The 71,684-nt window shown below is 48.7% G+C and overlaps 1 protein-coding gene across 2 annotated transcripts; it reads right to left on the reverse strand.

Moving 5' to 3' along the window:
* Positions 1 to 8,412: 8,412 nt before the first annotated feature.
* PES1 (pescadillo ribosomal biogenesis factor 1) lies at positions 8,413 to 29,767 on the reverse strand. Of its 2 annotated transcripts, none has more exons than XM_034791182.1 (15): positions 29,617 to 29,767; positions 28,783 to 28,862; positions 23,642 to 23,795; positions 22,694 to 22,803; positions 19,069 to 19,240; positions 18,533 to 18,622; positions 15,184 to 15,300; positions 14,829 to 14,906; positions 14,253 to 14,342; positions 13,938 to 14,068; positions 13,299 to 13,424; positions 12,779 to 12,963; positions 12,423 to 12,544; positions 10,395 to 10,562; positions 8,413 to 9,316 (listed from the first exon to the last, which is right to left on the reverse strand). In XM_034791182.1, the coding sequence occupies exons 1-15, from the start codon at positions 29,638 to 29,640 to the stop codon at positions 9,233 to 9,235; spliced, it is 1,731 nt and encodes a 576-aa protein (XP_034647073.1). In that variant the 5' UTR covers positions 29,641 to 29,767; the 3' UTR covers positions 8,413 to 9,232. The 2 variants fall into 2 exon arrangements, with proteins under 2 accessions (XP_034647073.1, XP_034647072.1); XM_034791181.1 differs by having other exon boundaries at positions 12,423 to 12,547.
* Positions 29,768 to 71,684: the final 41,917 nt, after the last annotated feature.

The raw sequence follows: 71,684 nt of genomic DNA on the forward strand, positions 1-71,684 counted from the left end.
CACAACCATGCATTTACCGTCACAATTCGATGGTCCCTACCTGGGCCTCTTCCTTCAACAGAGAGTATGGACAAGAATACGACTTGTGCCTCAAATTCCTTTATCCTTCTTCACAGAGCCATGTAGTCTGCAGTGACCTGCTCAAGGTCATTCTTGGCAGTATCATTGGTGCCCAATGGAGAAGTAGGAAGGGGTAGGGGTCCGAGGGCTTGATCAGTCTCGGCAGACACTCCATCACATCCTGAATTCTAGCTCCAGGTAAGCAGCACACTGCTCAAGTTTCCTGGTTTGGACGACAAATGGAGGACTCTGTCCCCCTTAGGAGGGAGTCCCCGATCACCACGATCCGTCTCCTCCTCTTGGGAGTGGTGGTTGTGGAACCCCCATCTCTAGGACAATGCATCCCATGCCAATGGGGTCTCCTTCTGATCCCTTCCCTCAGATGACTCTTCCAAACCATTCTCCACCGTAGTACCTGTGCAGAGAGAGCCTGAAAATGGTTTCTTACCTCTATCTGCATTGGGGGTACATGGGTTCTCCCCTTTCTTCTTCTGGAGGTCACATGCTGCCAGTTTTCTTCCCCGTTCTGCACTGCCCTCTCTGATTCTTCAACATGCTGTGCCTGCAGTACCAAATGCTGACTTTTATCCAGAAACTCTTCATTTTCTCTGATGCAACACAGGTTTGATACTTGGGTCTCTAATCCTTTAACCTTCTCTTCCAATACAGAGACCTGCACTTTGTACAGATGAAGTCACTTCTATCCTCTGGGAGAAAGACAAACATGGCACATCCTGTGCAGGTTGCAACAGCTGATCGCTCACTATCCATATTGTCTTCCTTCTAAGAGCCTCTTTAGATGTATTTACTGCTTACAGAAGCCTGAAACCCTGGACTTCAGAAAAGCAGACTTTGACTCCCTCAGGGAACAGATGGGCAGGATCCCCTGGGAGAATAACATGAAGGGCAAAGGGGTCCAGGAGAGCTGGCTGTATTTTAAAGAATCCTTATTGAGGTTGCAGGAACAAACCATCCCGATGTGTAGAAAGAATAGTAAATATGGCAGGCGACCAGCTTGGCTAAACAGTGAAATCCTTGCTGATCTTAAACGCAAAAAAGAAGCTTACAAGAAGTGGAAGATTGGACAAATGACCAGGGAGGAGTATAAAAATATTGCTCAGGCGTGCAGGAGTGAAATCAGGAAGGCCAAATCACACTTGGAGTTGCAGTTAGCAAGAAATGTTAAGAGTAACAAGAAGGGTTTCTTCAGGTATGTTAGCAAGAAGAAGAAAATCAAGGAAAGTGCGGGTCCCTTACTGAATAAGGGAGGCAACCTAGTGACCGAGGATGTGGAAAAAGCTAATGTACTCAATGATTTTTTTGCCTCTGTCTTCACGCACAAGGTCATCTCCCAGATTGCTGCACTGGGCAGTACAGCATGGGGAGAAGGTGACCAACCCTCTGTGGAGAAAGAAGTGGTTCGGGACTATTTAGAAAAACTGGACGTGCACAAGTCCACGGGGCCGGATGCGCTGCATCCGAGGGTGCTAAAGGAGTTGGCGGGTGAGATTGCAGAGCCATTAGCCATTATTTTTGAAAACTCATGGCGATCGGGGGAGGTCCCAGATGACTGGAAAAAGGCTAATGTAGTGCCCATCTTTAAAAAAGGGAAGAAGGAGGATCCGGGGAACTACAGGCCAGTCAGCCTCACCTCAGTCCCTGGAAAAATCATGGAGCAGGTCCTCAAGGAATCAATTATGAAACATTTAGAGGAGAGGAAAGTGATCAGGAACAGTCAGCATGGATTCACGAAGGGGAAGTCGTGCCTGACTAACCTAATTGCCTTCTATGATGAGATAACTGGCTCTGTGGATGAGGGGAAAGCAGTGGATGTGTTATTCCTTGACTTTAGCAAAGCTTTTGATACGGTCTCCCACAGTATTCTTGCCGCCAAGTTAAAGAAGTATGGGCTGGATGAATGGACTGTAAGGTGGATAGAAAGGTGGCTAGATCGTCGGGCTCAACGGGTAGTGATCAATGGCTCCATGTCTAGTTGGCAGCCGGTTTCAAGCGGAGTGCCCCAAGGGTCGGTCCTGGGGCCGGTTTTGTTTAATATCTTTATTAATGATCTGGAGGATGGTGTGGACTGCACTCTCAGCAAGTTTGCAGATGACACTAAACTAGGAGGCGTGGTAGATACACTAGAGGGTAGGGATCGGATACAGAGGGACCTAGACAAATTAGAGGATTGGGCCGAAAAAAACCTGATGAGGTTCAACAAGGACAAGTGCAGAGTCCTGCACTTAGGACGGAAGAATCCCATGCACTGCTTCAGACTAGGGACCAAATGGCTAGGTAGCAGTTCTGCAGAAAAGGACCTAGGGGTCACAGTGGACGAGAAGCTGGATATGAGTCAACAGTGTGCTCTTGTTACCAAGAAGGCTAACGGCATTTTGGGCTGTATAAGTAGGGGCATTGCCAGCAGATCGAGGAACGTGATCGTTCCCCTTTATTCGACATTGGTGAGGCCTCATCTGGAATACTGTGTCCAGTTTTGGGCCCCACACTACAAGAAGGATGTGGAAAAATTGGAAAGAGTCCTGCGGAGGGCAACAAAAATGATTAGGGGTCTGGAGCACATGACTTATGAGGAGAGGCTGAGGGAACTGGGATTGTTTAGTCTCCAGAAGAGAAGAATGAGGGGGGATTTGATAGCAGCCTTCAACTACCTGAAGGGGGGTTCCAAAGAGGATGGAGCTCGGCTGTTCTCAGTGGTGGCAGACGACAGAACAAGGAGCAATGGTCTCAAGTTGCAGTGGGGGAGGTCCAGGTTGGATATCAGGAAAAACTATTTCACTAGGAGGGTGGTGAAACACTGGAATGCGTTACCTAGGGAGGTGGTGGAGTCTCCTTCCTTGGAGGTTTTTAAGGCCCGGCTTGACAAAGCCCTGGCTGGGATGATTTAGCTGGGAATTGGTCCTGCTTTGAGCAGGGGGTTGGACTAGATGACCTCTTGAGGTCCCTTCCAACTCTAATATTCTATGATTCTATGAAAGGCAGCAAAAAGGAATTGCAGTACTAAGCCTGGGATATGGACAGGAGATGGAGCCGAGCTGTGACCGATTCAAACAGTTCTGGATTCAGCCCTGGGAGTTTCCATGTGGTTGTGCAGTTTAATCTGAATGAAAGCGAATCAGCCCTGCTGGATGGAGGAGGTTCCCCACCCCCAGTGCAAATAACAGCCAGACAACGGGCATGCTCTGAAGTGTCCCTTACTGACAGGCTCCCCTCTAGAGTGCTGTGCCCACGGTACAAATCATCAGATCCCTTAGTCTGTAGGAAGAAATGGGGTCAGATCCCCTGAGAGTACATTCAGATATACTTAGCAAGGGGGCTCTTTGGGGAGGAGGGCGGGGCTGGCTGGCCAGGCTCAGGGGCCATCTGAGCTTCCATCACACCTTGCCCCTGGAGCATGAGGAATATTTAAGTGTGGATGCAGAGTCTGATACTTCTGGAATTTACATGCTGAATGGACAGAACAAAAGGGGGGAGGGATAGCTCAGTGGTTTGAGCAGTGGCCTGCTAAACCCAGAGTTGTGAGTTCAATCCTTGAGGGGGCCACTTAGGGATCTGGGGCAAAATCAGTGTTTAGTCCTGCTAGTGAAGGCAGGGGCCTGGACTTTTCAAGATCCCTTCCAGTTCTAGGAGATAGGATATCTCCAAAAAAAATGATCCAGTGACAAACTGCCCAGGCTGCCTCAGGGGATAGGTCTGCATGCAATGCTCTGGCACCTGTTATTTATTACGCACTTGTTTCCCAGCCTATACTGGGTGCATCTTGTCTATTTAGATTATACGCTTTCCAGGCCATAGGTCTTTGTAGATTATCTAGCAAAGCAAGGCTCTGATCTACACTAAGGTGCTTTAAGACACAAACAATAAATAATCATTGAGGGCCCAGCTCAGGATAATGCTGCTTGGTGTTTTAAACAAGAAGCTGTTTCTGGGTTACACAAGCTCAGCAAAGTGTCTGACAAAGCCAGTGCACATTCAAGGGACAGCCATTCCCTGTGCCCTTCAACGCACAAAAACTAGGCCTGGACTAAGGCTATTGGATTTTTCTGGTTTGATCAGGTGTGACACACACAGAGTAACAGCCGTTCAGTCCGCCCCCCTCCTGGCTAGGCTATGGAGGGGGAACAACTCTGGCAAAGGGAGTGACGCATTTCAGTTACCCTGGGATGCAGCAGTGTCACCTTTAACTGAGCTAGCTCCATCCCTGCACACACATCCTGCCTAGGGCTGCCAGTTCAATCCTGGAGGGCTGGCAACCCTGTGACACTGCTTAGTGATGTGTGCAAACCTGCAGCAGCCCAAATCTGCCTACAAGCCAGCAATGCTGGGGGCGGGGCCTGCAGGCTTCTCAGAGGTACTTCTCATTTTAAAAGTCACCCGAGCACTCCCTTTGTATTTACTGCTAACCTCAGTAGACGCTTGACCCAGAAACCCATTTCATTACTGAATGCCCCCCCACCCCCCGGTTTTGTTATTGTAGGGTTGTTCGTGAGGGCTGGGCTAGACACAGTGGTTTGCTATTGGAGGCCTACTTGTGACCCCTAGCTTTAGGGCACTTGTTTGGGTTTCATAGGGCAGCCCACCAGCCACAGGATACCCCTACTCTGGCTTGTTATTGTGGGGGGACTTGTGAGTGCTGAGCTGGAAACATGGGTTTGTTATTGTAGGGTTGCTTGGGGCAGCTGCTCTACAATTGAAATCATCATTGGAAAACAAAGGCCTGTAGGGAAAGTTACTGCTTCTCCTTAGCCTACTGGCAAGGATCCCCACAGGATGGGGTGGGGCCTGCTTTCAGGGGGCTGGCCCTACATGAGGTTACATCGGGCCTGAGGTACAATTACACCCCCAGAGCGCTGCCAGCCCTTCTGCTTCAAACCACAGGGGAGCTGCTCTCTCCCTCAGCCAGAGCCCCCAGCCTGCCCCGTGGCCCCAGCACTGTAACCCTCTTCCCCTCACCCCTGCCTGGGGGCACGGAGAGGAGACCGATGTCACCCCCTCCCAGCCAGGCCTCGCGCCTGAACCAAGCCTGGAGACCTCACCCGCAGGAGCCGTGCTGAGGAGACAGTCCTGCTGCGTGGCTGGGGTCACCACTAGGGGGCTCTCCACCCAGGCCTGGCCCTGCCCTGAGTGCTCCCTGTCAACCCGGTACCAGGGCCCAGACCAGGCCCCTCCACCCGACAGCATCAATCCAGGCAGAGCCTCTCCAGAACGGGCTTCCCAGAGCTCAGCACCTGCAGCGTCGCTGCCACCCTCACAGAGAACAGCGAGCACCCCACGCCTGATGCCTGTCCTCCAGCTCAAAATGGTCCTCCATGCTTTCCAAACAGTCCCCTGACTTTCCTCCCGCTGCTCCTCCCTGATGCCCTCAGCTCTCTAACCCCCGGCCTCCTCCTCTACGTCCCTTCATGCAGAATAAGCCACGCAGTGCGAGAGCCTTTGCCACCACCATTCCTGCCATCTACAGCAGCCTCCCTCTATCTCTCTGCATCATCCTCTCCCACATCTCATCAGTCACACCCACTAGAGCTAGTCAGAAAAGGGAGGAAAACACATTTTTAAGAAATGTACAAATTAATTCACCTATTTTTCTTCAGCAGGGTTCAAAATGGGTCAATTTTTTAAAAGTGTTTTGCTAATTTTTTAGTTTGGGGAAAAATTATATTAAAAAAATTAACAAAAAATAGGGAAAAGGGGGGAGGGAGAAAAGAAGGAAAACCAAGAAATAAAAAACTCAACCACCAACAAATTTAGATAAAGTAAAAAACAGACAATTTTCTGAAGAAGAAAAAAAAAGGTTTATTTAAAAAACAAGGCTGTTTTTCTATGAAAAAAATCACTTCATTCAAAAAATTTCCTTTAGTTGTAGACAGTATCAACCAGTCATTGCCTTCTTACATCGCTCATTGTGTTACACTGCTGCAGTTTAATGATGGAAGGTTTTGGGGGACATGGTTTGTATGACAGACATTGCTCAGAATACAATGGTGGTGGTTTGAGCAGACTGGTGTGAGGATACTGAGATGTGCTGAAGCAGGCTGGGGCATGGGTCTTTTCAATTGAAACTACAATCCCAATTACAGGAGTTTGGTGGCTCTGTGTAGCTTGTACAAAATACACTCAAGTTGGTGTGGTCTGCTCAAGCCAGGCCCCAGGCTGGCACAACAAGGCGGCTACCAAGCAGCAGAGAGTGGTCTGGAAAGCATTACTATCTCTCTGTTGATATACTGCCCTTACTTTAAGCAGACAGAAGAAAAAACTAGGAGCCTACCTTCACCCATATTGCTGTCCAGGCTGTTTGGATCCCGGCTTTTGGTTCAACACTTTATAAAAACAGGGGCCATCTGCAAAATATAGTTTTAACACCCCCACCCCCGCAACTGCCACATGACAGGCACTAAAGTTTATGAGCAGGACCTAGCTCAGGTTGGAAGTAGAGTCCAATCTTGCATGCTCCAGCTAGCCACACCCTTATCATTCCCTTATCATCTACAAGTTTAAATTTAGAGGGCTGGGCCCTTGCCTAGAGGTTGAAACTAATCAATATTCTTAACTGTGCAAAATAATTTCCAGTAGTGGGAAGTTCACAGTTCAGAGGGTGGAGTACAGCGATGCAGAGCTTTTTACCCATTCAGACCCTGTGCAGGCTGGTGCACATCAGACATCATCCATTGCCGCCTGGCAGGCATTTGGTTGGGTTGCCTGCCTCTCACTGCATGGTGCCACATGACAAAGAAAAGGGGCTCAGACCAGCAGCTGCCTTGTATACCAGGCCCCTATTGATCTCAATGGCAATTACTCAGAGCAGGAGCAGGGCTAGATCCAAAGCTAGTAGATCAGGACTCTGTAGCCTGTATCCAAAGTGGTACAAGTATTGGGATGAAGTCTCCACAGCAGCCCTCTCTTGGTTCTGGGTCAATCCGCCACTGCGTCCACAGGACTCTCCAACTCCCATATTTATAACCTTTTCCCTTGGCTCATCTCACAGAGCGTGAACATGTGGAACCTGCAAGACTGCCTACACTTAACGGAAAGAGCATGTCCAGTAACTCCAACACCCCTTGGTCAGATCTCTCTGGCTCCTTTTAGCTAAGCTGCCCCACTCTCCGGCTGGCTGCAGCTAGAGAGGCAGTGTAGCCCAGTAGATTGAACACTGGAATAAGACTCAGGAAACCTGGGTTCTATGCCCAACACTACCCCTGGCAAGCTGACCTCGCCTCCCTGTGCCTCAGCTTCTCCAGCTGTAAAAAGGGGATGCTATAGACCTCTTTGAAAGTGCTGGAGAGCTGATAAGAGCTAGGGATTATAAAACCAGTGACTCCTCACCACTGCTTCTCTCCCTTTCTTTGCACCTAAAAGCTCAAATACTGCACTATAAACATGTGGATCACCCCCCTCCCCCCCCAAATAAAAACCCTGCAAAAGGCATGTTACGATTAACTTAGTTATCTCAGTTCCATTTGCCACGTCAATGAGCCGTCGGTGTTGCAACTAACGGGCAGAAGTATAGCAAAAGAGCAGGGTGGGGCCCTGAGAGTGGACTAACACACTGGGACTATGGAGAAGGATGGCCCACTGCAGGTCTAGGACTGAAACCCTGAATCAAGGCCCTGCTTTGGTAGGCTGCCTGTGGGATCTTGGGCCAGTCATTTGGTATCTCTGGGCTAGAGCCACACAGGAACCTAGGCCATGGGCCAGCTCTGACTTTTTTGCCACCCCAAGCAAAAATAAATAAATAAATAAAACAAACCTCAGGGTGCAGAGCAGCTGGACCCGGAGGCAAAGCAAAAAACAAAAAAACAAACAAACAAAAAAAAATAGGGCAGCTGTGCCACCCTAGGATTGGCGGGAATGCCGCCCCTTAGAATCTGCCGCCCCAAGCATGAGCTTGCTTGGCTGGTGCCTGGAGCTGGCCCTGCCTAGGCCTGGCCAACCCTTAAAACTTATGGACCCAGCTACGTTGCCCAGGGCTGCGAAACACCCAGCGCAGACACAGCTAGGGTGATGGAAGAATTCTTCCACCAACCTCGATACAGCCTCTCAGAGAGATGGAATAAGTACAGCCACAGACTGCCCCCTGGCCTCGATGTCGGAAGCGTCTATGCTAGAGGGCTACAGCTGCAGTGCCGCGGCTGTGCTGCCGCAGCCACTGTCACATAGACAAGACCTAATGATTGCTTTAGGTGCCTCAGGCCAACATTTAGGTACCTCTGAGATCCCCAACCCTGCTGCTCAGATGCCATCTAATCCTGTTGGCACCGCAGTGTCTGAAAACAGGCACCTGAAACACTGCTCCAGCCCTGCCAGCACCAAGCAGGAGGGGACAGACCATGCAGGAGGCCAGCTGTGAAAGTTGACTTTACTAAAATACAGTAAAAATCACAGTCATTTACAGGCCCCAGCTCCTGTGCGGAGGGGAGCTCAGGGGGAGGGGGGAGGGCCAGCTTTTCCCAGGAGACCCCACAACCTGCCTGCACTGGCTGCAAGGGACGGTGCGGATCCCCAGCCTGCAAAGCAAGCAGCAAAGGGACCTTCCCTCTCAGAGCAGCACCTGCCGCAAGCTCCAAGGTGCCCAGCCTGCTGGAGGAGCCCCAGCTCAGGGCCTGGGCCAGCTCACCCTGGGTCCCGTTTTTACCTGTACCCAGAGCCCCAAGATGTTCGCCTGCACCAGGCACAGTCTCCCCTCCCCTGACCTAGGGAGAGCTGCTGACACTTAACAGGCCATTCGGCTTCTCTGGGGACCTTTGGCTGCATCCATGATCTGCTGCAGCCACGAGGATTCTTCCCTTTCCTCATCTGCCTACCCGGAGGCTCTGCCAGGAGAGACCAGGTGGGGGATATCCACTGCCCCCTCCCACCCATGACCTGTTGGCATTGGAGCGGGTGAAGCAGACAAAGAACGATCCCGCAGCCTCGCCTTGGATGGGGTCCTGGAGGATGGGGGAAGAGGCTGGTTTTGTTTTTAAATAGAGGGAATAAGTGGTAATGGGGGTGTCCCCAGAGCATTGACAGAGCTGAAGGTCACAGCCGGCCAGATGATGGTGGCTTCTGTTCAGTTTGGCCTGTCCTGGAGAAGGCCTGAGGTACAGCCTAGAAAGCAGGTCTCCCGGGCCAAGGGGCAGCTCCAATCCTGGAGGGAGGGCAGAGCCCGACAGCCCCGTCACTCCCGTCGCACCTTCTTGGTTTTCTTCTCGGATTTTGTGGCAGCATCATGAGCTTTCCTCTTCTCGGCGAGTCTGGTCGCCTGCGGAGGGAGAAGCCGCCCAGATTAACCCCTGTACACGGTTGACAGTTCTTCCCCCTGCCTGTTACAGTCATGCTAGAGCCAGACTCTAACCCCCTCCAACACTGGTGGTGATCATACCCCGATCTCAGCCTCCGGGCCAGACCCACCCACTCCTAGCTCTGGGCCTGCTGCTGGATCAGGCCAGTTAGTTAAGTCACTCACTAGTGCTAGCTTCGTCTCTCCCCCCAGTCTACCCCCCGGGGGGGGGGGGGGGTGGTGGGGGGGGGGGGGAAATGCGGACTCATGGTATACATCACTGCTATGGACACAGGCCCCCTGGGACACCCCAGGACCACGTCAGGGACCTAACCTCGCTGACTCCCAGGCCAGAGCTCTGCACCAGGCTTAGACTTCCACCCACCCCGGCAGGCAGCGAAAACTGTGGGGCGTTGGAGGGAGGAGGAGAGACTCAGATGCTCTGGGGGGTGGAGAGGGCAGAAGTGCCTCCAGTAGCAAAAGGCTCAGTCTTGCTCCCATTTATTCAATGTCAGCAAGCCCCAGGTGAAAGCCCCAAGGGCCAAGAGGTGAGGTACGGGGTGGGTGTACATTACAGACCAAGTGGGCCAGGGGAGGTGTTGTAGAAAAAGCCCCCCTCCCCAAGACGTTTACACCACATTTTCATCACTGCTGAACCCAGGCCCAAGTCTCTGAATGCACAATCCTCCCTCAGCGGCTTCTCCTGTTCTGTATACACCATAGAGAGGCAGCATTGCCTATTAGACTGAGAATAGGGCTGGAAGTCAGCAACGCTGTTCAAATCACCGTGGAGGCGCCAACCCTCCCTGGGACACTGAGCAAGTCACTGGCTCTGTGCCTCAGTTTTCCCATTTGTTAAGCAGCACTCCCCACTCCCCCAGTGCTGTGTCATCTCCATCCAATTAGAACTCGCTGCAGCCTGGCTCGGTTAGGGTAACCCACCTCTCTTCACCAGTGTGCACTTTGTGGTGGGAGCAGGCTGAGTGTTAAGGCCTATAGTCCTGCTCTAGTGACCGGGGGGTTCATCCCCACGCTGGGGAGGGAGTTCCAGCCACAATACCTCTCGGACTTTGCGCTTCTTCCCAAACATGATTTTCTGGTAGAGGTACTTCTCCCTCTTCTTCATCATCATGATGGCGAGACGCTTCTCCTCGCTCTGCTCCTCCTGGGCTGCTCGCTGCTTGTCCTCCAGCCGCACCGTGCCCACCGACACCTTCGCTGGCAGTTTCTGGGGAGGGCACAAGAGAGCCAGTTACCTCAGAAGCCCCTGCTGCACCCACTGCAAGGGACTCCACCCCCAACCCTGCAGACAGCGCTGCCCATTCCCCAGCAGGGTGGCCCTATCCTGAGGGGACCCCACTGCCGAGCCTGGAGCAGCTGGGGTAGCGTGAGCTAGAACTGCATGCAGGTAAGGCGGAGTGCTGAGCTAGCACCCCACTAACGAGGTGCCATTAACGTAATGTGCTGTTACAGACTAGGGACCGAATGGCTAGGTAGCAGTTCTGCAGAAAAGGACCTAGGGGTTACAGTGGATGAGAAGCTGGATATGAGTCAACAGTGTGCTCTTGTTGCCAAGAAGGCTAACGGCATTTTGGGCTGTATACGTAGGGGCATTGCCAGCAGATCGAGGGACGTGATCATTCCCCTCTATTCGACATTGGTGAGGCCTCATCTGGAGTACTGTGTCCAGTTTTGGGCCCCACACTACAAGAAGGATGTGGAAAAATTGAAAAGAGTCCAGTGGAGGGCAACAAAACTGATTAGGGGGCTGCAGCACATGACTTATGAGGAGAGGCTGAGGGAACTGGGATTGTTTAGTCTGCAAAAGAGAAGAATGAGGGGGGATTTGATAGCTGCTTTCAACTACCTGAAAGGGGATTCCAAAGAGAATGGATCTAGACTATTCTCAGTGGTACCAGATGACAGAACAAGGAGTAATGGTCTCAAGTTGCAGTTGGGGAGGTTTAGGTTGGATATTAGGAAAAACTTTTTCACTAGGACGGTGGTGAAGCACTGGAATGGGTTACCTAGGGAGGTGGTGGAATCTCCTTCCTTAGAGGTTTTTAAGGCCCAGCTTGACAAAGCCCTGGCTGAGATGATTTAGTTGGGGTTGGTCCTGCTTTGAGCATGGGGTTGGACTAGATACCTCCTGAGGTCCCTTCCAACCCTGATATTCTAGGATTCTATGAATGGCAGAGAATGCACCAAGGTCCCTCCTGGATGTGCTCAGAGCTACCCCCCACAGGAATTAAGGCAAAGACCATCATGGGAAAGAGGGCATGTGCCCAGCACCACCAGCAGCAGGAACTTTAGCTGTGCTCCCTCAGCACTGCACTAACAGGTTTTTGCAATTCGTTTCCTTACTTTTTCTAAAAAAAGTAGAGAAGAAAGCATGGCACTGTCTGGCTTGGGGGAACTTTCAAGGTTCCTCAGACAATGTACACACGTCCCTAGAACACATTTGTCCAAAAACACGAGGGATTGAACCAGGGACCTCCAGAGTCAAAAGCATGAGCAGCTACTGCTTGAGCCAATGTTCCCTAGCTGGGGCTGTGCAGACTCCTGTCCTCTGTGGACTGGCACAGAGGGGGACCTGTCCCCTCCAACCTCCCATGAGTACACACAGCGTCTTGACTACGCACTTGCGCGTGTAGCAATGGTTTTTGCTGTGCATAATCACTATGCAGATTTCAGTGGGGCTAGAGAAGAGTGGTCTGGATTTAAGGACAGGTGCCCTGGATAAAGACTGGCCAGACCAGGCCCAGACCCCAGCCCGTTCTGCAGGAGCCCCATCAAAGATTAAGGAGTGAATTTATTTAACAAAAACAAAAAAAATCAACCTCAAGCTCCAAGTCCTTTGCCCAGCCCCTGCTCTCTCAGAAAGGGACATCACCTGCAGAGATTGAGTCAAAGGGGAGTGTTCTGCACAGCTGAGCAGGGGGCTCAGAACGGAAACCATATGGCAACCTGCCTCCAGCAGGTGCTACCCAGTGGAGGCTGAGACGGGAGGCATGGAGTGTGACCAGAGCTGCACCACAATGGGGATGTCCCCTTCAGGGCACGCTGGCTCCATAGCTATGCACGGTACCTTTCCCTGGGATCGCTGCTCTTCCAGCTTCTTCAGTTTCCCTTCATCTTCCTTTTCAGAGTGCTCTTCTCCTTCTGAGCCTTCATCATCTTCATCACTGTCATCCTCCTCTCCACTCTCTTCTGCTAGAGAAGGCAAGAGAGCAGAGGTACCATTCAGGATTCTGACCCTAAACAGAGCAGGATGGGCTGGCAGACAGCCCAGGTGCAAGTTTCCCAGGTCTGTGCTCCTAAAGGACCAGTTGGTAAACTGGGACGGGGAGGCAAAAGGAGGGAGGGACCGACACCCGGGGGGAGGTGAAGGATGCCCAAGGTGGGAAAACTGGCCGGATCCTAGGGACTTGGCCTCCCCATTACCTGGGTTCTCGCCCCTCTGCAGGGCCAGCAGCTTCAGCTTCTCAGGCGGGATGTAGTCCCCATCCTTCTCCGAAACGAAGGGCGAGAGGTGCGGGGGCAGCAGCACGCCAGGGAAATAATCAGCCACTGGGAGGCACATCTTGGCATTGACTGAGTCGAACACCCACTGCGGCTGGAGGTAATACCTAGGAGGGTGGGGAGAGGGCTGGAGTCAGCGAGAGGAGTGGAGGAGAGGGAAGAGCCAAGAGGAGGTGGATGTGAGTGGGTGACACCCCCCCAGCAGGGTCCCTAGAACATGGAGCAAGCCACTTGCACACCAGAAGGGGACTGGGGCAGACACCTCACAGGGGCCTGGTTCAAAGTGCACTGAAGTCAGCAGATAGACGCCCAGGGGTGGCAGGACAGAAACACTGAGCACAAAGAGCTGGGCTGGATGGCTCCAGAGCAGGACAGTCAGTTGGTCTCTCCTGCCACTTGTGCAGAGGATCAGATCTCACCCAGGCAAAGGCGCAGAGCTCACCTGCCTATCACCTGTTTCTCCAGGCTGGACCGGTCGACAATCTGGTGGGTGATGGTTGGGTCCCTCACATCGTAGGTGGCACCGATGCACACCGACTTATCCCAAGAGACATTGCCTCCAAAACACCTGCCCAATGAGAAACACCCGTGAATCAGGCTGGGCAGGGAAGGCCCAGCATGAGCTGAGGAGCAGGGAACAGCGTCCCATGCGGGACACAGAGGGGCCTCACCGTTTGCAGTGGAAACTTGCAGGGACACGGTGAGGCTAAGACTGGATAAGCCTGGATTGCCAAGAGGAGCAGAAATGCAGATCCCCGCCCTCAGCCTTGTCAAGGGGCCCACAGCACCTTCTCACAGCCACAGCCGGGCTTCAAGGCTGCTCCAGGGACCCCGTTCACCCCAGCCTTGCTGGGTAGCTTTCACGGGCAGGGCTCCCTGGAGCAACACACCTGGGTTAATCCTACTCTCATGGCTAGAGGGTCTCCAGATGGCTCACGGGCTTCCTCCATCACTAATATTGCCCTTGCTCCCCACTTACTCCTGGACTTGGCACCCACCCAGTTCAGTCCCCTGGGGAGTCTGGTCTGCATCCTCCTGCCCCGGCTCGCCCTGAGGGAGGAAGAGTGCGATCGGCACGTACCGGATGATGAAGGCTATGGGCTCCCGAGGCACCTCTCTGTTCAGGAAGAACCGCAGCCCCTCAAACAGCTTCTTCTGCTTCTCTACTGCCTCCTGCTCCTTCTTCCTCGCCTCCTCCTGCTCCGCACTCTCCTGGCCAGAGCAAGGTGCTGTGAGAAGCTCCTCTGCCATGCCCTCCCTTCCCCACATGCCAACCCTAGACAAGGAAAGGGACAGCCGGGAGCCCCCTCCCTCATGGCTGTCCCTGCCCTGCCAGCCTCCTTCGAGGTGTGGGGGGACTTGGAGCAGTGATAAATTCAACCTGCTGAGCTCTTACCCCGTCCACAGGGAACTCATCCACCTGCACTTCGTCCTCTGGGTTCGGCGCTACCACTCGGGCTAGGCTGGCACTCAGAGCCGACAGCTTCTGCAGTGGGAAAGACCAGCAACACGTCTCACACAGCTCCTCGTATGGGGGAGGCTGCTCGGAAAGGTAGTTAAGATCTCAGGGCAGGACCCAGGCTGTAGGTCCTATGGGGGTCCTCTTTCTTATCCCACCTCCAGCTGCAGCCAATACCCAAGGGCTCAAAGGAAGCCCCATAATGCACCTGGTCCATTGCATGGCACCAGGGAATGGCTCCCCTCTAGCCCTTGCGTCAGAGATCAAGGTCCCTTTTACTTGTATGGCTACAAACAATACCGAGTGCATCAGGGAGAGGGGCCCAGCTCCCCAGCCAGGGCAGCCAAGAATGGCAGGGTCTGTGCCCCACCCCCAGGCCAGCTGGGGAGTGTCCAGCTATGCAGGAGCCCCCAGGGAGGGGCAGGGTCCATGATTGGGTGATATGTGGCTCAGGGCCCATTAAACAGCTCCACGGTGTCATATAGGGTCCACATGCCAGGCAGGGCCTCTCACCTCCATGTAGCTCTCCGAGTCCATGGCATACGCCTGCCCCTCCTCCGGCTTCCGCTCTGCCTCAGCCTGGCCTTCAATCTACAGAGGGGAGAAGGCATGGCCAGAGTCTGGCATGATCCTGCTGCTCCCTTCCCCAGCCCCACAGGCAGTCACCACCCTTCCAGCAGGATCCGACCCTGCTGTGCTCGCCCACAGCACTCCCGCCCCACCAGTAGCATCACCCAACATTAAGCACCGGGGCAAGGGAAGAGCCTGAATCACACTGCGGTCCCCCAGCCCTGATGCAACAGTCACCTCTCCCCTTGGTACCAAGGGCCTGGGCTCGTAAGCCCTGGCGGTGCCCCCTGTCCCTCACCTTGGGGGGGTAGTGCAGGTTGAGGGACTGGTAGAGGCGGAAGTTCACAAAGCCCAGCAGTGTGGTGTAGAACTCCGTGAAAGTTGCCATGACCCTGTAGTCCACGTCCGTCGGGTGCTGGAAGAGACAGTGGGAGGTCAACCAGGGGCATCAAGAGTATGGGGGGGGGGGGAGGGGGGGCGGGGGTGGAGCAGTGATAACCAGCACCTCCCCCTCCCCACACACAGGGGTCCAGGCATGGTCCATTCTTGCCCAACCAGCTTGGGGTGGGGGAAGGAGAGTTAAGCTCTCTAAAGGGGAGGCCGCAGGACACCTGGGTTCTCTTTGCAGGTCTGCCATTGACTCACTGCATGATCTTGGGCTGGGAAAGTCTCTGCCTTTCTGTGTCCCTCAGCAGTGGCACTGGAACACTTTTTACAGTAGGGGTGCTGAAAGCTAGTGGTCCCCAATTACCTTGCTCCCCCCCCATCCCTGTCTGCACCCCCCAGAGCTGGGGCCAAGAGTGGCTCTGGGAAAGGAGGATGTGGACAGTGGTAAGGGGGGGCCTGGCTAGGACCATAGCTGGGGGCGGGAGCAGAGCCCCAGGCACGGGTCCTGCAGCCGGGATCAGGCTCATAGCCAGGTGTGGAGCCGATGGCAGATGGGACCCCGCACGCAGGGCTGGGAGCAGAGCCAATACTCAGCACCGGGGCCAGGAGCAGAGCCCTTGGACTGGCAACCAGGGCCAGCAGCCAGGCTGGGGCCAGGAGTGGAGCTGGGTGGCGCTCCCTCCCCACCCCTCTGGGGGCTGACCCAGGCCTAACCTACACACCCCCAAATGTTCCTCAGCACCCTCTAGGGAGGCACGCAGCACAGATTGGGAGACCTCTGTTGTAAAGCAACTTCTCACAGTGAAACCTGGGGGTGCTGCAGCACCCCGCAACCCTAGTTCCCATGCCTAGGTCTCTCCAATTAATACCACTGTACCCACCCCGCCCCACACACACAAGCCTTAGAGCGGTCTGCCTGGCAAGCGCTCAGCCCCAAGAGCCGGAGCACAGAGTTGAACTGGGCTGTCTCCCCCACCACCCCTCCGCCTGGGGCTGCTCCCGCTGCAGTGAGCCAGGGAGAGCTCAATCTCCAGGCAACGGCAGGAAGAAACTCACTGACTCTGCATTAGAGACTCATCCCCCTCACCCAGCGTTCACAGGAGCTGCCTCCATGCCCCAGGCCAGCCATTTCCAGGCTGCTCATTAAGAGCTCTCAGCAGGCACTGCAGGGAGGTAACAACCTTGGGAAAAGGTCCTTGAAGGCTGGTGGGAGGGAGCCTGCAGAGTACCCCTCCACCCAGTCCCTAGCAGGGCAGGGTGTGATGCGTTAGCATCAGAGTAGGACCCTACATGGCACTGCCTGCATGTCACCCACACGCTGCCCTGGGAACCCCAGGGCAGCCAAAGAACAAGGGAACCCACACAAGAGAGACCTGCAACTGCAGCCACAAGAGGACGAGAGGTTGGTCTTAAAACACACGACTAACAGGTAGGACTCCAGTTCAATGACCTGTGGAGACCCTCCAGGGGATCACCAAGAGAAAGTGAAAGGCACAGGAGGAGTGCCTGTGGCCAAAGCCCTGGATTGGGCAGGTTCAGCTGGAGATGGCTGTACAGCATCTCCAGGACTGTCTGCTGCTCAGACTGGAGGGGTCTGGCAGATCTCAGGAGGCCCCAGAGGGACTTAAAGATCAGCAAAGGCCATTGATTTCCAGTCAACTGGAGGAGTACAATACAGATCCCCAGCCAGTAAATGAATAACCCAGCAGAGACATAGCTGGAGGGGGGAAAAGAGAGACACCTTCCTGGGGCAGGGGGAACTAGAAATTGAGGTTGATCGGACATGTCAGAAGGGGAAAGAGAGCAGGATCTTCAAAGAGATACTCTAGCTCAGGAAGAAGTTCTGAGCCTGATGCAGGAATCGTGGCGTGAAGTTCTCCAGCCTGTGTCATACAGCAGGTCAGACTACATGATCATAGTGATCCTTTTTGACTTTCACTCTATGAATCTATAACTAGAGCAAAACCAGAGGAATGACTTAGGGGCCAGCGTTCTACCTTGGTCTTGGGAAGACCCAAGTTCGATTCCTGCTCTGCAACAAACATCCTGTGACTTAAGGCAAGTCACTTAGTCTCTGTGCCTCCACTGCCCACCTGTACAATGGGGATGAGAGCCCTCTCGGCAGCGCTGTGGGACTCAGATGCCATGGTAACAGGGGGCCAGATAAGTATGGAGAGAGAGAGCCAGTGGCAAAGTGAAATGCTGACGAGCAGGGCACAGCAGGGACCATTCAGCCTTAACTCTGCCCCCTCGTGCACGTGCATCATGTTGTCACGGACTTTTGATCACCCCGTTGTCACTGCAGGATCCTGCTCTGTTTGCTGCCCATTGCACCCTCATATCACATCTACCCTGCGCAGCAAAGGACAGTCCTGTTCGTAGCATGTCATAGCCTTCATATAAAGGAGATTTTCCAGAAGATGACATTTGCAGTCTAACAGCCTGGCTCCCATCCTGAAGCCCAGACACTAGCATCCCCATCCCCAGCTGCTCTCCAAGTCCCAGCTCCAACACGACTGAACTGGAAACAAATCCCAGCTTGTGCGTCAAGATGATCACAACAGACTCCCCCCGCCTTCACTGGCAGGGGGCACTCAGAGAGCAGCAAAGGATCCCCCACACTGCCCTGAGACAGCTCTGACCTCTACAGAGCAGTGCAGTCTGCCTGGCCTGTGTGGATACAATTAGCAGCTAATGAGGGACCCTGGCCCCAGGACAAGGGCTGACACCCCACACCCGCTTCCCAATGCTCTGATGGGACCAGCTGTGAGTCTCCACCAACCAGAGCTGTCTGGGAGCTGGTGAGCTCGCTAGGGAAGGCTCCGTTCCTCCTTCCATCCCACTCACCACCCAGCCCCAGTTAATCTTTAATTACTTCGCTGAACTTTAATAAAGTTAATTATTTTCAGCCCAAGAGGAGAACAATGAACCAGCACCAGGGCTGCTGACTAGCGCATGCAAGGTGGTGACTCTGACCCAGAGGCAGGGGTGCCCCAGAGGGGCAGGGGAGAGGCTGTTTCAGACGGTTCCCTGGGCATCAGGCCCCAGGATATCCTGGCCTCTGTACGCCATGCTGCAATGCAGGCCCTGGGGGGGCAGCTCAACTACAGCAGCTTCAAGGAGCCATCCTGCCCACTCCTGGGACACCCCCCTATACTGATGGAGGGATACTAGAGCCCCCCCCCCCCCCATCTCATTCACAGGCCTTAGGGAAATTGGGAGATGGACAGAGACACAGGAGCAGAGCGGACGGTACTCACATCGTGGGCAAAGGCATATGGAGCAATCCAGGTGATGGGCTGCCCCAGCACCTCGGCCTGGTAATAGATCCCTTTGATGGACAGGAACACCTGGCGGGAGAGCAAAGGGAGAGGAGCTAGAGAAGGAGCGGGGGGAAAGAGGGGGCACGGCCACTGGCAGGAAAGGAGACAGCCTAGCTAGCACACTGTGAATCCCACACGCATTCAGGCCCACACCACCCTCCAGCAGCATAAGCAAGGCTCTCAGATCTGTACTAGGCAGGAGACTGACATCAGTTAACCCCTCGCTATCCAGGGAGTGAATTTTTCCAGAGCACAAGCTGACAACAGCATAGTGTTGCCCTGCTGCAGAAGGCCTCTCATCCACTTCTCCAAGGGAACTCTCAGGGCAAGCATTAGTTGGTGACTAGATGCTCTGGAACCAAAGACATCTCTTAGCCCAACTGCCCAGCCAGCCACAAAAGGGCGCCTTTTGCCGATGTCTTCACCGTGCTACCCAGGTGGGTGAAGGGCCTGTGCTAGCAGGGTACTCTCACCTTGCGCAGGGAGCGGGAGGCGATGACATAGTTGAGGAACTCCACAGTGAGCCGGCGGCACAACTGGATGGTCTGCACATGGCACTTGCCAGTGCGCGGGAAGGTGGCAAAGAGGAAGCACATGGACAGCGCGTCATCCAGGTCCCGCAGGGCATCGATGAAGGTCGGGTACCTGCAGCCGCCACAGGAGAGAATCCCGGTGAGAATAGGAGGGGGCTCCGAATAGCATCCTCCTCCCACACAGCTAACAAGGCGGCACTCGCACCCAGCCCAGGAGTGGCCAAAAACTGGGGCCTTCCAACAGTTGCTGGGTGGCCCCTGTGAGCCAAGTTTGGGGCCATCTCAGACCAGTTCTAGAGAGCAGGCTTCTTCATCCCTGAGCGCCTTACTACCACAGCTGGCACCAGATGCCAACAAAGCCATGTGATCTGCAGAGACATTGCACCCCCTAGTGGGGGGGGTCAGAGTCCAGACCCACTCTGGTGCCGTTCAGGCAGTAGTGAACAACAAGCCCCCCCCAGGCACACCTACACTTGTGGCAAAGAGGAAGCACACAGTAGGGAGAAATGAGATGGAGACAGCCTGGGAAGCTCACTAGTGCAACAACAAATCATGTTCCCTCTGCCTGACTTGTACAAACACTTGCGGCTCCCTGGCTTGTATGCTGTGTGTGTTTGCATTGTGTACAATGGACGTTTCACCAACCCATGCCACAGGCATTAGCTTGCGAACACTCACTCGGGTCTGTTTATGGTACCACCACATCTACTATGGACTCCAGTGCCCAGCTGGTCTGCACTGCTACCAGTGTTACTGTGACTGTCCATATCCTGATATCTTTACAATCAACAGCAGGAGAGAGAGAGTCTCAAAGGTATTTAGGCACCTAGGGCAGTTTTCAAAAGTAGGCACCTTGGTGCATCGTTTGGTGCCAATGACCTTTGAAAATCTGCCCCGTAGCGCTATCAGACAACATGGTGCTTTACACACACAGAACAAGCCCTGCAACAAAGCTCTTACTAAGAGAGATGGGAGGCCGCATGGGCTTGGACTAGGCCACTGATCTAGGAGTCATGAGACCTAAGTTCTACTCCTGGCTCTGCCGTGCATCTTCCATTCTCTGGTTATTTCCTCTCCCAGCCACTGTCTTGTCTATGTAGACGGTCAGCTCTCCATCTCTTACTAGGTGTTTGTACAGCACCTAGCACAATGGGGTCCTGACCTCAGCTGAGGCCTCCAAGCACCACCAGAACACAGATCAGCTCTGCTGATAACGGCAGGTTGGTGGGTGCGTCCTTCATGTTTCACTGCAGTCACTATGTGACCGGGCAGATCATCTGCATGGTTCACACTCCTCTAGGAGTGGCTCTGAGCATCATCTTTGAAATCACCACTCAGGGAGAGAAGGGGAGCCCATGACATCCTGCTAGGTATCACACAGCCCCCTGGGCCCTGGAACTTGTACTAAGGCTGCACAGGCTCAACCCTGCTTTGCCCCATTGTCTCTGCAACTCATAAGCAACAGTTTATGAACGTTTTAAAGGCAACGATGCAACTCACAGGAACAGCAAACTACCCCACTGTGTAGAAAAGATAGGAAATATGGCAAGAGACCACCCTGGCTTAACCAGGAGATCTTCAATGATCTAAAACTCAAAAAAAAAAGAGTCCTACAAAAAGTGGAAACTCAGTCAAATTACAAAGGATGAATATAAACAAATAATACAAGTATGTAGGGACAAAATTAGAAAAGCCAAGCCACAAAATGAGATCAAACTAGCTAGGGACATAAAAGGAAACAAGAAAACATTCTACAAATAAATTAGAAGCAAGAGGAAGACCAAGGACAGAGTAGGCCCGTTACTCAATGAGGGGGAAAGACGATAACAGAAAATGTGGAAATGGCAGAGGTGCTTAATGACTTCTTTGTTTTGATTTTCACCAAGAAGGTTGGTGGCGATTGGACGTCTAACATAGTGAATGCCAGTGAAAATGAGGTAGGATCAGAGTCTAAAATAGGGAAAGAACAAATCAAAAATTACTTAGACAAGTTACATGTCTTCACATCACCAGGGCCTGATGAAATGCATCCTAGAATATTCAAGGAGCTGACTGAGAAGATATCTGAGTCATTAGCAATTATCTTTGAAGTCATGGAAGATGGGAAACATTTCAGAAGACTGGAAAAGGGCAAATATAGTGCCCACCTATAAAATGGGAAATAAGGACAACCCAGTGGAATTACAAACCAGCCAGCTTAACTTCTGTACCCAGAAAGATAATGGAGCAAATAATTAAGCAATCAATTTGCAAACACCTAGAAGATAATAAGGTGGCAATTAATAGTCAACATGGATTTGTCAAGAACAAATCGTGTCAAACCACCCTGATAGCTTTCTTTGACAGGGTAACAAGCCTTGTGGATGGGGGGGAAGCGGTAGATGTGGTATATCTTGACTTTAGTAAGACTTCTGATACTGTCTCGCATCATGTTCTCATAAACAAACTAGGTAAATACAACCTAGATGGAGCTACTACAAGGTGGGTGCATAACTGGTTGGAAAATCGTTCCCAGAGAATAGTTATCAGTGGTTCACAATCATGCTGGAAGGGCATAATGAGTGGGGTCCTGCAGGAATCAGTTTTGGGTCCGGTTCTGATCAATATCTTCATCAATGATTTAGATAATGGCATAGAGAGTACACTGATAAAGTTTGCGGACGATACCAAGCTGCAAGTGCTTTGGAGGATAGGATTAAAATTCAAAATGATCTGGACAAACTGGAGAAATGGTCTGAAGTAAATAGGATGAAATTCAATAAGGACAAATGCACAGTATTCCACTTAGGAAGGAACAATCAGTTGCACACATACAAAATGGGAAATGACTGCCTAGGAAGGAGTACTGCGGAAAGGGATCTGCAGGTCATAGTGGATCACAAATACGAGTCAACAGTGTAATGCTGTTGCAAAAAAGAGTGAAAAAACTGGGTTTGTTTAGTCTGGAGAAGAGAAGACTAACAGGGGACATGATAACAGTTTTCAAGTACATAAAAGTTGTTACAAGGAGGAGAGAAAAATTGTTCTTTTAACCTCTGCAGCTAGGACAAGAAGCAATTGGCCTAAATTGCAGGAAGGGAGATTTAGGTTGGACATTAGGAAAAACTTCTTAACTGTCAGGATGGTTAAGCACTGGAATAAATTGCCTAGGGAGGTTATGGAATCTCCATCATTGGGGGTTGGACAAACACCGATCAGGGATAGTCTAGATAATACTTAGTCCTGCCTTGAGTGCAGGGGACTGGACTAGATGACCTCTCAAGGTCCCTTCCAGTTCTATGATTCTATCTTGGAACAAGTCAGTTACATGAGCTGCAGTCTTGGGATTGGATGCTTGAAAGAGGCTGCCTGAGGTCAAGTCCAAGCAGTGTCCCAGGTACAAGCCCTACTGCTGGGTGGGGGGTGACAGTCCCTGGTCCAGCTGCTTGCTTAGATGGATTCTCACTAATCAGAATAAGCCTTCTGAGTTCCAGACAGCCTACATGGTTACCTTATCTGCTATACAGCAACAGGGCTGCTTCACACCCTGCTATCGGTGTCCCAGCCCTGGCAGCCTCCACCTCACCTCTCCTTGAGGATGTGGTCAAGCTTGTAGCTGGGCTTGTTATCTTTCAGCCGCTCCACGGTATTCCACTCGCTTTTCCCATACGCTTTCCGGAGTTTTCGGACAAATACCTGCAGCAGAGACAGAGAGGCTAGAGGGTTGATACAAGAGAATGTGATCATGTGACCACTTCCTGCCCCTACCACACTTCAGGTCAAGGCATGCAGCACATTCCCATCACTGCCAAAGGCTCCCTTACAGCACAGTGTACGCAGATTAACAGACCCAACAGGAAACAAGCCTCAAAACCTGCCTTCTCACAGCACACCACCGCGTCACACAGTGGCAGAGAGGACTAAGGGGACTTGTCTAAGGTCACCCAGAAAGTCAGGAGCAGAGCAGGGGAAAAGAACCCAGGAGTCCTGGCTCCCAGTCCACTACTCTCTTCACTGGATCATGCTGCTCTGCCCTTCAGCTCGTAGTCACAAACCAGGCACCTCCACCCACTCAGAGTCAAAGCCCATTAGTGCTCTCTAGTGTTGATTTAAGTGCCCCACCGCTAGGGCTGCATCTCTTCACGCGGACCTAAAATCCTAAGCAAAGGTCCTGTGGCATGTTAACAAGCACAGCTGGATCTACAGCAACACACCATCTGCACCGGCAATGACTATTCCCAGATCAGCAGCTTCCCACTCTACCAGGCCACCAGCTGAAGAAGTCACACACAGCAGCTGATGCCTGCCTCCTTTGGTTTCCAAAGCCCAGATCGCCCATGACAAGAGCAGCCCCAAGAGCCATGGCATGTTAGGAACATGCACCACCGAATGGGAGGTGGACAGCAGCCCATGCAAGGGAGGTCAGGAGCTCCAGAGCCTGTATGTAGAGTGGTGGTAGAGGAATGTCTCTTTCAAATAGAGCAGAGCTAATATAGCTTGCAGGGCTCAGCTGGCCCTGGGCCTCCCAGCCTACCTTATACTCCCGGAACTTGTTGACGATGGGCTCATGAAGGAGGAACTTGATGTCTTTGAGGAGGTAAAAGGTCCGGGCAGCAGTGGACCCTTTGTTCACCTTTTTCTTGTGTTTGGGCTCATGGGGGTAGATCCCCTTCAGGATACACAGACGCCTATAATACAGACACAGAGGAGATCAGAAACCATATAAAGACACTGGGTGGCTCAAGGCATTGGTAACGGGATGCAGAGCCTTTCACCTCCAAGCCACTGTAGGCCAGGCGCTGCAGAAGTTTATCAGGTGAAAGCTGTTTGGAGGGCTTTGTTAATTGAATGCCACCAAACTTTATTAATAGAGAGTTAAGGTGGCCTAGTGAGGCCTCGTGCCCTTCCACAAGGTGGACAGTGGGCGGTAAAGAAACCTCTGAAAACCAGGAAATACTCAAGCCCACCCCCTGCATGGGTCTAATGTTTGATTTGGAAAGTAGTTTGGGACATTCCCTGCGACAGACTTTGCAGGATCTGTGCTAAGTCGCCATACACAGCATTGCAGCATACAGAGCAGTAGTACAGTTTGGAACATGCTACTCAAGGCTACACTCCAAACAGTGTAAAGCAGCACTGGGCCCAGCAGTCATTCTCTCATAACTGTTTATAGCAGGATCTGTGAAGTACTGCCTAAGTCATCGTGTGCAGTCTTTCAGAATAAAGATTCAAGCCCCTTCTAAGACAGCTGTGCTACTCAAGGCACTTTCCCAAGAATATAACACACCTGTGTCACAGGCTGAAGCTATGTCTACACTAGAGATCTTACAGTGGCACAGCCACAGACATGGACCAGCCATAGAAACGTAAACATCTATGAGCAGATTGCATCGGAGATGCAGGAGAAAGGGTACAACAGGGACCAGCAGCAGTGCCAAGTGAAAGCAAAGGAACCGTGTCAGGCATACCAGAAGGCCAAAAAGGCCAACAATCAATCTGATGCCAAACCGCAGACCTGAAGAGCTTCATTCTATACTTGACAGAGATACCAACACCCCACAAACCACAGTGGATAACTCCATGGCGCCCGAGTCACAGGACCTTGGCATGAGCAGCCAAGACGAAGAGGAGGTGAAGGAGGACGAGACATGCGGCTGGAGAAGAGGGAGGGTCCAGCTATGCCACAAGCCAAGACCTGTTTGAGACTCCACCGCAGTCCAGTCAGTCGAGCTTAATGCAAGGGAAGGATCCTCAGGTAGGTGTGTAAATATATTTCCCATTACAGAGATGGCGCCTTCACAGCGGATACAGCTACCGACTTTTTGTTAAATTACTCGTACTAGGAAGATAGCAGTACAATGAAGAGAGGTAGTGTCATCTGCTTTTCATTTCCCTATAGCAGGTGTTCTCAGACTTCATTGCACCACAACCCTCTTCTGACAACAAAAATTACTGCATGACCCGAGGAGGGGGAACCGAAGCCCACGTTCCGCCGCCCCAGTTTGAGAACTGCTGCCCTGTAGCATTAGGAAAGGGGGAGGAGAGGCATGTGGAGCTGTTTATTGATGTCCCTTTAATCCTCCTGAGAGATCTCAATAAAACTTTCATGGAGAGACTCTGCAATTCTCTTCCAATGGTTTTTTGAATCTTAACTTTCGCTTTCTGCTGGGACTATACTGACAATGGCACGTCTGTGTGCTGTATCTGTAGCTGCTGCCATTGCAGCCTTGAGGAATTTACCCTCCACACGCGGGTGGAGCACCTGACCCAGAGGAGAAAGATGACAACTCAGGATGACATGTTCAGCGAGATCCAACAAGCCAGTGCAGCTATCAGACTGTGAGCACAGGGCCTGGAGGGTGAATATTGCAGACCGCCTGGAGAAGGAAAAAGCAGAGAGGAGAAAGGCCCGGGAGGCCCAGCAGGAAAAGGAGAGAGAGATTCACCAGGACATAATAGGGCTTCTGCAGCAGCAAACACAAATGCTGCAGATTCTGTGGTTCAACTACCACAGGCTCGCCTCCCTTTGCAGTCCATGGAGAATTCCATTACAAAACCTCCTATAGCCCCACCCCCTCATCATTGCAGGTAGCATCAGGGGCCGCATCCCCATCCCTGCTACTCCACATTAAGGACAACGACAGCTTCACATATACAGCAGCTGCAGTTCTCACACATCAGTGTGTGCAACTAAAATGTCCTTTCCTCTTATTACGTTCTGTTCCTTTAATATAATAAGTTTTTATTGTATTTGCTTTTAAATCACAGACTTTTTTTGCACTGATATTGTTACTGAATAAAGTTATATTATTTGGAAAACTAATTCATCTTTATTCGTTCACAGCATATGCTGCAGAATGCCTAGCAGTTCTGAAAGCACCCACTTGTTACTGTACACAGTGGGACACAACCCATAAGATCAGTGACACACAAATGTACACCATGCACCGCAAAATTAATAGGTGCATTGCCAATGTTATATTCATTGATGTACATCGAGCACCACACAGTTCCTAACAGGCCCCAAAATAGCAGGGCCAGGGAGAGCACAGTACACCACAACGCATTACTGTGGCTCACTGTTAAAGTGCTACTCCTGGGGGAATTTGGCACCAAAAAAATTGAAAAGCTGCAAATTTTATTTGTCAAAATAACACAAGATAATCACATCAGTTTCAATTATTTTGGTAAGTATGTCTGTAACAATACAGACAACAAAAAGATTCAGGAACTGTTTTTTGACAAATAGATTTCTTACTAGGCAGATTAATAGAGAACTTGGAGTAATAATTCCTTTAAACTACAATACAGAACCATATTTCCCGCACCCCTCTGAAGCAGTGCAAAGGCTTGAGGGAGTCAGGGGTAACAGAGAAGCTAAGGGAGAGGGAAGTAATTGCTGGGAAGGGACCTGGGTGTGAATGTGGAGGGTTGTTGGGTTTGGGTGGGAGCTCTCTGTCCTGGCGTCACAGCAGCCCCTGGTGGGCAAAAAGTGTAAGTGCAGCACATCTCCATCAGAATGTATTTTCTGCAGAGGAAAAAAAAAATTCTGCACGGCCCATAAATTCTGCACATGCACAATAGTGCAGAATTCCCCCAGGAGTAAAGTGCACTTTCAAATTCTCCGAGCCATATAGCTCCCTGTTGAGCTCTTCTAATAGCCCTTGTTCAAACTCAGCCGACAGAAGTCCACCTCTGCCCTCCATCCCAGCAGCAATTTTCACCCCCTTTACTTCACAGATATCATGCAGGACATGGCAGGCAGCTACCAACATTGGGAATCCCCCCCCCCACACACACAGATTTAATCTTGTGAGTAAACACCAATGTCCCTTCAATCAATCAAAAAGCACATTCAACTGTCATTCTGCACCTGCTGAGCCAGTAGTTGAATCTCCCCTTGATGCTGTTGAGGTAGTCAGTGGCCACTTCATAAGCCAGGGAAGTAAAGGGTAGGCTGGGTCACCTAGGATCACTATTGGCATTTTAACATCACCAATTGCAATCCACCAGTCAGGAAAGAAAGTCCCTGCTTGTGACTTTATGAACAGTCCTGTGTTCTTAAACCTGTAAGTGTCATGCCCCTTCCCTGAACCAGCCTACACTGATGTCAGTGAAGTGTCCCCAGTGATCCACAGTGCTTGCACAACCATAGAAAAGTAGTCCTTTCTGTTAATGTACTCTGTGGCAAGGTGGTCTAATGCCAAAACAGATGGCATGCATATATCCCTATGGCTCCACCGCAGGTCAGGAACTCCATTGCTGCAAAGCCATCCACTATGTCCTGCACATTGCCAAGAGTCACAGTCCTAAGTAGTAGGGGCCCTGCACACTTGCATGACAATAGCCCCACAGTGGATTTTCCAACTGCAAAATAATTAAAACTGGTACAAAAAGCACCAGGCACAAAAAGCCCTAAACAACAACACCCCCCCAAAAAAACCCAAATTTAAAAACCTTCCCAAAAGCTAAAGCAATTAAAAAATTACAGCAAATTCCCCAAACAACTTGGGCCCAGGGCAAAAACTCCCATCCACCCCTCCCCCTCCTCTTCTTACGTGACACCCAGGCCTAGCCAGTTTTAGGTAATGCGTATGTAAGTATAAAAGTGGGTTAGGGCTTGGGGCTCTAATGCTTTCTTTCTTCCCCTAAGTAACATAAAAGCGTTCCCAGCACTCTGCTGTATTTTATTATTATATTAGTAAAGCTTTAAAAAACTTAAACCCTTGGTGTGCTTCGTCATCTCCTCTCAAAAAAAAAAAATCCTATGGCCCAGCCTAATCAACCGTAGCCCAAGCAAATTCATAACAAAAATCTGTCAAACTGACACAAGGAGATAAGTATACAACTGAAGTGTCTTTATGCCAACATAACTTGCATTGACCAAAGCTTGTAGTATAGACATGGCCTTATGTACACTTCTACACGCTTCCCAATGCAACACATGGGGATTTGAATCTCTTTGGTGCATCACTTGGGCTTGGCCACCTGAAGTTACAAGTTTTACCATTAATAACTTTCCAATATTGCTTCCCCCGCAGAGAATGGGTACCATGTACTAGCTGAGATAAGATTCTGAGCAGCTGAGTTCAATTTCAGGAGGATCTAAAGTTTGAGCCCCAGGTATGTGCAAAAAAGAGTAGAAGAACAGTGATTTTGTAAACAGTTCACTAAGGGCTTGTCTACGCTGGCAACATTAAAGCGCTGCCATGGCTTGTGTAGTTGCGGCAACCACCTCCACGAGGGGCGTAGCTCCCAGTACTGGTGCGCTGTCTATACTAGCACGTAACAGCACTGAAATTTGCAGCGCTCAGGGGTGTGTTTTTTCACACCGCTGAGCGAGAAAGTTACAGCACTGTAAAGTGCCAGTGCGGACAAGCCCTAAGAACAGATACTCACATCTCTTTATATGCTTACTAGCAACCTTAACACAGGCAAAAGACTGAATTGGCTGAGAGGAGCAACCTATATATACATAAACAAATAGAACCCCCTCTCGCCTCTAGAAGAGAAACCCTGCAGGGCAGGACTATCCCAGACTGGCAAAGGAGGCTGGACAGCTCTTGCACTGTATGTCACGTTACACGTGAACAGAACAAGTCAATATCCAAGGCTGACAATTCAGCATCTTTCAGCATCACTAACCTCACTCGGAAACACTAAGCCATTCCTTACCTGAAGTCTGCAAGGCTCAGCTGTAGTTTCTTCCGGGCCTTGTTTCTAGTGATGTAGTTTGTGGCGGATCCCCTCTCGTACTTTGTAAAAAACAAGGACAAAGATTCATTAGCAGCACACGGGACAGAAGTGTCCTTGAATTGGGATCACTGAGCACAAGGAAAACTAATGACTGATTCAGGGACCATGAGCTGAGTAACTCAGCATAGGTATTAAGCAGTCTAATCCACACAGGATCGGAGATACAGAAAAAGATGCACACCTCCGAATTGGAAATTCTCTAGAGAACAGATCTCTAGGATCTCAGGAATCTATTGATGGCAATAATATTCTATGGATTATTCCTGTGTGTGGGACATGCAGGAGGAACCCACAGCAGCTGAGACAAGAGAGGGATTTACACGACGTGCCCTGACACCCAGCTGAGAGCGATCTGTGGGCACCTTAAGAATTGGCAAGCAGATGCCACGAAAAGCACTAATGCAATGGGGGGTGGAGGAGTGACACTTCCGATGGCTACCGGGTGCCAGCACGTGCCCTGCGCTTCGCTCCTGCCTGCACAGAAAGGGGCGCACCAGGGGCAGCAGGGCAGGCCCGCCCGGAGACCGGGGCCGAGGCGCTGCTGGCACGTTCGGGAGACGACCGAGTCCAGCCCAGGGCCCCCGCGGGGACACCACGCTCCGCTCGTTCCCTGCGCAGCAGCTTTCTAAGGTAGCACCGGAGAGAAGCGAGCTTGGGAGCCACTTTCCAGCGCCGGGAACGAGCCCGCGACGCGCCCCAGGCAGCGGGGAGGGGCGAGTTTGAGCAGCAGCCCCGCGTGGCCCGCGCCGGTACCTTCTTCTTCTCCAGGCCGCCCATTGCTCCGGCTCAGCAGCGGCCGCGCTCCCGCCCGCCCGCCGGCTCTTCTGGGTCTGGAGGCGGCTGCTCCCAGCTTCCCCACGTGGAGCGCAACGCACGGCTCGCCGCGCCGCGCCCCGCCGAGGACCCCACGGCCGGGGCTGCCCGATCGCTGCCTGCGCGGACGGCACCATCCGAGCGGCACGGAGCCAGGCCTCCCGCCTCTCTCCGGGGGGAACCTGCAGCGCTGCCGGCCCGGAGTGGGGGGAGCCTCAGGAAGGCAGAGAGGGGCGCCACGCGGCCCCTCAGGCATGACTCGGCCAGACCCTGGGATCGCAGGGCATGCTGGGATAGGGTTCCAGAGATTGCGCAGAACGTGCTGGGACGGGGCCAGGGTTTGCGCGGGGCATGCTGGGAATGGGATGGGACATTGCAATGAGTTGATGCGGTGCGGTGGGCAGATGCCTTTAGTGGGTCTGTTCAGCTCTTTGCCACCCAGCACAATAACCTGCGATGTTTCGCACAATGGATGGGGAGCTCATCTGGGCATCTCAGGAAAGGAATTTGCTTGTAAACATTTTAGAAGTAAGGGCCATTTGCATGGCTCGTAGACCTTTTCTTCCTCATGTAAAGGAGAAAGTTGTTCAGGTAGCACAGTGATCTATATTTTACTTCTCTGTTGTTGCTGTAACAGCAGCCAGAAGGATCAGAGAATTGCATGCTTTAATGGCAGACCTGCCACTTACTATTTTTCATAAAGACCAGGTATAAGAAACACCTTATCCCAGGTTTTTACCAAAAATAGTTTCCAAGATTCTTGTCAATCAGACAGTTAATTTACAAGTGTTTTTTTCCAAAGCTGCATGCTAATAAAGGGCCATCTGAGTTGCATACTTTAGATGCTAGAAGGGTATTAACATATTATTTAAATAGACCTAAAGGTTTTAGGAACTCTTCTCTATTATTTTTTCCTATTCTAAGAATCATATGAGTCATGATCATAGACCTCAGGAGGTCATCTAGTCCAATCCCCTGCTCAAAGCAGGACCAACATCAGCTAAATCATCCCAGCTAGGGCTTTGTCAAGCTGGGCTTTAAAAACCTCTAAGGATGGAAATTCCACCATCTCCCTACGTAACCCATTCCAGTGCTTCACAACCCTCCTAGTGAAATAGTGTTTCCTAATATCCAACCTAGACCTCCCCCACCGCAACTTGAGACCATGGCTTCTTGTTCTGTCATCTGCCACCACTAAGAACAGCTGAGCTCCATCCTCTTTGGAACCCTCCTTCAGGTAGTTGAAGGCTGCTATCAAATCCCCCCCTCACTCTTCTCTTCTGCAGACTAAATAACCCCAGTTCCCTCAGCCTCTCCTCGTAAGTCATGTGCCCCAGCCCCCTAATAATTTTTGTTGCCATCCACTGGACTCTCTCCTTCTGAAGTGGGGGGACCAAAACTGGATGCAATACTCCAGGCGTGGTCTCACCAGGGCCAAAAAGCGGGGAATAATCACTTCTCTTGATCTGCTGGCAATGCTCCTACTAATACAGTCCAATATGCTGTTGGCCTTCTTGGCAACAAGAGCACACTGCTGACTCATATCCAGCTTCTCATCCACTGTAATCCCCCGATCCTTTTCTGCAGAACTGCCGCTTAGCCAGTCATTCTTCAGCCTGTAGCAGTGCATGGGATTCTTCCTTCCTAAGTGCAGGACTCAGCACTTGTCCTTGTTGAACCTCATCAGATTTCTTTTGGCCCAATCCTCCAATTTGTCTAGGTCACTCTGGACCCTAACCCTACTCTCCAGTGTATCTACCTCTCCCTCCAGCTTAGTGGCATCTGCGAACTTGCTGAGGGTGCAATTCATCCCATCATCCAGATTATAAATAAAGATGTTGAACAAAACCATCCCCAGGACCGACCCCTGGGGCACTCTGCTTGATACCAGCTGCCAACTAGACATCGAGCTGTTGATCACTACCCATTGAGCCTGACGATCTACCCAGCTGTAACGATGCTGGTTCTGGTGGGACCCAACTGAGAGTGCCAATTCAGGACAAATTGCTAAAACAGGGCAGTAACAGCGCAAGGCTGGAGTTTTTCCATCTCTAAGGCAAACCAAACCAGCCAGACAGTGAAGACTTTGGTCTCACCCTACTGGCTAACCACAAGTCACACAAGCAATTCCCTTAGATACTCCAGTTTCCCAGTATCACCACCAGTGCCACTCATTATGGGGACAAATGGTTATGAAAACCAATACCTCAATAAAAGAAAAAAGGTCCTCTCGATTCCAAAGGACCAAGCCCCAGACCCAGGTCAATATACAAATCAGATCTTATCCCCAAATCACGCTGTTGCCAATCCTTTAGAATCTAAAATCTAAAGGTTTATTCATAAAAGGAAAAAGATATGGATGAGAGCTAGAATTGGTTAAATGGAATCAATTACATACAGTAATGGCAAAGTTCTTGGTTCAGGCTTGCAGCAGTGATAGAATAAACTGCAGGTTCAAATCCAGTCTCTGGAATACATCCCCCACTGGGATGGGTCCTCAGTCCTTTGTTCAAAGCTTCAGCTTGTAGCAAAGTTCCTCCAGAGGTATGACGCAGGATTGAAGACAAGATGGAGATGAGGCATCAGCCTTATATAGTCTTTTCCAGGTGTACGAACACCTCTTTGTTCTTACTGTGGAAAAATCACAGCAAAATGGAGTCTGGAGTCACATGGGCAAGTTTCTGCATACTTTGCTGAGTCTGAAGGCATATTTTCCTTCGCTCAGTGGGTCCATTGTATAGCTGATGGTCCTTAATGGGCCATCAAGCAGGCTAGGCAGAGCTAGCACCAGCTTGTCTGGGATGTTTCCCAGAAGCATAGCATAAGTTTGAAATACAGACAGTATAAAGCCAATATTCATAACTTCAACTACAAAATTGATACACACATATAGACAGCGTAATCATAACCAGCAAACCATAACCTTGTCTTAGACACTTCATTTGACCCCCTTTATACAAGATTTGGGGGCACTACAGGACTTTGGTTGCAACCATGTTAGAGCTGTTGATCACTACCCATTGAGCCTGACAATCTACCCAGCTTTCTATCCACTTTATAGTCCATTCATCCAATCCATACTTCTTTAACTTGCTGGCAAGAATACTGTGGGAGACCGTAACAGAAGCTTTGCTAAAGTCAAGATATATCACAACCACCGCTTTCCCCATATCCACAGAGACAGTTATCATAGAAGGCACAGGTTGGTCAGGCATTACTTGCCCTTGATGAATCCTTGTTGACTGTTCCTGATCAACTTCCTCTCCTCCAAGTGCTTCAAAATGGATTCCTTGCTAGGGACTGAAGTGAGGCTGACCGGTCTGTAGTTCCTGGGGTTCTCTTTCTTCCCTTTTTAAAATATGGGCACTATATTTGCCTTTTTCCAATTGTCCGGGACCTCCCCCAATTGCCACGAGTCTTCAAAGATAATGGCCAATGGCTCTGGAATCACATCAGCCAACTCCCTCAGCACCCTTGGATGCATTAGATCTGGACCCATGGACTTGTCTAAATAGTCCTTAACCTGTTCTTTCACCACTGAGGGCTGCTCACCTCCTCCCCATACTGTATTGGCCAGTGCAGCAGTCTGGGAACTGACCTTGTCTGTGAAGATCGAGACCAAAAAAAGCATTGAGTACTTCAGCTTTTTCCACATCGTCTGTCACTATGTTGCCTCCCCCATTCAGTAAGTCAGGGAAAATGTGGGACCCTATCTTCTTGTTGCTAACATACCTGTAGAAACCCTTCTTGTTACCCTTCACATCCTTTGCTAGCTGCAACTCCAATTGTGCCTTGGCCTTCCTGATTACACCTCTGCATGCTCAAGCAATATTTTTATACTCCTCCCTAGTCATCTGTCCAAATTTCCACTTCTCGTAAGCTTCCTTTTTGAGTTTAGCTCACTGAAATTTCACTGTTTAGCAAATATGGCAGGCAACCAGCTTGGCTTTTCTTCCTGCACATCAGAATGGTTTGTTCCTGTGCCCTCAATAAGTCTTCTTTAAAATACAGCCAGCTCTCCTGGACTCCTTCCCCCCTCATATTAGCCTCCCAGGGGATCCTGCCCATCAGTTCCCTGAGGGAGTCAAAGTCTGCTTTTCTGAAGTCCAGGGTCTGTATTTTGCTACTCTCCTTTCTTCCTTTTGTCAGGATCCTGAACTAAATCATTTCATGGTCACTGCTGCCTAGGTTGCCACCCACTTCTACTTCCCCTACCAAATCTTCCCTGATGTATCTGCTCAGACCATTTTCAGATGGGTTAAACAATGTGTCCCTGAATGTTACAGGTTAGTAGCAGTCTGGTGCCTCATGCTGTGAGATCTGAGTCCACTTCGGCAGTGGCAGCATCATTTGCTTGTCTTAAACGTGTTCCTATTGGGGAAATCTGACAATTTATAATGAAAGCAAAAGAAGTATATTAACAAAAAAATCATGGATAAAGTGATACCAAGTAAAAGGGATAAAGGTAGAAATAACAAGAAAATAAAAGTGCAAATGCATCTAAAAGACTAAAACTTAATCTAACAAGATACAGTCTTTCTGCAAGATGCTTTCTCTCACCCACACTCTCCTTTCCAGTTTTGGTTGTCCAGGACCCATCACAAAGGTCAAATAACTTGGTTCCTTTGTCTCCTAAGGTGAAGGATAAAAATGGAGTCTCTCTTCCTGATCCTTATATCCCCAAAGTGATTGTCTTTATCTTACAAGTTAGGAAGGCCTCCTGAGGATTCAGCCTCCTGTGCCTCTCTGGTGCAGGAGCCGGCTTAAATCTCTGTCTCTTGAGTTCAGGATGACGATAACCCCCGCTGGTTTAGCTAGTTAGCTTTGTTTACTATATATATATTGAGGTAAACCTACATTCCTTTGTCTCAGACAGACCTGTTTATTACCTTTACCTAGGTCAGGCTAGTTCTAGTAACATCAAACAGAGGGAATTCAGAACTTCACATAAAACATTAACACATGCATTTTACAATTATATTAATAACCAGTCTATTAGCTTTCAGGTAATACTGCACAAGGCATAATCTGAACAAATAGTTCTGCAGTAATGTGTGAATATAGGGTGCCTAGAGTCACAGTACGTTAGAGGGCTTTTTCTCAACTCTCCCACTTCCCTGGTTCTTGTCATGCAGACAGCAAGCAGCAACTGACCAGAAGTCTGAAGCGCAGACAATGTGATGTTTATTGGGATTAGTTTCCAAGCAAGCATATTCCGAAGCCCTTCACACCAGTCTATATGCCGATAGTCTGTTCTCCAGTGTTCCGTTCCCAACTCTGACACCGCACAGCGTTTACCCCGTGTTCCTGTTCCCATTCCCCCCCTTAGCAAGCATGATTCCAATTTTCCCTTCCACTTCCTGTTTGACCCCAGTTTATATAGTAATATTCTCAGCTATACCTTAACCAATCATTTTACTGAAATGTAACTAACCAATCCTAACATAATTCTCTAACCAATTATATCCCACTACCCTAATTAACTTATACCTGGCAAAATTAATTATTCAGCAGACAGAAACAATTAGAGAAACAGACAGATTAACAGTAGAAAAGTGGGGGCCATAAAGATAAAACAATACAGAAATGAGGATTTCACAACCACAACTATTGATAAGTGATTTCTTGCCACACAGGATGCTATCAAACTAAGTTTTCTTTAACCATCTTAAGATCTGTTTCTTAAACTGGTGGTGATGGCACTATCAGGACAGGACCATCTTCCCAACAGCCCAATACCACCTTATTTCAATGTGACTGGTTTGGGATGTGAGGATGAGCCAAAGACCTTAGCCTAAGAACAAGCCCTCAGAGTATCCTAGTGAGAGAAGGCCCATATCCAGGCAGACTTATGATTTTGATTCTTGGTTTTATACCTCTATAACTAGCTAAGGCCTGGTCTACACTAGGCGTTTATGTCGAAGTTAGCGCCGTTACATCGAATTAACCCTGCACCCGTCCACACCGCGAAGCTATTTAGTTCGACATAGAGGTCTCTTTAATTCGACTTCTGTACTCCTCCCCGACAAGGGGAGTAGCGCTAAATTCGACATGGCCATGTCGAATTAGACTAGGTGTGGATGGAAATCGACGCTAATAGCTCCGGGAGCTATCCCACAGTGCACCACTCTGTTGACGCTCTGGACAGCAGTACGAGCTCGGATGCTCTGACCAGCCACACAGGAAAAGCCCCGGGAAAATTTGAATTTGAATTCCTTTTCCTGTCTGGCCAGTTTGAATCTCATTTCCTGTCTGGACATTGTGGCGAGCTCAGCAGCACTGGCAACGATGCAGAGCTCTCCAGCAGTGATGGCCGTGCAATCTCAGAATAGAAAGAGGGCCCCAGCATGGACTGATCAGGAAGTCTTGGATCTGATCGCTGTGTGGGGCGATGAGTCCGTGCTTTCCGAGTTGCACTCCAAGAAACGGAATGCAAAGATCTACGAGAAGATCTCTAAAGACATGTCAGAGAGAGGATACAGCCGGGATGCAACGCAGTGCCGCGTGAAAATCAAGGAGCTGAGACAAGGCTACCAGAAGACCAAAGAGGCAAACGGACGCTCCGGATCCCATCCCCAGACATCCCGTTTCTACGAGGCACTGCATTCCATCCTAGGTGCGGCCGCCACCACTACCCCACCACTGACCGGGGACTCTGAGGATGGGATATTGTCCACGGCCGGTTCCTCGGACATGTTAGCGGACGGGGAAGATGAGGAAGGAGATGAGGAGGACGAGGCAGTCGACAGCGCTCACAACGCTGATTTCCCCAACAGCCAGGATCTCTTCATCACCCTTACAGAGATCCCCTACCAACCGTCCCCAGCCGTTACCCCGGACACAGAATCTGGGGAAGGATCAGCCAGTAAGTGTTGTAAACATCTAAACATTTATTTTTAACAGAACAGGAATATTAACAGTAACAAAAATGGGTTTCTCATGATTAGTTTGCCCTAGGCGCTTAACGGTTCAGTCATGGGCAGTGCAACTATTGAAAAAAAATCTAACAATGTCCGGTTTTGCATGATTGTCCTGCCCAAGCCGCTCTACTGTTTAGTCACTGCTAGTGCAGCTAGAGTAAAATGCGGTCTGTATGTCCGGGGATAGAGCAGATATCCTCCTGGGACATCTCGATGAAGCTCTCCTGGAGGTAATTGGAAAGCCGTTGCATCAGGTTCCTGGGGAGAGCGGCCTTATTGGGTCCTCCGTAGTATGACACGTAGCCGCGCCACGAGACGATCAAGTACTCGGGAATCATTGCTCTGCACAGCAGGGCGGCATACGGCCCTGGTCTTTGGAGGCTTTCCCGGAGCATTCTCTCTTTCTCGCTGTCAGAGATCCTCATGAGAGTGATGTCGCTCATGGTGACCTGCTTTGAATTAGGTAGGGGAATGTTAGTGTTGGGACTGCTTGCCCGTTCCTTTACAGAACTGTAACCGCTGGTTTGCAGCCACGCGGTGGAGGCAGGAGAGGGGCAGCCTACAGGAATCGTTCCCGGGGACAGCCGCGAGGGGGTGGGACAGGGGCAGAGTTCCTGCTTGCCGGATTGCTGGCAGCAGGGACTGACATTGCTTTCAATGTGAAAGGAGGCCATTTCTAATATTAAAGTTTTAAGCTGCCACAAGTCTACGGCTTACCATGTCTGCCTGCAACAGAAATTCTATTGTCCTTCCCCGCTTCTCAAATGTGCTGTGCAAGACCCCAGGCACTGAATGCGAAGGCCGAGAATTCGACCTTGTGCTGTGTGCGCATGTGATAGGTGCTGTGCATGGTCTTGTTCACAGAGAAAGATTATGTTCTTTGTTCACAACTACATTTATCTTTCTGAGGAATTCACTCCCTTTTTCCCATTCCCACAGCCACATCTGCGACTGTCTCACAACCTAGCCTGGCATCACACTCCCAGAGGCTAGCGCAGATTATGCGTAGGAAGAAGAGGACACGGGAGGACATGTTCTCAGAGCTTATGGCCTGCTCCCGAGCCCAGGCAGCACAGCAGACCCAGTGGCGGGAGAACTTGTCCCAAATGCACCAAGCAAACATGAATCGGGAGGAGAGGTGGCGGCAGGAAGACCAGCAGGCGACTCAAACGCTGCTTGGACTACTGAGGGAGCAAACGGACACGCTCCGGCGCCTTGTGGATGTTCTGCAGGAACGGAGGCAGGAGGACAGAGCCCCGCTGCAGTCTATCTCTAACCGCCCTCCCCCGCCACCAAGTCCCATACCCACCTCACCCAAATTTCAAAGAAGGAGGGGCGGCAGAGTCCGTGCTAACTCTCACTCCACCCCTGCAGAGAGCTCTAGTAGTAGAAGGCTCTCATTCCCCAAAATTTGACAAGTTCTTTCCTTCCCGCCTGACACAAGCCCCCATCCAAGTTTCACCTCCCAGTTCCATGTGTAGTTGGTAATAAAAAATACGTTTCTGTTAACTACTGTTTCCATCATGTTCTTTTGGAGGAGGAGGGGAAAGGGGGTTGGTAATTGGACAGGACAGTCACCTTTGGCAGGGTACATAGGCGGGGGCAGGTACAGCAGCAGGGCACATACACAGTGCAGTGACTAGTTACCCTGGTCAGTCTGGGAGGTGGTTTTCATGTTATGTGGTGGGGGGTGAGTTGCTCTGTGACTTTGTGGCGGGGGAGGGCAGTTACAGATCTTAAGCGGCGGTCCTTATGCAGGATCACAGAACCACGCAGCAGGAGATCTGTAACCATCCTCCCCCTGCCACAAAGTCACATAGCCCCCCCCCATACACACAGTCCCGATCAGGAGGGGTGACAGGCTCCGTTGAAACAACCAGCCCACCACAGCGGAGCCTGTCAATCCTTGAGTTTAGAAGCTTCATTTGCGTCACTACACTACACCCGCTCCCCACCACAGTCTGCGTCCCAGTTTAAAAAAATTCCCGCGAAAACAGTAATAAAGAAAACGGTGTTCATTAACAAAGTAGAACTGATTTTATTTCGAAACGTGTGTTGGAAGGGGGTGAAGGGGGTATGTAACTGGGTAGGATAGTCAACATTAACTGGGTAAAGAAACGGGGGCAGGTTCAGCTTCTCTGTACACAAACTTAAAAGTCACAGGTTACCCTGCTCACTCAGGAACCTAGCTTTCAAAGCCTCCCGGATGCACAGCGCGTCCCGCTGGTCTCTTCTAATCGCCCGGCTGTCTGGCTGTGCGTAATCAGAAGCCAGGCTATTTGCCTCAACCTCCCACCCCGCCATAAAGGTCTCCCCCTTGCTCTCACAGAGATTGTGGAGCACACAGCAAGCTGCTATAACAATGGGGATATTGGTTTCGCTGAGATCACAGTGAGTCAGTAAGCTTCTCCATCTCCCCTTGAGACGGCCAAAAGCACACTCCACCACCATTCTGCACTTGCTCAGCCGGTAGTTGAAGAGTTCTTTTTCACTGTCCAGGGCGCCAGTATAGGGCTTCATGAGCCAGGGCATTAGCGGGTAGGCTGGGTCCCCGAGGATGACTATAGGCATCTCCACATCCCCAACAGTTATTTTGTGGTCCGGGAAGTAAATACCTTGCTGCAGCCGTCTAAACAGACCAGAGTTCCTGAAAACACGAGCGTCATGAACCTTGCCCGGCCATCCGACGTAGATGTTGGTAAAACGTCCCCTGTGGTCCACCAGTGCTTGCAGCACCATAGAAAAGTAGCCCTTTCTGTTAATGTACTGGCTGGCCTGGTGGTCCGGTGCCAGGATAGGGATGTGAGTTCCATCTATGGCCCCACCGCAGTTTGGGAATCCCATCGCTGCGAAGCCATCTATGATCGCCTCCACGTTTCCCAGGGTCACTACCTTTGACAGCAGTACATCAACGATTGCCTTGGCTACTTGCATCACAACAACCCCCATGGTAGATTTGCCCACGCCAAACTGGTTCGCGACTGACCGGTAGCTGTCTGGCGTTGCAAGCTTCCAGAGGGCTATGGCCACTCGCTTCTGGACAGTCAGGGCTGCTCGCATCCAGGTGTCATTGCGCTTCAGGGCAGGGGACAGCAACTCACAAAGTTCAAGGAAAGTTCCCTTCCGCATGCGAAAGTTTCGCAGCCACTGGGATTCATCCCAGACCTGCAGCACTATGCGGTCCCACCACTCAGTGCTTGTTTCCCGTGCCCAGAATCGCCGTTCCACGGCATCAACATGACCCATTGCCACCATGATGTCCTCGGCGCTGGGTCCCGTGCTTTCTGACAGGTCTGTGCTACTCTCAGACTTCAGGCCCTCACCGCGGTGCCGTAGCCTCCTCGCCTGACTTATCTGCACCTGCCTCAGGGAAAGGTGGATGATAAGCTGCGAGGCGTTGAGAGCGGCCACAACTGCAGCGATGGTCGCAGCGTGCTCCATGCTCACAGTGCTGTGGCGTCCGCGCTGTCACTGACTAGAAAAGTGCGCGAACTGATTTCCCGCCGGCGCTTTCAGGGAGGGAGGGCGGGAGTGATGGACAGATGACGACAGTTACCCAAAAGCACCCTGGACACATTTTTTTTTTATCCAGAAGGCATTTGTGGCTCCACCCAGAATTCCAATGGGCAGCGGTGACTGCGGGAACTGTGGGATAGCTGTCCACAGTGCACCCACAGTGCACCGCTTCCAATGTCGACGCTTTCCCCATTACTGTGGACTCACAAAGTCGAATTACTGTCCTTAGTGTGGACACACACGTTCGACTTTGCAATATCGATTCCAAAAATTTGATTTAAGTAAAATCGAACTACTCTCGTAGTGTAGACATACCCTAAGTGATAAAAATACACCTAAGTATAGGCAGGCCTGAATTTCTATATTCTAACACCGTAACCTTCATTTATCTGCCAATGAATTTACCAGAGAGCACAAGAGCTGGGTTCGGTTTCTATTCACACAGTTGTGGCAAACACCTAAACAGCCACAATGAGTGCATTTCTTGTCCAGGTAACATTTCCCAAACTTCTGAAAGAGGAGCCTACCTCAAGGAGAATGAAACCATTCACCTCCTCTTTCAGCTGCACCATGTGGTGTTAAAGGCCAATGTAGATTAATTTATAGATCTTCCACACACCAGACCGCTTTTTCAGCTACTTTTTTATACTCTGCACCACCACTCCTTTTGGTAAACACTGGTGTGAAGATCTTTATAATAGGATACTTTCTCTCCTTACCTTCATGCTGTGATGAGCAGTGAAATAGTTAACAATGTTGATATTGAAAGTATCATCGGCCTCTGAGTTAGCACCCAATGAATGAATGGGTCAGTTTGAGGCTTTCTGCAGACTCAGGCAGACATCCTTACATCAGTTTCACTTGGGTCATGTTTTTTTCACAACTATAACAACTAGAGATTTAGGCTATGGCTACATTAGAGGCCTTACACTATCACAGCTGTACCGATGCACCTGCGCTGCTATAAGATCTCTCGTGTAGTCACTCTATGTTGATGGAAGAGAGTTTTCCTGTTGATACACATCACCCCTAACGAGCAGCAGTAGCTTTGTCAGCGGGAAAAGATCTCCCACTCACATAGTGCTGTGCACACTACCACTTATGTCACTCAGGAGGGTGGTTTTTTCCATACCCCTGACTGACATAAGTTTTGCCGACATAAGTGGTAGTGTAGACATTGCCTTACTTTTTTCAAGAGAAATTAAAACAGAGTTCTGAGAACAACTGAATGGTATCACCACCACCCCCTCCCCCAGCCTTCTGCCAATTCTTCATGTCCTATCTGGAAGCATGTCCCACACTTTGAGAAGAGCTGTATTAAAGGGTAGTAAAAATGAACAGGTGTGTATATGGGAGTAATTTTTTATCCAACTGAGCTTTTGTTATGAAGCTGGCTGACACTGAAAATTAAATATTTAAAATAAATAAATATCTGCCTGAGGTAATAGGTTTTACAAGTGAGCCCAAGGAATAGGAGTTGGCGGGCAAGGAGAGATCAGAAACAACAGTCCAATATCAGAGGAGTAGCCGTGTTAGTCTGAATCTGTAAAAAGCAACAGAGGGTCCTGTGGCACCTTTGAGACTAACAGAAGTACTGGGAGCATAAGCTTTCGTGGGTAAGAACCTCACTTCTTCAGATGCAAGTAATGGAAATCTCCAGAGGCACGTATATATCAGTGTGGAGATAACGAGGTTAGTTCAATCAGGGAGGGTGAGGTGCTCTGCTAGCAGTTGAGGTGTGAACACCAAGGGAGGAGAAACTGTTTCTGTAGTTGGATAGCCATTCACAGTCTTTGTTTAATTCTGATCTGATGGTGTCAAATTTGCAAATGAACTGGAGCTCAGCAGTTTCTCTTTGGAGTCTGGTCCTGAAGTTTTTTTGCTGTAAGATGGCTACCTTTACATCTGCTATAGTGTGGCCAGGGAGGTTGAAGTGTTCTCCTACAGGTTTTTGTATGTTGCCATTCCTGATATCTGACTTGTGTCCATTTATCCTCTTGCGTAGTGACTGTCCAATGTACATTGGCCAAACTTGTCAAAAGACATGAAATTGTATAAAAGATCCTTGGGTCCTGATTCTGTCATCTCAGATCTGCTTAGGTTTCATCAGGGGAAGTTTGAGTCGCAAGACTCAGGTCCCAGTTATGCTGGTCCGCCCTGAATATGAGATTTGGACATTGGACTATAACATATGAATTATTTCTGAAAGAACTCTTTGCAACTACAAAGCTCACCATCTCTGCTGTGAATCTGCACCTCAATGAACTGAACTCATGTCTGTGTGTATATTGATCTTTTAACCATACTCTCTTTTGTTTTTTAATAAATTTTAGTTTAGTTAATAAGAATTGGCTGTATTCAGGTAAGATCTGAAACATTCATTAACCTGGGAGGTAATGTGTCCAATCCATTGGGATTGGTAGAACCTTTTCTTTTACATGATGAAATAAGATTTACAGAAATTTTCATCATATTTGACGTGGGTACCTGGATGGAGGCCTGAGGCTGGATCACTTAAGCGAACTGTGTTGTTTGGACTTCTGAGTAACCAGTAAGGTAATAAAGAAGCTGTTTTATGCTGGCTTGGTAAATGTAAGTATTGGAATATCCACCAGCTTTTTGGGGTTTGGCTGCCCCATTCTTTGCAGTTCACCCAAATTGAGTGACCACAGCTGGCTCCCAATTAGGACCTTGGTCACAAGGGTCAGCCAGGGTCCACATGGGGGAGGATCCCCAGTTCCCTAACAATTGCTCTCCCCCTCCCAACCCCTCTTCCCCCCATTCCATACTTCTCCCATCCACACTCAACAACCCTCCAGGTGTGAACCCCCCAGACTCCTTCCCAGCAATTACTTCCCTCTCCCTCAGCTCCTCCATTACCCCTGACTCCCACAAGCCGTTGCACTGCTCCTGAAGAGTGCAGGAAATACAGTTCTGTGTTTAAAGGAATTATTACTCAAAGTTCTGTATTAATATGCCTAGTAAGGACTGTTAAAAAACATTCCTGAATCCTTTTAGTTGTCTGTATTGGTACAGACCTAAGTTCCCTCTAAGCTGCGTGGCTGGGTGGCCGCCCACAATCTATCAAGTGCCACGCAGTTCAGGTGCCCCTCCTCCCACTGCCGTGCTGCTCCTGCCCTCTGCCTAGGAGCCCCTGGCCAGCTGCTCCCAGGAGCCTCCTGCTTGCTGTGCAGTGGGGGGCGGGTGAGACATGACAGGGTTCAGGAGTGGGACGGAGCTTGCTGGCAGCCGTTGCTGTATCTGAACAAGCAGGTTTCAGACTGGTGAGTGCCGATCTACTTTAATGGGCAGAGTACTTAAAGGGGCAACGCATGCCCCCCTCACCAGACGCGCTGTGTGTGTGTGTGTGTGTGTGCGCGTGTGTGTGTGTGTCTCTCTCTCACACACACACACACACAAGACAGTTTCTCTGTCACACACCCACACCAGACTGTGTCTCTCTGTCACACACACACACACACACGCGCACACACAGTGTATGTGTCTCACACATACACCAGACTGTGTGTGTCTTTTTCTCTCTGACACATACACACACACACTCACACACACACACACACAATCTTTCACACTCACCTCCCAACACATACTTGTATTATTATTATTGTTGTTGTTACTTCTTGATACTTCTTTCAAAGTGCTATTTTAGTTTTTTGACTGGTTTATACATTTCATAATTTTTATTTCTCTCTTACTCTTAAATTTAATTAATTGAGTAATGAGTTCTAAAATGCCTAACTTGTCCTGGCTGGAGTAATTATCCCTATGGTAACTTTTAAAAAATACATATTATATCTAGGTTTTTGGTTTCTACTGGTAGTGCACATCTGCACATAACAAAATTCATTCCGCACATGAATGGAAAAAATTAGAGGGAACATGGGTACAGACATACTTGCAGACAGGTATTTTGAAATAAATTACTAAAATAATAGAAACTGGTGTGATTATATTGTGTTATTTTGACAAATAAAATATGCAGAATTGTGCAGCATTTTAAGATATTGTGCACAGAATTTTAATTTTTTTGGCACAGAATTTTAAATGTTTTGGTGCAGAATTCCCACAGGAGTACATGCAGCAGGAGGGACTTGGGAAACCTGTGTGTTGATGGGAAATAGGTGTGGAAGTCTGGGGTTGCAGTGCATAGGGAGGAGATAGCTGGCTTTAGTTCTATGTTAGGTGATTTTCTTTATTTTTAATCGTGTTATGCTCTGGCATTTGCAATAGGTTTTTAATGATCGTGTGTGTTTAGTTTGCTTGTTTTTGGTATTTTAACAGTACTTTCCACTGGTATGTTTTCCAGGTATATATGTAGATTTTTTATTTTTTGCATAAAAGCTTTGTTATGAACTATCTTTAATCTTCCATAATTCAGGATATTTCACCTGGCATTTGAAAACTTTCCAGATGAGCTTTCCAAGCTAATTATTTGCCTTTCCCTATATTTGTTTAACTGGCTGCAGAATTAATCAGACATAGTGACCTGCCACTTCTCTGTCATTCTGACAATTTGAAAAAACCGAAGGGGAAAAAGCCCTACTGTTAATACCAAAAAAAAAGCTGCTATGGGTCAGCAGTTCTTTTTTGTCCTACTACATACATAAAACCTCTCCTGCTACATAAATGAGTCAGCATGGTAGGGTGTTTTTTCTCTTTTCAGGCACATGTCCAACTGACTTTTCTGTTGCAATTAACTCTTAAAACGGGTAACATTTTTGTTAGAAGCATGAAAATCTAAAATTAACCCAGATGGTTTATAACACGTTACTCCACTCCAAAATATTTCCTAATACAGAACCATGAAATACTGCCCCACAATGGAGTGGAAACCTCTTTGATATTAAAACAAACTGTTGTGGAAAAAATCGACCACACGGTAGATTTTTGGATCAGACAGCCTGAGGCTTCTTTATTGATTAACCAAACATGCTTGCATGGGGGAGTCAGCTAAGGCAGCCGAACACCCCCCCGACAGATAAAATTCAGCAGCTTATATAGGACAAAATCACAATTATTAATACACACTTTCTTAGCCATAAATGGAATACAATATTCTTAACAAGGAATATAGCATAGCAAGCTTTCCTGTTTTTTTAATTTGCCCTTTGTGGTTACAGTCTGTAGGGAAGCATAACAGTGGGCAGTTATGAATCACCAGCCTTGTGACTACAGGTAGTTCCTCTTTCGTACTTTTCCTTTACCCTGTCGCCAAAAGTCCCTGTTTCTCAAAAAAACAAAACAAAACAAAAAAAACCAACAACGCTTTTTTCAGTTCAACTTGACAAATGTTCAGGCCCAGGCCCAAAATATAGGCCTACCTGATCCAGTTAAGTTTAGGCCCATAATTTTTTCTACAACAGTTCCCCCCTTTGATGCTAAACAGGCATCACCTTGGCCTAAACTTTTATATTTATGAGCCCACTAATCTCCTCCTCTTCCTTTTCCCTCTTCTCATCCCAACTTTTATTATACATTTTGTTAACAATTATTAAGGCTACCTGCTCCCTAGTAGGAGGCCCTTGTATTTTTAGTGACAATTTAGGCAAGCAATTACAAAAACAACAACCCAATTTAGCCACTAAATACATAGCAACAACACCCGATAATACAGCAATAATTCCAAAAAATATTTGCTTTAAACGAAGAGACCATGAAGAAAATATGTTGGTGAACCAAGACCAGGGATTATTTCAGGTCTTCGGTTGTTTAGCCTTTTTTACTGCTTTCTTAATGGCCGAAGCATCCCGTTCTATGATTTGAGAGGTGTTATTGACATATGCACAGCATTTTTCCCCAATTAGCGCACACACATCCCTCTTTACGGATAACAAAAAGTCCAAAGCCATTTGGTTTTGGAGGGACACTTTATGAACTTGACCTAGCTTGCCACTCAGGGAGCGGAGGGCGCTGGCAGTGGTGTTGCCTAAGGTCTTTAAAGCTTTTGACAGGGCTCTGAGTTTATTAAAGGCCACCGCGACCCCATAATGCGGGACTAATATGCCCCAGACGCGTTGGGCCTTTGAGACGCTACGAAAGTTTTTTACTTGGTGTCCCAGGAGGGTTTTATGAACAGATCCGCCAGAACTGACCAACCCCAGGCTACAGGTGCCGGTCCAATTAGTGGGCAAAATTTTATATGCCTTTTTTTCCACAGAGCCAGTATACACCCTTTTGATAGATGGCAGGGTACAGGGCACCTTTTTCTCTGGACTTGCAGGTGCCTTTTCAGATGTTAGATTCAGCATTAGAGGCATTTTTGCATACCAAACTGGCCCATAAGATGGAGGCAGGGGGTTTATTTAACAAAAAGGTGGTATTAGCATGACAAAGGGAGGAATTTGGCCTAAGAATGCATCCGTTGTTAAATAATTGTAAAGCCGAGCCATTTAATTGGATTGTATAAGAATAACAATTGAGGTTTTTACACCAGGTTTTGGTGGATGGGGAACCAATTAGCTTAAAAGTTTTATTTTCTTTATAATTTAATATATATTGGCAGCTTGGGTGGTTTTTACTGGAGTGATTTTTAATGTTTGATTTGCTTTAATACACAGAATGGAGGTCCCTCTGGGGGAAATTTTTATGTACCAGGCAAAAGTGAGAGGTATGTTTTTAGCGGTTGTCCAAGCCAGGTACATGTTTTTTTTTTTTTTTTTTTTTTTTTTTTTTATAAAGAGTCCAGGAATCATTGTCGGGGATACCAAAAAGAGGGAACCCATATTCTGCATGTTTTGGACTGTGGACACAAATTCAACAGTCTGACAAATGGCTAGTATTTGCAATAGTTTGCAAATAGTCAAAAAACGTGTTACCCTGATACCCCATATGGGACCCAGTTTTTTTGATGTTCATGGATTGAGTATTTCTTTGTTTTTTACGAAAGGGTAGTGGTTTTTCACCATCCCGGGGGCGGGAGGACTTTGGTGGGGTCTTTTTTTGAAGAGGTTCTACAAAGTCCAGACGTTTAAGGATAAATGATTTTGTGGCTAAGGGGAAAGGACTTCCTGGAGGAGTGGTTCTACCGGCTCCAGAGGCCCAGAAAAACATCAAAGTGTCATGAAAATTTAATATTAATAACAAAAGCGTTGTTACACAAATGAACCAAATGGAGGGTATAAGCCATTTTTTTACCATGGCCGACTTTTTTATATTTGCAGACGGGTCAGTTATGGCTGTAGCCAGTGGGCACTTGGCTCTTTACTGGACTTTTTGAAAAGGCGTTATTATGGCCTTGTGTCCCCTTTATTAGCAGGTCCAAAGCCTTAACTGACTATAAAGGCGGATCACGAAGTGACGTTGACTGGAAGGTTCACGGCTTTTTGCTTCTGAGGTTATATTTAGGTTTCTTGTTAGGGTCTGGGGAGAGGTTACAGTTACTATCTGCCAGGTTGCTTCTCAAGGCAGGGCTTGCAGGATGGAAGTTGTTGGCGTCTGGGTTCCCAGGTGGCAGAGTCGATTTACAGTGGGAGGCATGTTCCCAGCTAGCCAGTCCCTTGCACTTTACCGCGGTGTAGGCGGTCAGCAGAACCTGGTAAGGGCCTTTTTAGCGAGGTTTCAGAGACTTTTTTTTTTATGTACCTTGATGTAGACCCAATTTTCAGGCTGCAGGGTGTGGCACGGAGTATTAGCTGGGTCAGGCAGGGCACTTTGGACCTGTGAGTGAAGAGACCTAACACACCTTATTAGAGTTCGGCAATATGCCATAATAGTATTAATATTTAGTTGCAGGTTCAAGTGGTGAGGGAGTAGGGGAGGGGATACCGGCATTTTTATGGGTCTGGCCATAAGGATTTTATGTAGGGAAAAACCGTGCTTACGTGAAGGAGTGCTTTTTATATACATGAGAGCAAGGGGTAGGGCATTAGGCCACTTTAATCCAGTTTTAGCACAGATCTTAGAGATCTTGTTTTTTAGTTCCCCATTTTTCCGTTTCACCGCCCCCGCGCTTTGGGGATGGTGGGCACAGTGTAAGTGCTGAGAAATATTGAGGGCCTGGCAAATTTGTTGCATGATTTGGCCTGTAAAATGGGTGCCTTTATTGCTGTTAATTGAGACAGGTAGACCAAACAGGGGAATAAAGTCCTTTAACAATTTTTTTGCTAATGTGAGAGAATTGGCCCTTACACAAGGATAGGCCTCTATTCACCCAGAATACATACAAACACAAACAAGAACATATTTATAAGAACAACACTTAGGCATACTGATAAAATTAATTTGGATATTTACAAAAGGCCCCCAAGGGGCTGGATGTCCAGCAGGCTTGGTTTGTACCGGTTTGCCACTGTTGTGGGCTAAACAGACAGGACAGGAATTAAAGTACTGCTGGCCAATATAGAAAAATTTGGGGCATACCAATGTTGCAGTACTGATGCAATTATCCCCCCTTTGCTTACATGTGCCACCCCATGAGCCACACGGGCAAGGTAGGGGAGTAAGGCCTTGGGCGCCACCAAGCGGCCAGTAGGGGAGCACCACAAGGAATCCGGATGTAAGGAACAACCATTCCGCCTTCATCGGGCTTTTTTAGACTTAGGGGCCGAATCCTGCATGAGAGCTAAATCCTGATGGGTAGCAGCTATGGAGGGGGATTGTAAAGCCAATTGTGACACAAAAACAGATTTAATAGAAGCCGGAGACCCGGAAAGGGCCGCATGCTTGGCAGCAGCATTTGCCAAGGCATTTTTTTTGGTAACATTATTATTGAGCTTTTGGTGAGCAACACATTTTACAACTGCAATGGCAGAAGGAAGCTGAAGAGCAGAGAGAAGAGCATTCACATAAGCTTCATTACAAATTTCCCCCCCGTTTGATGTGAGAAACCCGCGATGTTTTTAAAGCTGTCCATAATTATGGACTACCCTGAATGCATAGCGGGAATCTGTATAAATAGTAACAGACTTTCCCGCCGCCAGGGTACAGGCTCGAGTAAGGGCAACCAGGTTCGCGACCTGGGCTGAGCGGGCGTCCGGAAGAGAATAGGCCTTAACAGGCTTATGTTGAGAACAAACAGCATAACCAGCAACAAGTGAGCCCGCAGAATTTCTAAGGCAGGACCCATCGACATAAAACAAGAGGTCAGGGTTATGGACTTAAGTCAGTTCGAGGGATGGAGAGTTCCGCTGTTACAGCAAGACAATTATGAGGTTCCCCATCCAAAGCAATGGGGAGCAGGGAAGTGGGGTTGAGAACAGAACACAGAGTAAGGGTTACATTAGAGGCATTAATTAATAACATTTTATATTCGGTGAGCCTGGAATTAGAAAGATGCTGGGTACTTCCCTTTAAAAGCAGGGCTGTTACTGCATGTGGAACAGCGACGCACAAAGGGGACCCCAGAACAAGAGTAGCAGAGGTCTTTACTAGGGCTGCAGCTGCTGCCACCGCCCTAAGGCACGGAGGTAGTCCAGTTGCCACTGGGTTTAAGGGGGAACTATAATAGGCAATGGGTCTTTGGGCAGTGCCATGTGTTTGAGTAAGGACCCCTTGGGCGATTCCCTCCCTTTTATGGCAATAAAAGGTAAAAGGTTTTTGATAGTCTGGAAGACCCAAGGCAGGGGTCCCTGTAAGTGCCTTTTTAATTTGCATGAAGGCTTTCTCGGCTTTTGGGGTCCACTGCAGGGGTTCTGGGACCCTATCAAGGGTCATCTCATGCAAAGGTTTGACAATGGCTGCATACCCAAGGATCCATTGCCTACAGTACCCAGCCATTCCCAGAAAACCTCTCATTTGTTTCTTGGTGGTTGACTTTGGCACCTGGAGAATGGCCTGTACTCGTACAGGCGACAGACATCTTTCTTTTGCCGAAATGTCACGTTCCAAATAATGGACTCTGGGTAGGCAGAGCTGCAATTTTGACTTAGAAACCTTGTGGCCCTTTTGGGCCAGCGCCTGCAAGAGCACAAGGGAATTGGTCTGAGAGGCTTTTAGCGATGGGGATGCTAAAAGCAAATCATTTACATACTGGACCAGAACGGATTCCATGGGGAACACAATATTATTCAAGTCCCTTTTGAGGGCTTGAGAAAACAAAGCAGGTGATTCAGTATAACCCTGGGGCAATTTGGTCCAAGTATATTGGAGCCCTTGATAGGTAAAGGCAAATAAATATTGGCTATCCTCATGAACAGGTATAGAGAAGCAGGCTGAACAAAGATTTACTACAGTAAAATAAGTGGCAGAACAGGGAATAGAAGAGATAATGGTCGCGGGATTAGGGACAACGGGGAAAATGGGGAGAACAGCAGCATTTATAGCACAGAGATCCTGGACAAAACGCCAGGTCTCCTTGCCCAGTTTTTTGACCGGGAAGATGGGGGTATTACTTTTACTAATTGTCAGTATTACAACCCCTTGTTGAATCAAGGAGTCAATTACTGGCCGAATTTTTTCTTCGACTTGTTTAGAAAGAGGGTATTGCTGGACCCTGTTAAGAGGCTTTGCTGGGTTTAGACAGATTTTAATGGGTTGGGCAGTTCCAATACGCCCGACCTGGTTAGCGTGTTCTGACCACAATGAGGGGGTGACTTTAGCCAGCAATTCCTGTTGCAACAAGGAGGGGCTGGGGTCCAGCTCCCTGCTTGGGGGGTCCTCCTGTAAGACCGCCAAGACCTCATTGCGACTCGGGTCAGGAACATTCAAATATACCCCATCCAGGGAACAATAAATGGTACAATTTAATTTACATAGCAAATTCTTTCCCAAAAGGTTAACGGGTGAACAAGGACTAAGGAGAAAGGCATGACGGTTTGATAAAGGACCAATGGAGATAGATAAGGGTGACGAGACAGGATGGGGTATGGGAATGCTGCTGACCACCACTGCATTTACGATTTCAGAAGATAAAGGAAGAGAAGGAAAATCACTGCCGCGGAGGGTGGATCGGGAAGTGCCAGTGTCCACTAGAAAGGAGGTGGGCGAGCCATTAACAGCACACGTTATATAGGGTCCAGATTGGTCCAGGGATACAAGAGGAGCAATGATGTTACCAGTCTTCTGGCTGTCCTAGCAATTCTGGGGAAATGGGGCCTGCGGTAGAGCAGCAGGGTGAACAGATGGATTTAAACGATAGGGGCATTCGTTTTTCCAGTGCCCTTTTTGCTTACAGAAGCAGCATGCTGTCTTGCTTAGATTCTGGAAAGGAGGTCAGGAAAGGCCTTGATTAAATTTTTCTCCCTTTCCCCGCCGCTTATTACCATTATGGTTTCCTTGCATATTGTGAATTTGGAGAGCCATTAACTTGGTCTTGGTATTATTCCTTTTTTTTTTTTTTTTTCCTAATTGGCGATAATAATGCTGGGCCACTGCCAAAATTTTAGCTAATTTTTTTTCCTTTCAGTCTACGGTATTTACTTTTAAATGGTCTTTTAATTTTGGGAGGAGTCCCTGAACAAAGGCAGACACCATTGCCGACTCAGCGTCCCTAACAGCATTTTTTATGCCTGAATGTCTTTTGAACACCTCTTTAATATGCTGCATATAGTTAGCTGGATTTTCTCCTTTGCTCTGTTTACAGCCATTAATCTTTGCCCAGTCTGCTTTGGGGGGGCATACGGTGAGGACTGCGTTTACCAGATTTGTACGGTGCGTGTTCAAATTGGCCGGAGTAAGATTTAAGCCAGTTTCAGGGTTAGGAGGCCAACCAGCTTTTTGACAAAGACGGTCTAGTGTTTCTTTGAGCAATACAGATTTTGCCCTCAGAAGTTGGTTCATGTCGGCCCAGGTGAGATTATAACACTGGATGACCATCTTTAGTTGCTCCTGAAATTTTACAGGGTCTTTTTTTATTTTGGGAAATTTTTTAACCAGGTTATATAAATCTGAAGGGGCCCACGGTTCATGTACAGTTACCATAGTCCCCGCTCCATCCCGATTTATCCCAGGGAGTTGGCGAAGGGGAAACTAATAGTCTCCTCTGGGGTCGTTTTTAAAACTTCCTGTATCCTTTTAAGGGCCCCCTGATATCTAGTGTTTTTTGCTGATGGTGAATCTTTATATTCCCTATATTCGGGGGACTTAACGAGTTCCTTCATAATTGCAACATGGTTAGACAACCGTCGGAACGGGTTATCCCTTAAGTCTGAATCCGAGCATTCAAATTTAGTTAACAACCCATCCGCCCGTCTAGTCCAGTCTTTAATGGGGTCTAATTGGGCCTCTGAGGAATCCGCAATCAAGGACGAGGACGGTGTGGGTGTAGATGTAGACCTGCTGAGTGGCGAGGTCTGGGTTGAGGTTGCCATGGCCATAACCGTGGGAGAGGCCTGGGGTCTGGGCTCCTGGGCAGCAGGTTTCTCTGAATATTCTGGGGCCCGCAACTCAGGGGGACCAGCTTCCCCCATGGCTCCTTCAATGGGTCGCGGACGGGGAGGCCACTGTTGGCTTTTTACAAAAAAAAAAAATCTATGAGATTGGTGGATGGGGCAGAAGGGGAGACTCTACGGGGTATTGGAGACATAGCAGGATAGAGGGGGGCCTGTTGGTCTATTGGGCCATGGCCTATTGCCAATTTTTTCTTTGTTTCTTAAGTTTTAAGCTTTTCCTGGGTGTCTCTAAGACCCCTCACCTGCGATTCATGGCGCTGCTTCTCAGTTTCCCCATACCAATTAAAATATGCATCAAACTGACCCTGACCTACTTCATTTTTCATGAGTGCACCTCTGAGGTGGACAATCCTATCCAGGTCAAAGCTTCCCTCTAGGGGAAAATGTTTTTCCGGGTTGTCCCGAGTATACCAATTCCATTTATTTAGGAATTTACAAGTAGAGGGGCTATAGTTGGTATACATATAAAATGCGGGCGTGCCTTTTGGAGGGATAGTAACTCCTTTTGACCCACTGGCCCCCATATTTTTACAGACAATATATACACAAACCGACAGACAGACAGACAGAAATAAACTAAACCAGAACCAAGTGTGCCCTATTGGCGGGACGGTGATTCAACACCGCCCCCCTAGTTTACAGCTTTCCTGTGAGACGAAGATCAATTAGGATCCTTCGGCTTTTCCGTATCCTGACTTTCCTGGTGGGATGGCGCTCCCCCTGAGCTCACCTAACCCAGGATCTGACACATTTACACAGGTCTCCTACACAGGAAAGGTTTGTTCAGGAGTGTCCACAACTGCCTACACCCCCGTCCAGCAAAGAGTGTCGGCTACTTTGTTGCCTTTGGTGGGGCGTTTGGACTAGTCAGTGGGCTACGAGACTGCCTCTACCGGCAGACAAGGAGGGGAACCAGAGGGAAAGAGGGTGAGGAAACCAGACCGTTTGCAGATGGTAAAGGACAGGGACATACATACTTCTAGACCTGGATAGGCCCTTCGCCAGTCATGCCATGCTGAAGGTCCATATTCTGGTCAGGGTCCTTATGACCCACTAAAGGGGTCGCAGGGCTTGCGTTCAAGATATCCCTGGTCACGAGCCCCTTAAGGCTTCGCAGGGGTCTCGGGGCATCTTCCTGTGACCCTCACTCACACCGGTCTGATGACCTTTACTTTTACACTGGTACACAAAACTGAGGCCTATTCAAGACCTACCTAGCCACTCGCCAGTGGCTTTTCCCGGGGAACCAGAACCAGAACCAGAAAACAAACTAAACAAGACAAACAAAAGGGCATCAGGCGTGTCTTTTTAACAAAAGATCCAGCGTGCAACTCACCCAACCCTGAGCCTATGGGCAGATCCGCCACCAAAACCTACTCCAGAGATTTCAAAAGGTCTCTTACCTTTCAGATGGGCCCTGGGTTTGGTGGGAGATTGCCCGCGGACCTCTGGTCTGGGGAAGTCTTTTGTGGATCCCGGACGAGCCCCCAAATTGTTGTGGAAAAAATTGACCACACAGTAGATTTTTGGATCAGACAGCCTGAGGCTCCTTTATTGATTAACCAAACATGCATGCATGGGGGAGTCAGCTAAGGCAGCCGAACACTCGCCTGACAGATAAAATTCAGCAGCTTATATAGGACAAAACCACAATTATTAATACACACTTTCTTATCAGCATTATAGCCATAAATGGAATACAATATTCTTAAAAGGGAATATAGCATAGCAAGCTTTCCTGTTTTTTTTAATTTGCCCTTTGCGGTTACATGCTTCCCTACAGACTAACAGTGGGCAGTTATGAATCACCAGCCTTGTAAGTACAGGTAGTTCCTCTTTTGTACTTTTCCTTTACCCTGTCGGCAAAAGTCCCTGTTTCTCAAAAAAAAAAAAAAAAAAAAAAAAAAACCCCAACAACCCTTTTTTCAGTTCAACTTGACAAATGTTCAGGCCCAGGCCCAAAATATAGGCCTACCTGATCCAGCTAAGTTTAGGCCCAAAATTTTTTCTACAACAAAACAAATCCCAACAACAACAAAAAAGCAACAGTAATATTAACTGTAAATTCTACTTTCCTTTTTGTATTTGTACAGTTTAGTTAACATAAAATTAAGATTCAGAATGAACTTCTGGTTTAGAAAATGTATTAATTAGGGTAAACTCTAAGGAGGTATTCTAGCTGTCCTGGAAAGACCATATGGCTTCCATATGGCTTAGAAGTAAGTAATTCCATATCACTGGTTTGCTGGTAATAATGGGAATGAGTCTGGAGAATGAATGAATTTTAAATCATATCCATAAAGGAATAGATTGTACATCAGGATTTTTGTGCTGTACAATCACTATAATTTTGAACTGTTAGTGTCTTACACAATGAGAAGCCTTAATTGGTTATTTCTTTCTCTTTCACAGAGCCAGATTTTGCCCTTTGATACATTCATGTGGCTTCTACTAAACTTGGGGTATGTCTACACTACGAAATTAGTTCGAATTTATAGAAGCCGGTTTTATTGAAATCGGTTGTATACAGCCGATTGTGTATGTCCACACAATAAAATGCTCTAGGTGCTCTAGTCGGCAGACCGCGTCCACAGTACGAGGCTAGCGTCGACTTCCGGAGCATTGCACTATGGGTAGCTATCCCACAGCTATCCCACAGTTCCCGCAGTCTCCGCCGCCCCTTGGAATTCTGGGTTGAGATCCCAATGCCCGGATGATGCAAAACAGTGTCGCGGGCGGTTCTGGGTACATGTCGTCAGGCCCCTCCCTCCCCCGTCACAGCAACGGCAGACAATAGATTCGCGCCTTTTTATCTGGGTTACCTGGGTTACCTGTGCAGACAACATGGAGCCCGCTCAGCACAGCTGAGCTCACCGTCACCATATGTCCTCTTGGTGCCGGCAGACGTGGGACTGCATTGCTACACAGCAGCAGCTGCTAACTGCCTTTTGGCGGTAGACGGTGTAGCATGAGTGATAGCCGTGGGGCTGGCAGCCGTAGTGCTGCATTGCACCAGCCCCTTCCAGGCGATGGTATATTATGACTGGTACCCGTCATCGTCATACTGGTATGGCTGTCAATCATGGCCACCTGGGCAGACATGCTACTGTTTTGATGATGACGGTTACCAGTCATAATATACTATTTTCTGCCAATTGCCCAATATTGTCTGCTAAGCACCCAGAAGAGGCCGAGGGCGATGCTGGGTGCTGGCGGACGTGGGGCTGGCAGACGTGGGGCTGCATTGCTACACAGCAGCAGCCCCTTGCCTTTTGGCAGATGATGGTATATTATGATTGGTACCCATCATCATCGTACTGGTATGGCTGTCACTCATGCTGCAGCGTCGGCTGCCACCTTAAGATGTAAAAAATAGATTTGTTCTGTGTTCATTTGCTTCCCCTTCCTCCGTGAAATCAACGGCCTGCTAAGCCCAGGGTTTCCAGTTTAATCTTTGGGGGGACCATTCTGTGTGACAGTTGTTTGTGTTTCTCCCTGTTCCTGTACCTGTACGCCATGTCGTCACTCGGCCCTCCCTCCCTCCCTCCCTCCCGCCCTCCTTCTCCTGGTCCATCAGATACTACTTTCGCGCCTTTTTTCTGACCAGGCGCCATAGCTAGCACTGGGATCATGGAGCCCGCTCAGATCACCGCGGCAATTATGAGCACTATGAACACCACGCGCATTGTACTGGAGTATATGCAGAGCCAGAACATGCCAAGGCGAAACCCGGACCAGGCGAGGAGGCGATTGCAGCGCGGCAACGAGAGAGATGAGGAAATTGACATGGACATAGACCTCTCACAAGGCACAGGCCCCAGCAATGTGGAAATCATGGTGTCACTGGGGCAGGTTGATACCGTGGAACGCCGATTCTGGGCCCGGGAAACAAGCACAGACTGGTGGGACCGCATCGTGCTGCAGGTATGGGACGATTCCCAGTGGCTGCGAAACTTTCGCATGCGTAAGGGCACTTTCATGGAACTTTGTGACTTGCTTTCCCCTGCCCTGAAACGCCAGGATACCAAGATGAGAGCAGCCCTCACAGTTGAGAAGCGAGTGGCGATAGCCCTGTGGAAGCTTGCAACGCCAGACAGCTACCGGTCAGTCGGGAATCAATTTGGAGTGGGCAAATCTACTGTGGGGGCTGCTGTGATCCAATTTGCCAGGGCAATGAAAGACCTGGTGATAGCAAGGGTAGTGACTCTGGGAAACGTGCAGTCAATAGTGGATGGTTTTGCTGAAATGGGAATCCCAAACTGTGGCGGGGCCATAGACGGAACCCATATCCCTATCTTGTCACCGGAGCACCAAGCCACCGACTACGTAAACCGCAAGGGGTACTTTTCAATGCTGCTGCAAGCCCTGGTGGATCACAAGGGACGTTTCACCAACATCAACATGGGATGGCCGGGAAAGGTACATGATGCTCGCGTCTTCAGGAACTCTGCTCTGTTTCGAAAGCTGGAGGAAGGGACTTTCTTCCCGGACCAGAAAGTGACCATTGGGGATGTTGAAATGCCTATCGTGATCCTTGGGGACCCAGCCTACCCCTTAATGCCATGGCTCATGAAGCCATACACAGGCAGCCTGGACAGTAGTCAGGACCTGTTCAACTACAGGCTGAGCAAGTGCCGAATGGTGGTGGAATGTGCATTTGGACGTTTAAAAGCGCGCTGGCGCAGCTTACTGACTCGCTCAGACCTCAGCGAAAAGAATATCCCCATTGTTATTGCTGCTTGCTGTGCGCTCCACAATATCTGTGAGAGTAAGGGGGAGACCTTTATGGCGGGGTGGGAGGTTGAGGCAACTCGCCTGGCCGCTGATTACGCGCAGCCAGACACCAGGGCGGTTATAGGAGCACAGCAGGGCGCGGTGCGCATCAGAGAAGCTTTGAAAACGAGTTTTGTGACTGGCCAGGCTACTGTGTGAAACTTCTGTTTGTTTCTCCTTGATGAACCCTCCAACCCCCCCCCCGACCCGGTTCACTCTACTTCCCTGTAAACCAACCACCCCACCCCACCCTCCCCTGCCCTCCCGCTTGCAGAGGCAATAAAGTCATTGTTTTTTCACATTCATGCATTCTTTATTAGTTCCTTACAGAGGTAGGGGGATAATTGCCAAGGTAGCTGGGATGTGTGGGGGAGGAGGGATGGAAAAGGACACACTGCATTTTAAAACTTTAACTCTTATTGAAGCCCAGCCTTCTGATGCTTGGGCGATCATCTGGGGTGGAGTGACTGGGTGGACGGAGGCCCCCCCACCGTGTTCTTGGGCGTCTGGGTGAGGAGGCTATGGAACTTGGGGAGGAGGGCTGTTGGTTACACAGGGGCTGTAGCGGCGGTCTCTGCTCCTGCTGCCTTTCCTGCAACTCAACCATACGCTCGAGCATATCACTTTGATGCTCCAGCAGACGGAGCATTGCCTCTTGCCGTCTGTCTGCAAGCTGACGCCACCTATCGTCTTCAGCCCGCCACTTGCTCTGTTCTTCCCGCGATTCAGCCCGCCACCTCTCCTCTCGTTCATATTGGGCTTTTCTCATCTCCGACATTGACTGCCTCCACGCATTCTGCTGTGCTCTATCAGCCTGGGCGGACATCTGCAGCTCCGTGAACATCTCGTCCCTCGTCTTACGTTTTCTCTTTCTAATGTTCACGAGCCTCTGCGAAGGAGAAACATTTGCAGCTGGTGGAGGAGAAGGGAGAGGTGGTTAAAAAAGACACATTTTAGGGAACAATGGGTACACTCTTTCATTACAAGGTCGCATATTTCGGCTTGCAGGCAGCCATCGTAGGCCACAGTGTTTTGGCTTTTTTAACCTTCTTAACGTGCGGGAAAGGTTGCAAACAGCAGCGCATTTCCCATATCAAGGATGAATTGGGTTGTCCATTTAAAATGGGTTTTCAATGTAAAAGGAGGGGGCTGCAGTTTCCCGGTTAACATGCGGCACAAACACAAGTAAACCACCCCCCACACACACACACACACGATTCTCTGGGATGATCACTTCACCCCTCCCCCCCACCGCGTGGTTAACAGCGGGGAACATTTCTGGTCAGAATAGCAGGAACGGGCGCCTCTGAATGTCCCCCTTAATAAAATCACCCCATTTCAACCAGGAGAGCTTTCTGGAGATGTCCCTGGAGGATTTCCGCTCCATCCCCATACACGTTAACAGACTTGCTTGCTTTTTTTTTGTAATGTTTACAAATATTTACAAAGTTACACTCACCAGAGGTCTCCTGTGTGCCCTGAGGGTCTTGGGTGAGTTCGGGGGTTACTGGTTCCAGGTCCAGTGTCACAAACATATCCTGGCTGTTGGGGAAACCGGTTTCTCCGCTTCCTTGCTGCTGTGAGCTACCTACAGTACCTCCATCGTCATCTTCCTCGTTCCCCGAACCGTCTTCCCTGTGTGTTTCTCCAGTGAGAGAGTCATAGCACACGGTTGGGGTAGTGGTGGCTGCACCCCCTAGGATCGCATGCAGCTCCGCGTAGTAGCGGCAAGTTTGCGGCTCTGCCCCGGACCTTCCGTTTGCTTCTCTGGCTTTGTGGTAGGCTTGCCGTAGCTCCTTAATTTTCACGCGGCACTGCTGTGTGTCCCTGTTATGGCCTCGGTCCTTCATGGCCTTGGAGATCTTTTCTAATACTTTTCCATTTCTTTTACTGCTACGGAGTTCAGCTATCACTGCTTCATCTCCCCATATGGCGAGCAGATCTCGTACCTCCCGTTCGGTCCATGCTGGAGCTCTTTTGCGATCCTGGGAGGACTCCATGACGGTTACCTGTGCTGATGAGCTCTGCGTGGTCACCTGTGCTCTCCACGCTGGGCAAACAGGAAATGAAATTCAAACCTTCGCGGGTCTTTTCCTGTCTACCTGGTCAGTGCATCTGAGTTGAGAGCGCTGTCCAGAGCGTTCACAATGAAGCACTGTGGGATAGCTCCCGGAGGCCAATAACATCGAATTCCGTCCACACTACCCCAATTCCGACCCGCAAAGGCCGGTTTTATCGCTAATCCCCTCGTCGGAGGTGGTGTAAAGAAACCGGTTTAAAGGGCCCTTTAAGTCGAAAGAAAGGGCCTCGTTGTGTGGACGTGTCCAGGCTTAATTCGGTTTAACGCTGCTAAAGTCGACCTAAACCCGTAGTGTAGACCAGGCCTTGGTGGGATCTGTACCAGGTCTTACAAGGGTGGAAAACTTTGAATGTGCTGGCCCAAAGTTCTGCCTTCATTCTCCTTTGTACAATCTTATTTAGGCCAATGTAGTTACCTGCAGGTCACAGAGGGCAGAATTTGGCCAAAATTCCCAGTAAGTATCTTTTTTTTTTTTAAACAGCAAAAATCAAACATACAATAAATTTTATCAAGTTCACATACTGAAAGAGAAAACATATTCGTTATCATTGTTTTTCTGTATTACAAAAGGGGCCTCAAGTAGGGCCTAAAGTGAGACCAAGACCATAGTGAGCTAGGTGGTGTCATGCATTGGCACAGGCTTTCCCGTGTCCACTTATAATGTTTGCTGGCCTATATAAGGGGATAAGAGGCTATTACTGCACCCAGCTAACAGAGTTACTCTGTTCGTTTAAGTGATAGAGATCATGATTTCCCTGTTCAGGGTCCCAGGTTCAAACCCCAGGTTTGACCCAGGCAGTGTGTCATTGTACAGCTCTTGAACTCTGCTGTGCAAAAGGTAAGCTGCTTCTAACAAGCCAAGTGCAGAGCACTCTGACCCAGTGTGTGTCTGTCCCTCTCTAATGGCCAGTCCACATGAGAGACTATGAGTCTACAACTTCTACCAGCTCTGGATGCTGGCACCAGTCATAGGGGGACATGCTTTTAGTGCTGAATATCCCCAATTCAGGCCCTGCCAATTAGTCAAACAATGGGTCATAACACTTGCACTCATGTACAGGGCTTTTGTTGGAGCTCACCAGCCTTGAGTTCTCTGCTCTATGCCATATAAGTAATTGCTGTATCAAGAGTATTAAGTGGCTTGATATTGTAGAGAGGAGAACAGTGAATGAGATTACAGTGGACGAGAAGCTGGATATGAGTCAACAGCATGCCCTTGTTGCCAAGAAGGCTAACGGCATTTTGGGCTGTATAAGTAGGGGCATTGCCAGCAGATCGAGGAACGTGACCGTTCCCCTTTATTCAATATTGGTGAGGCCTCATCTGGAATACTGTGTCCAGTTTTGGGACCCACACTACAAGAAGGATGTGGAAAAATTGGAAAGAGTCCAGCGGAGGGCAACAAAAATGATTAGGGGTCTGGAGCACATGACTTATGAGGAGAGGCTGAAGGAACTGGGATTGTTTAGTCCAGTGGTCTCCAAAGTGGGGTGCGTGCAAGAGGATCCTTCAGGGTGCACAGCAGGAGGAGCACCGCTGGAGCAGCACCGCTTTGGCAGTTCGGGCGGCTTTTTTTTTTTTTGCTTGGAGCGGCAAAAATGGTACAGCCGGCTCTGCGGCGCGGCAGGGGGTGCGTGCTCAAAATTTTTTTACTGATAGGGGTGCGCGATGAAAAAAGTTTGGAGACCACTGGTTTAGTCTGCAGAAGAGAAGAATGGGGGGGATTTGATAGCTGCTTTCAACTACCTGAAAGGGGGTTCCAAAGAGGATGGATCTAGACTGTTCTCAGTGGTAGCAGATGACAGAACAAGGAGTAATGGTCTCAAGTTGCAGTGGGGGAGGTTTAGGTTGGATATTAGGAAACACTTTTTCACTAGGAGGACCACTGGAATGGGTCACCTAGGGAGGTGGTGGAGTCTCCTTCCTTGGAGGTTTTTAAGGTCAGGCTTGACAAAGCCCTGGCTGGGATGATTTAGTTGGGAATTGGTCCTGCTTTGAGCAGGGGGTTGGACTAGATGAGCTCCTGAGGTCCCTTTCAACCTTGATATTCTATGATTCATTGATTCTATGATTCTAAGTTTTGGGATTCCTGGTTTAGATGCCTGAAAACAGGCTGGGGTGTAGTATTGCTAACAGAATGCAGATAGTAATATCTGTTAAAGTGTAGGTGTCTTGGCATTTAGCCACCAATGTCATGAGGCAGTGTGCCTCTGTTTCCCCTTCTACACAGCAGCATGGGCCTGTTATGCTTTTGCTGCTGTGCAAAGCTTCCAGTCGGTTTACAGGTATAGGCTAAAAAGTAACATGCTTGTGGGATTGTCTTGTCACCATCCCTAGCATGTACAACAGTTTCTTCCACCAATCAGGTATGTCCCACATCTTTAAAGTGTTTACCACTAGTATTAACTCCTTTCTTTTAACCCATAGATTAATTAGCAACAGACACAAGGTTAACAGCAAATCTATGGTGAACAGGCTTTGTTCACTCAATTTCGCTTGTTTAGTGTCTATTGCATTTTCCCATTTCTTTGTGCACCCTGGTAGGCCCTCTGATGTAGAATCTTCTGTCTCTTTGGGGAAGGCTTCTAATTCAAGCATGTGTTTGAGGCTTTGGCAAGGAAAAGGTGTCCTGCAATCATGCCTGCTCTTGGCCCCTCCCTCTGGAATTTCTCTGGGCTGGACCCCACTCCCTTGTGAAGTTTCACCCATGCAGAGATTTTTTTCCCTCCTGCCTTGAAGAGCCAATTTTATCTCTTACAAGCGTAGCAGGAACATCTTTCAATGTAGTGCTCTGGACCCCTTTGGACACCCCACTTTCTGTTCCTCAAAGGTTAGCTGTGGGGACAACCTCTTGCAGGAGATCAGACTCCTAGTTCTCCCTTAAACCCTGATCCACAGGAGAGGGGTCTGGCAGTTTAAATGCAGATTCTTCACCCTCCTCCTGGGAAAGATCCTTCCTACAAAAGGTGGGCGGACTCTTCGTGCCCCCCCTTCACCTCCTGTCTGGGCTTCCCTCTCTGGGCTCCCCTCTGGGTCCGACACTCCTGTGTTCCCCAAAAGTGAAGGTGACCCTGGTAGCTCACAGCTACCAGCTATGACAGATCCTTCACTGGCCAGCAAAATTCCCCCCTCTTCACTCAGGTTGGGCTTGCTTTCAGCTACAGAGTCTTTGGGGTCTGTTCCCACCACAGCGATCATCAGGACCCCAACTTCCACCTTCAGGACACCCGTCTCTGTGCACCCCAGGGCCAGTGGCCTAGCCAGGTTCTAACATCAGGGGGAGTGAACACATAAAAAAGGCACCACCCAACATATCAAATTACTAATTACATACTTTTAAATTTGTTATACATATTTATTTTGTACTTAAAATAAAACACAAGAATGATATTGTTTTACAAGTACGTGAGCCCACTTGAAAAGTTTTATTGTCCCTCTCCAACTGTTGCAGCTGTCTGGAGGTGCTGCCTTCCAAGCCTTTAAGCATCAGGGGGTAGCCGTGTTAGTCTGTATCTACAAAAACAACAAGGAGTCTGGTGGGACCTTAAAGACTAAGATTTATTTGGGCATAAGCTTTCGTGGGTAAAAATCTCACTTCTTCAGATGCATCTGAGGAAGTGAGGTTTTTACCCACGAAAGCTTATGCCCAAATAAATCTGTTAGTCTTTAAGGTTCCACCAGACTCCTTGTTGTTTTTTTTCCAAGCCTTTACTCATTCACACCTCGTTCATTCGTAGCAAAGAGACATTTTTCTTCTATCTTATTCTATCCTTAGGGGCTATAACATTATAACAAGAGCAATGAAAAGTTTCTACATGAGGCTTTGATACAAAGTTTCATGAAAACAGAGGTCACACGTGGGTAGACCCACTACAAGGTCATACGAAGAGGCACAATGTAAAGTCATATGAAAATTATCAGAGATTTATCTACAGAAGCCCATCATTGGGGAATCATGGGGAGGGCCTGGCTGGCCCTGCTGCTCTCCTGTTCTACAGGAACAGAGGTGACTCTAGGTACCAGAGCCATCAATCCATCATCTCTCTCCAGTGTGCCATTCAGTCAAAAAACAAAACAAAACAAAAAAAACCTCCCAAGTTCCATTTACTGCAGCAAAACATCTTCAAAGGATCAGATAAAGGTATTACCAGTGACATGCGCAGAATATCAACTACAAACCCATTCAGGAAGGCAGTGAGCAATTCCAAGTGGCTGAAGGCTTAGTGCAGAGAGGCAAGAGAGATGCCTGAGGGCTCGAATTAGGTGTCTAGGTTTTATTGCTGGAGCCTACATTGTGCATAAAAGAACCTGTGGCGAGGGATGCTGGGGAGCACCCCACCAACCCAGATATACAGGGGGACTGCATGATATGTGAGAGGGATTCAATGGGGACCAGGCCATCTTCTGTGCCGGCGTGGGGGAGGGGGCTGATCCTGGATGTATTTTTAGTGAAAGGGTGGCAGGGAATCAGATTCACCCATTTATGAGTGTAACCATTGGGTAGGCTGTGGGAGTGCGGTGCCCCCTAGTGGCTCGTTCCACTTACTCACAGCCAATGAGATAGTTCCCTTGGCTCAAGGGAGTTGGTACTTGTGGGGCGACAGGTCCAGGGTACAATCTCTGCGGCGGGAGGGTATTGTAAATATAGCATTTAAAGCAGCCAATCCTGCTGCTGCTAGAGAAAACTCAGCTGCCATCTTGGAAAGTGTGGGGTGCAGACATGAGCTTTGGAGCACTTCCCATTCTTTAGGGGGCTTCTGCAGCTTAAGGGATGGGCTTCTAGATAAGGCAACAGAATGGGTCTTGGGAGATGTAGGTTCAGTTCCTGCCTCTGCCACAGACTTCCTGGGGGGACCTTGGATGAGTCACTTAATCTCTCTGGGCCTCAGTTCCCTATCTGTAAAATGGGGATAATACTCCATCCTCTGTCTGTTTGGAGTGAGGGGACTGTCTCTTTCTAGCACAATGGGCCCTCATCTAGCTGGGGCCTCCAGGAGCTACCTTCCTAATACCAGAAGGGTTTTTTTAGACCGTATAGCCCCCTTCCATAAAGGTGACCTGAATGAGTGGAACAAGAAGGGATCAGATGGGGTATAATCCAAAATTCATTTGCCACTTGTGGTTGTTTTGCATGTCAAGTCATATTTCTGCATTTCAGTGTCCAGACTATACGGAGTCTCAGGATATTTTTATTGTTGTACTTTTTAGCTGCCTCTGCTAGTTTTAAGAGTTTTTCTCAGCTTGTAATAATATGAGAAACTCAAATTCTCTTGGCTTCCATCTTGAGAAGAAAATCAGGGGCCTGATCCTGTACTTTTTGTGGAACCAAGACTCCCGTTGAAATGTATGGGAGTTCTGAGTGCATGGAGAATGTTGGATTGGGCCTGAAATGAAGGAGTGAACATAAATCCTCTTGCTGAACACCTTGAAAATCCAAAGACACTAATATAAATCATAAATTTTGACTGGGGTAGGGGTATCATAGAATATCAGGATTGGAAGGGACCTCAGGAGGTCATCTAGTCCAACCCCCTGCTCAAAGCAGGACCAATTCCCAACTAAATCATCCCAGCCAGGGCTTTGTTAAGCCGGGCCTTAAAAACCTCCAAGGAAGGAGACTCCACCACCTCCCTAGTAACGCATTCCAGTGTTTCACCACCGTCCTAGTGAAATAGTTTTTCCTAATTTCCAACCTGGACCTCCCCCACTGCAACTTTTGAGACCATTGCTCCTTGTTCGGTCATCTGCCACCACTGAGAACAGCCGAGCTCCATCCTCTTTGGAACCCCCCTTCAGGTAGTTGAAGGCTGCTATCAAATCCCCCCTCATTCTTCTCTTCCAAAATGCCGTTAGCCTTCTTGGCAACAAGAGCACACTGTTGACTCATATCCAGCTTCTCGTCCACTGTGACCCCTAGGTCCTTTTCTGCAGAACTGCTACCTAGCCATTCGGTCCCTAGTCTGTAGCAGTGCATGGGATTCTTCCGTCCTAAGTGCAGGACTCTGCACTTGTCCTTGTTGAACCTCAGGTTTTTTTTGGCCCAATCCTATAATTTGTCTAGGTCCCTCTGTATCCGATCCCTACCCTCTAGTGTATCTACCACGCCTCCTAGTTTAGTGTCATCTGCAAACTTGCTGAGAGTGCAGTCCACACCATCCTCCAGATCATTAATAAAGATATTAAACAAAACCGGCCCCAGGACCGACCCGTGGGGCACTCTGCTTGAAACTGGCTGCCAACTAGACATGGAACCATTGATCACTAGACATGGAGCCATTGATCATTAAAATTTAAAAACAGGACCAAGTACTGATTTTGCCCCAGAGCCTCAAGTGGCTCCCTCAAGAATTGAACTCACAACCCTGGGTTTAGCAGGCCAATGCGCAAACCTCTGAGCTATCCCTCCCTCCTGGGTATGTTTTTTCTAACCAGATTGAAAATAAACTGGACTGCAATCGAGAGATCAGCTGTGCCTTGATATTTTCTGACATGTCAGAGATTTAGTGACTAACTGTGTGGTCTGACACCAGGATCATTTTTAACTTCTCTGCTGCACTGTCACCAAGCATCGTCCTGCAAATGTCAATTGCAGCTGGGAGAACCAGTTTTTCCCCAGTTGTGTAAGGCTTTTTATTTTTGGCAATGTGGTATGCAACTTGATACGATTCTTTTAAAGCACTTGCAGGGGTGGAGACCACATTTTTCATTGTGTTTTTTTGTTTATTAATTTATTGTAGCTTTTGTTTCGAAAAAATGTCTGTTCTTTCCTACCAGATCACTCTATTTTGTTTCCACCTGGCCCCTCCCTGACCCCTCCTTACCCCTATTGGACCCCTCCCCAAATCCCCACCTTGGCCCCGCCTCTTCCCCAGCACACTGGGTTCCTTCCCCCTCCCTCCCAGGCTTGCTGTGAATCAGCTGTTTCGCGGCGCAAGCCCTGGGAGCCAGGGGGAGAAGCAGAACGTGACGGCGTGCTCAGCGGAGGAGGCAGAGCAGAGGCAGAGGGGTGAGCTGGGCGGGGTGGGGACCAGGAAGCTGGGCTGCCAATTTTCCCTGTGGGTGCTCCAGCCCCGGAGCACCCAGGGAGTCGGCGCCTAAGGCACCACTTTTGCAGAATGTGGTCAGTGGGGGAGTGGCCGCTTCCCCTGCTCCCCCCCAGCTATGCTCCTGCCCAGGCCCTGCCCCCTGCTGACCTGCAACTTCCTGGCAGTCAGCAGCTGGGGTGTCCCCCTTGCTACAAGGTGGATCATTCCCCTCCCCCTGGGAGATGATTACGGAACAGGAGCTGACTTCATCCAGCCCCTCTCTCTTGAACTTGCCTTGAGCCCCGTGGCTACAGGATGGCTACAACCATCCCTGCCCCCAAAGCTGCATTCTTTACTGCTACAGAAGAATCCAAGAGACACCCTCCTATTTCCCCAGCAGTCCATGTGACTTCACCCCCACTCCGGGGCTTTTAGCACAAGATTCCTCCTCACTGCTAACCAACCCTGGGACAGATTCTGCCACATTAAATAAATCATTCTCCAGTAGGAATGGTGCAAAATTGTGTGCCACCTTTGCAATGGTCAGTTCAGCCTGCAAACCACTAGCTTGCATGTGTACTTTGACTAAAGGTGCAAGGACTTTGTAACCCCCCACCAGCTCCAATTCTGCCATTTTCCCTGGCAACAAATCCTTCTCCTGGATCAGGTCCCTCCTGACCACAGAAATCTCAGCACCTGTGTCCCTTAATCCAAGAAGCACTTTCCCATTCAATTTAACAGCATGCATATGCTTACTGCTTGGTTGTGTGGAAGCAAGCTTTACAAATCCTGTGTGGAAAGAGGCCGCAGCCTGTCTCTGAGAAGCAGCAGCTTCATGTGTTACTTGCTGCCTGCTCCCATTCAGCAAGGGACACTTATTCCTCAGGTGCTCAGTGGACTTAGTGATAGCACCTCTTGGGCTCCTCTGCCTATACAGGAAATTTGGGACGAGTAACAGGGGAATGGGGAGGTGAACGCCCAGCCTCCTTTTTTCCAGGGGTAAAACGGTGATTCTGCTTTCCCCCAACCCTGTACCCCTCTGCCAGTGGTTTATGTTTAAATGCAGCTTGTGCTTGCTCATAAGAGTCTGCATACCCAGCTAATTCACCCACTGCATTTACCTTTTTGTCCCACAAATACTGTTTTACATCATCACTGCACATATTCAGGAATTGTTCCTGAGTAACGAAATCACACATTTCTTCCAAGCTTGTAATGCCTTTCCCCTCACCCATTTATCTACCAAATCCCTCATTTCAGTTACATAAGCCACATTACTCAATCCAGATCCCCTCTTAAGACTCATGAATTTAATCCTGTAGGTTTCAGGTGTAACCTGAAACTGTTTCAGAACCAGTTCCTTAAATTTACCATAGTCTGAAGCATCATCAATAGGCATCTTATTGAATATGTCCAGAGCTCTGCCAGTCAATTTTGCGATCAATGTGGTCATCTTTTGATCTTCAGGGATCGCATGGAGTGTGCACAGTCTCTCAAAGGTGATGAAATATTTGGCAATATCCCTGGATTCATCATACTGTGGACATAGTCGCCCCCATTTGTGGGTTTTTGGGGAAGTGAAGCCAGCAGCTGAGAAGTTTTGTCTCTTCAGGTCCATAAGAGCCAGTTCATGTTTCTGGGCCTCAATCAGGGCCTCCATAGCCCTCTTGTGGACAACCTCTTCTGTCTCCACTGCTCTTTTGTGGAGCAAAAGTTTCAATTGAAACTCCCGGTCCTTTGCCTTCTCTCCTGCTTCCAGTCTAGCCAGCTCTAGTTTACTTGCTGCTTCACTGGTAGTCATTTTCCTGTTTTCTTGTGCTGGGCCACACCCCCTCTGCAGTTCACTGAAACTGGGATGCACTCAGCTCAGGGGATTCTTAGTTAACAGAGACTTTCCTAGTGCCCAGTGTTCAGCTTTTCTGGGCAATTTGTAACTTGTATAGTTCTAGCTTCTTCTGATCTTCAATCTTATTTATTTTGCTTCCTTTTCTGTCCCTACTTCCCTTACCTGAAATAAGCAAACAGAAAACAACAAACCAGTAACCACTTTGTCTGTCCTCCAGCCACCACATTTAAAACTCACCTAAAATCACTACCAGTATCTCAAAGCAATCAGCTGTGCATGGGCCCTGCTAGACTACACCACTGTGATGGGTTGAATCACAGAATCTCCCTTGGGGCTGCCAACTGATGTGCCAAGACTACTTCTGCCCCTGCTTTCCAGCCCCGGCAGCTTAGGACTTCAGTGCTCTGCCTGGTTTGAACCAGACCTGCTAGCCTGCTGCAAACCCAGAGCCAGGGTCTGAACCATGTTCCCTAACAGCTGTAGGCTTAACTGACAGAAGCGTTCCTGTCTTTAACACTCAGATATCCAACTCCCAATGGGGTCCAAACCCTAAATAAATCCGTTTTATCCTGTATAAGCTTTATAAACTCATAAATTGTTCACCCTCTATAACATTGATACAGAGATATGCACAGCTGTTTGCCCTCCCCCCCCAGGTATTAATACATACTCTGAGTTAATTAATAAGTAAAAAGTGATTTTATTAAATACAGACAGTAGGATTTAAGTGGTTCCAAGTAGTGAGAGACAGAAAAAAGTGAATTACCAAGTGAAATAAACAAGCAAATCTAAGCCTAATACAGTAATACAACTGAGTACAGATAAAAACCTCACCAGTTCCAGTAAGCTTCCTTTTACAGACTAGTCTCCTGCTAGTCTGGGTCCAGCAATCACTCACACCTCCTGTAGTTACTGTCCTTTGTTCCAGTTTCTTTCAGGTATCCTTGGGAGTGGAGAGGCTATCCCTTTAGCCAGCTGAAGACAAAATGGAAGGGTCTCCCAGGGGATTAAATAGACTTTCTCTTGTGGGTGGAGACCCCCTCCTAACTCCTATGCAAAGTCCAGCTCCAAGATGGAGTTTTGGAGTCACATGGGCAAGTCACATGTCCATGCATGACTCAGTTTTTACCAGCCAAGCCACATTCCTGGGAAGGCTCAGATGTGGATTGGCATTTTCAAGTTAATTGTTGGCTTAAGTGGTTTTTGATTGGGCACTTAATTTGCACTTTTCTCAAGAAGCTGACCAAATGCTCTACTAGGCTAGTTAAAATCAAGCCGGTACACAGCCAATATTCAAATACAAAAATGATACACGCATACAAATAGGATGAATACATTCAGTAGATCATAACCTTTACAGAGATATGTTACATGGCATATGTAGCATAAAACATATTCTAGTTATGTCATATATAAGCATATTCCATAAAGCTTTACGGAGGGCACCGTCACAGACACTTGTTCATTTTTTGGCATTTGATAAGTTACGCAACTTGTTTTTATACGCATCCTTATCGAACCAAAATGTGACACACTATCTCAGCTTAGAGCTGCAAATTTAAGCAAATAAGAGATGTGATTTGGTAAAAGACAATTTTTTTGTTAACTGATATAGATGTTGTCATATTAAAGAGTTTTAAATGTTCATAAATGTTAATAAAACATATTGGTTCTGATGGCACAAGATTAGACCATTATGAACATGTCCTCTCAAATCAGTTGATTATATAAACAAACCACTACTAGTGGCTGGTGCTGGATCATAGATTAATAGGGTTAGAAGAGACCTCAGGAGGTCAGCTAGTCCAACCCCCTGCTCAAAGCAGGACTAATCCCCAACTAAATCCCCAAACAGGCCCCTCAAGGATTGAACTCACAACCGTTGGTTTAGCAGGCTAATGCGCAAACCACTGAGCTATCCCTCCACCCCAAGTATGTGCTGAAAGGTAGAGAATTGTTACATTTTAGTGTCATTATAGTTTTATGTCTAGTTGACTAAGGAATTATTTATGTGTGAGAATTCCTTATTATCTTCATATGGTAGCTAAAAGAGGTAACTGGTTGGTTGTTTGAGCCCTAGCTTGGTAGCATGGCCATCATCATAGGCTTTTGTAGCCTGTAGGCCCAGATTCAAGGTGAAAATTTGTGAGGACAGTCTTGTAGAGTGAGTTTCATGAGGACACACGTTTGAAATTTTTGGATCTGTGTCTGTGTTTATATGTCATCTCTTTGTCTTCAGCTCAGCCTGTTATATTATACCTTGCATGCTTGAGTTTTAAGGATGCTCAGTGATAAGGATAATAACCTGCTTGACTGTTTCAGTTTGTGTTCTTAATTCGTATTCCTTCGTTTTAAGTCTTTTCTGCATTTGTGTACATATTTACAGTAGAAGATTTCAAGTGTAGATAAGCTACTTATTTACAGCAGAATATTTCATGTGTGGCTAGGCTGCATATTGACCAGATAGATCACTAGGAAGAGGAGATTTGAAAGTGGTGCAAGCAAGAGACAGCAAAAATAACTGAGTGAAGCAGCAGCTAAGAGCTCAAAGCCAATAACTTCATTTCTCAAGCCACTGGAAAACACGCCTTACCCAACAAATAATGCAACAGATAATGAAAAGTCCGCAACTGAAACAGGTGATATTTTAATGCCAATACCTGAACATGAGGACAGTAGTCAAGAAGGAGATGTGCCAACAGTAACAGATGCAGCAGAAGATCCTGCGTACTATCAAGAAACTCAACAGCAACAGGAAGCTGTAGATTTTACGCAGCAAGAGCAATTCATGAGTACTACAGGTTTGTCTGTGACTGACATTGGAATTATTGACAAGAGCAATGCTGCCCAAATGCAATCTTTCCTTCAAATTAGTTGTTTTGAAATTCCAAGTAACATTTCATGAGATACTAATAATTATGCTTTCCCTACTTGGCTGCTGACAGAAACTCTTCCAATGGTGAGACCTGCACAAGAGACTGGTTATGCTGGAATGCGGAAAAACAATCTCTGTATTAAGCAACAGAGGGTCCTGTGGCACCTTTGAGACTAACAGAAGTACTGGGAGCATAAGCTTTCGTGGGTAAGAACCTCACTTCTTCAGATGCAAGTCATCTGAAGAAGTGAGGTTCTTACCCACGAAAGCTTATGCTCCCAGTACTTCTGTTAGTCTCAAAGGTGCCACAGGACCCTCTGTTGCTTTTTACAGATTCAGACTAACACGACTACCCCTCTGATACAATCTCTGTATTGTGCACCCTGCTTCATTTTGAACAAAAGTACTGCAAATGCATCAGTTCTCTCTGATCAATCAGGATGGAGCATCAACAGAGGTTGGAGGAAGTTGAAAGACCAAATACCATCACATGAAAGTTCAACGTCACACAAAGAAAACTATGTTACATTGAAATCAGTAGGGCAGCATCAGCTGAAAGTTCAGTTGAGAATTTACCCTTGACTGAACTCTCTACAGAAACTAATAACTGGAAAAAATTTCTTGAG

Source organism: Trachemys scripta, chromosome 15 (genome assembly GCF_013100865.1).
Source record: "Trachemys scripta elegans isolate TJP31775 chromosome 15, CAS_Tse_1.0, whole genome shotgun sequence".
In the NCBI taxonomy this organism is placed as follows: Eukaryota; Metazoa; Chordata; order Testudines; family Emydidae; genus Trachemys; species Trachemys scripta.

Coding starts and splice junctions, on each gene's coding strand:
- PES1 (XM_034791181.1), bottom strand. CDS start 29,640: ATGGGCGGCCTGGAGAAGAAGAAG. Junction 18,623..19,068: donor CCTCCCGCTCCCTGCGCAAG/GTGAGAGTACCC, acceptor CTCTCCCGCCAG/GTGTTCCTGTCCATCAAAGG. Junction 15,301..18,532: donor CATATGCCTTTGCCCACGAT/GTGAGTACCGTC, acceptor TGTCTCTTCCAG/CACCCGACGGACGTGGACTA.